Source organism: Elaeis guineensis, chromosome 7, assembly GCF_000442705.2.
Source record: "Elaeis guineensis isolate ETL-2024a chromosome 7, EG11, whole genome shotgun sequence".
In the NCBI taxonomy this organism is placed as follows: domain Eukaryota; kingdom Viridiplantae; phylum Streptophyta; class Magnoliopsida; order Arecales; family Arecaceae; genus Elaeis; species Elaeis guineensis.
The window spans coordinates 44,321,885-44,393,973 of NC_025999.2; the positions used below are offsets into that span (position 1 = coordinate 44,321,885).

General features: G+C 44.4%; 1 protein-coding gene across 1 annotated transcript; it reads right to left on the reverse strand.

The window, feature by feature from the left end:
- Positions 1-885: 885 nt before the first annotated feature.
- LOC105035447 (serine/threonine-protein kinase D6PKL1) lies at positions 886-43,553 on the reverse strand. Its single transcript, XM_010911004.4, has 2 exons — positions 42,313-43,553; positions 886-1,888 (listed from the first exon to the last, which is right to left on the reverse strand). Exons 1-2 carry the CDS (start codon positions 43,290-43,292, stop codon positions 1,021-1,023), a joined length of 1,848 nt encoding a protein of 615 aa, XP_010909306.1. The 5' UTR covers positions 43,293-43,553; the 3' UTR covers positions 886-1,020.
- Between the last annotated feature and the right edge of the window lie 28,536 nt (positions 43,554-72,089).

A 72,089-nucleotide genomic window follows, 5' to 3' on the forward strand; every position in this document is an offset into this window, starting at 1 on the left:
TGAACTAGTATTTTCTCTATCTAAAATTAGACTCTCTCTCTACTTTCTCTCTCTAGAATCCTCTCTCTAAGTTATTTTTTCTTAAAATTTTCTAGAATTTTGAAAAGAATGATGATGAATTTAAATGATCCTCGTGATGAATTTTTGATCTGTGATCGTCGGACGATACTCTGACATCCACTTTGATCAGATTAGGTATTTTTAAGATTTTAATTTCTATAATTATCCACATGATAATCTTAGCATGATTTGATCTGATCGATCGGATTTGTTGAATCATATCGTCTGAGGAGTCCAAGATGAATTGTCTCTCTTTAATATTTTCTCTCTCTAAAATATTTTTTCTCTTGATTGATTCTCTCTCTAAAAAGATTAGTGAACGAAGAAATTTTTTTTAATAATCCTGATCTGATTATGCTATATTTGATGGCCCCGTTGACATTTATCCTCTTGGAACTGCATCACTTTAACTATCTCCAGGATCACACATCGGAAAAAGAATTATCTCCAGCATCCTCGTGGAGTTCCTAAGAGTTGTTTACCAACTCTCTAACACCAGCAGAATTTCTTCACTCATCCCAAGGCACTGGTCTGCCTACCACAAACGATGTATTTTACTAACTTGAACCATAATGTCTTCAATCTCTCGTGAAGCTACAAAAACCTGATCCAAGGTCAGGCGTCAGCACAAACAAGCTAGCCTGAAAATATTTCTTCTCTAACCGAGAGAGAAAGAGAGAGAGAGAGAGAATGTGAATCAACTGGACTGCGAGGAAGAATAATCAACAGGTGCAGCCAATTTTTATACAATAAAAGAAATTCAGGACCTACTTAGAATGAGAGTTTCCTTTTTTCCAAGTAACTGATATCCATAATACCTACAGAGGACCATCAATAACTGCATTTCATTGCTTAAAAGTAATTTTAACAGCACTTTTGTGTCTAAATGAAATGATATGCCCTATCTGGGAATGGGATCTGCAGCCTCAAAGTCAAAAGTTAAAACAGCAAGATACTGGATTAAAAGAATTCCATGTCTAAATATTTACCACATGGTTTTACATCAACTCCAACCAAATTCCCACTGGGTGCTGACGCAATGTTGCTTCCTAGCAGAATATTGTTCTTGTGTGGTCTTGGAACCTCTGGTGGGCTGGTACATCGTATCAGTGCCCAATTTATGCTCTGGAAGAATGGATGCTGCTTTACCTCAGCCGCACCACGCCTATATGCGAGCCTTTGCAGGGGCTCTTTCACAAGCAAACCTCTGATCAAGTCTCTCGCTGCAAAACTGACTGTGGGCAACTCGGGGAACTTCAGGGGCTCACCCACCACATTGAACAAGGTAGCGCGGTTTCCAGACCCTTTAAATGGTGTCTTCCCAAACAGAAGCTCATAAAGAAAGATTCCAAACGTCCACCAATCTACAGCACTACCATGGCCTTCACCTTTGATGATCTCTGGAGCCAAATATTCATGGGTCCCTACAAAGGACATCGACCGGGCATTTGTAGGCTCTGCAATGAGCTCTGGGAGTGGGATCACCTGGTTACAAACTTCATTTGAATTTGAAGTTGCCTTCTTGTTCTTGGATTTATTAAGAATTCGTGGCGAGAAACATGTGGGCTGATAGCATGAAGGCTGTATGCAGGTGGGCTGGATGCACGAAGGCTGAATACAGTATCCAGAGTTTTTCGAAGAACCAAAATCAAGGTTCACAGACTTGACCAGTGTTGGGCAAACTGCACATCGTAAAGACAGATCAAAATCAGATAGCATGATATGGCCATCTTCCCTTACCAAGACATTCTCTGGTTTAAGGTCTCTATAGATAATCCCAAGCATGTGTAGGTACTCCAAAGCAAGGAGAACTTCAGCCACATAAAACCTGCATCACAACCATCATTATAGAAGCATTAAACTTGGATATGTTGACCTTAAAATTACTCTTAAAAGTCCTTAGTTCTTTATTGTGTAAAGAAAAAAAAATAGGTATGTCATAGCAAGCAGATATTCTCACATCACATCATTACAGGAACTGTTTATTGAGCTTAACATCTGATCCCTACTATAATTTGTTACCAAATGAATGCACAAAGACATAAAGGAAATTCAAGGCATCAAACTTTGTTGTACCAGTCAGTAATGTACCATGCCGGTACCGAACAAATATACAGTCTCGTACTATGTCGGCACTTGGAATGCTTTACTATCTTGTACCATACTACATACCAATATTATAATAGAATGAAATTAGTATGGAGTTTGGTACCGAGATGGTGAACCCTGTGAGGCATATATACACATGTTGAATATACACATGCAAAAAACAAGGCAATACAGAAATCAGTCAAACCTCCATGCCTCAATCTTTTTTTTTCATTTTGGTAACCAAACCACCGTTCCGGGTCATTACTTCTTCTCCCTACTTCAGGGATAGCCATCAGCATTCTTCTCGATAGAAATACTAACAACAAAATGACAAACTAATCTAATCACTCTTCCAAAATTATTTAAATTATTGGATGTATTGATTCCTCTTGCAGGAAATATAGGATGCCAAAAAACTCCACCAAACCAAATGGCATCCCATAGTTTTCTATTTAAAAAGAAAAAAAAAATCTTTTAGAATAGGAGTAATCTAGTTATTAGTAAGATTTGCCACCTTGATACTGGACCCCATTCCGATACCATCCTATTATAGTGTTGATATACGGTATGATACAAGATGGTAGGAAATACCGAGTGTGTGTATGGTACAAGACTGCATGCCAGTTTGGTACTAATATGGTGCCATACTCGTCAACACAACAAATCTTAGTTATTAGCATCACCATTCAACAATGCCATAGCGATGTTCAAAATTCTCTTTGCCCAAATTGAACAAAGATCCATAATTTTTCATGCCATCAGAAGACCACACAACTCCATTTCCAAAATAGAGCAGGTCCTTAGATAGGCATGCTCCACAACCAATGGTCACCAAAGTCTCTAAGCCTCTTGGACCATGATGCTCTTGTTAGAACCAAAAAATGCCCCACATATAATTTACAAAAGATCACACTCAAAATGAGTGCACATAATACATAAACATCAATAAAGAATTGACTTGGAAATCCACTTATGAACTGATGGTCAAAATTTAGTTCTCTTACCAATCACAATTCAGTTAGCATTTAAAGCATGAACGGAAATGCTTGAGATCTCCACTTTTAAGAATAAATCTACACAGAGAAATTGGTGTGCACATCCAAATTCACAAGAATCATGCCATTGTAAGTGTTGGTGCAGAAATCCGCCGAAGCCGAAGAAGCTGGAGTCGAGAGGATCACGGCCGCCGCCGGGACCTGCAAGGAAAGTCTAAACCGGAGTTGGGGGTGCTCCGACAAGACCCTCCGACGCTCAAGTCAGTACTTTGCTTCAACAGAAATGGAGCACTCGAATGGGATTTTAGCAGAGTTTAGAGATAGTGTTTAAAGCTTAGAGAAGAACGTATCTGGAGGATCTTTTTTATAGACGGGAGAGAGTAACCATTGACAGCGACGTCCGTAACTGCCTGGTAGTGGGCCGTTCGGGGCCACATGGAGTTTGTTACAGGGAGTGTAGTGTCCGTTGTCGCGACTTGCCGAAAAGTGGTGGGGCCACGTGGAGTTTGTTAGAGAGAGTGGAGTAGTGTCCGTTGTCGTGACTTACCGAAAAATGGTGGGGCCACGTGGAGTTTGTTACAGAGAGTGGAGTGGTGTCCGTTGTCGCGACTTGCCGGAGAGTTCAGGCTGGACGGCTGAAGCTCGGTTGGGACATCTGGTGGAGCAGAATAGCTCTCTGTCTCAGCAATTTAAGAGAAGCTCGGATGTTTCCGAGGTTGCTGACGGGTTAACTGTTGTTGGATGCCTTAGGCATTGATGCTACAGATGGGAGTCATCTGCTATAGAAGCCCGGACGAAAACTTTCTTTTGGAGAAATCCGGCTAGAGTCTGATTGCTAGAGAAATCCGTCTGCATTTTGTCTGATGTAGAAGCTTGTCTGAGGGCTGTCCACTGGAGAGGTCTGATTGCATGAGGAATCCGGCAGAAGGTCGACCGATAGCGAAATTCGGAAGGTGCTATAGAAGGTTTACCGATAGAAGAGTCCGGAAGGCATTGTGGAAGTTCGTCCACTGGAGTCTGGTTGGCATTGTTGAAGTCCGGTTGGTGCTGTTGAAAGTTGATGGCTGGAGAGGTATGGAAGACACCGAAGACAGTCGGTCACTGTAGAAATTCGGCTGCTGGAGCCCGTCCGTTGTAGAAGTTCGTCTGGAATCCATCCGCTGTAGAAGTTCAGACAGAGTCCGATTCTTGTAGGAGTCCGGAAGGATGCTGCTTACTATAGAAGCTCGGATGGAGACCAGTTGCCGTGGAAGTTCGGATGAAAACCGCTTATTGTAGAAGCTCGGATGGAGACCGATTGCCGTGAAAGCCCGAATGGAGACCGCTTATTGTAGAAACTCGGATGAAGTCCACTTACAATAGAAGTTCGGTCGAAATTCGCTTACTGCAGAAGCTCGGATGAAATTCGGAAGGCAGTCGACCACTGTAGGAACTTGGATGGAGTCTGGTTACTGTAGAAGTCCTGCTGCTGAAGAAGCCCGGACATTGACGAAGTCTGGAAGAAGCTCGGAGTAAAGTCGATCGTGACAGGAGGAAGTCTGAAAGAGATTCGGAGAGTAGTCGATCACTGTAGAAAATCGACTAATAGTGAAGTCCAGAGAGCATTTAGAGCAGTCCGATAGACGACTGAAGGAGCTCATTATCGAAGAAGTCCGGAGCGTACGATAGGAGTTCGTCCATTGGAGGAATCTGGAGGACACTGTGGAAGGTCGACCGCTGGAGGAGTCCGGATGGTACTGTGGAAACTCGGACGATCGGGGGAGTTCAGAAAGACGTCGCACAAGGTTGGAAGTCGGAAGAGTCCTGAGAGGATTGACCTCTTACGAACTTTGGCTGGGGTTATTTTATACCCAACACCAGTCCCCCTACTTTCGAGTTCGAATTTCGAATGAAGTACAGAGAAATTTTATCAGCCGAAGTTGCCCCCCTTGATTTTCGTACTCAATTGTTTTCAGATATTTTGGCGTTTGGCGCGTCGGTGCTGGAGTCTTTTCAAATCGAGGCGACTCGAAAAGATTTTTTCAGAATTCTCGCTGGAGCGTTACCCCAGGTACGACGCAATAATGATTCTGTCAGTCGTCAGCCATCTGTCACGACGAGTGGGACACGCGGCGGTTGTAGGTCGGCCAAAGGAGATCTGCAATCATTATTGCACCGGACCCTGAGGTCTATTTAAACCCGTCCTCCTTCAGGGGTTTCACCTTGCCTGAGATTTTTCTTCGGTTCCTTCTTCTTCCCCGAGAGCTTCGCCCTCCTCCGACGTCCCTCTCGATCTTAGGTGCCCTTCAGGTCGACCTCCATTGCCCTCACTGCCCTCCTGCACCTCTCAGACCAGCCTAGATTAGTTCCAAAATCCTTCTTTTTCTTACTGTTCTTCCGTTTCTCCTCTGCATTCCGCTCATTCGGTTTCTCCACGAACAACTTGTTTCCTATTTTTTTCAATTTTTTCGGGAGTTTTTTGAGGTTTTCATTTGATTCAAAATGTCCTCCAACACTTCCTCCTCTAACGGTTCTAGAAGTTCGTCAGCTCCAGCCCCCCAAAATTCTAGTACTGTAGATGGACCTCATCCGATCTTTGTACCAGACATCATTCCCAGCTCTTTGACCTCAGACGAACTCTCGCTGATTAGGATTCAATACGAGATTCCTCCGGAGTACAAGCTTGAGCTTTCCGGGCCAACTGACCGGGCTAGCGCCCCTCCCCCTGGCCACTTTTGCTTATACCAGGAAACCTTCCGCGCCGGACTTCGACTTTCACTTCCACCTTTTGTTGTTGCTCTTTTTCGCTTTTTAAACATTTCTCTAGTTTCTGTAGCGCCGAACTCCTTTAGATTTCTGATAGGATTTCTTTCCCTCTGTCGTTTAGCTGAAGTCCGACCAACTCTTTCCTTGTTTAGAAATTTTTATACCTTCAAGCGTCACCCTTTGACGAAGGACTGATGGTACTTCTCCCCCAGTTCGGTAGAAAGAGGTTGCTGAAAGGTGCCCCCTCTTCTATCCACAACTGGAAGGAGAGATACTTCTACGTCCAATGCCCGACCCTGATGCTGGGGTTGCCCCCCTGGGGCTCCCTGAGGGACTCCGTCCGTCGGGCTTCTAGCCTGGGAAAGGACGACCTTAAAGCCTCTAATAAACTTAAGACTTATCCAGCTCCTCTCCTCTCCGACCTTCTGAAGGAGCAATTTTTATTTAATGTCGGCCTGAGCCCTCTCAACCCTGTCGGTATTTTTTTCTTTCTCAAGTCATTCGCTGCTTCCTCTTTTCTCTTATTCTGTTTCTAAGCTGTGCCGATCTTTTTTCATTGCAGATATGGATGCAGACGCAGCTCGGATACTAGCCAAGGATCTCAAGACCCACAAAAGGAAAGGCGCCGCAACTTCTGGATCGGCGAAGAAGGCGAGGGTAGAAGAAACAAGCTCGATCGTGCCAGCCAAGACGGCCATTGCCGTTGATGCCCCCTCCGACGTCGAGCCCGCAGTCCCCCGAGCTTCTTCAAGAAGCCCTCCGACCAGGTTCCCGCTCCAGAGTCTCATCCTGAGGAGGCGCCGGGGGCCGAAAGAAGGAAGAAGACGGTGGCTCGCAAGATCCACAGTAGCAGGGCTGCCATCGAGGGGTCCAACGGCTCCAAAGAGGATCCGGGGGAGAATCCCTTCAACAACAGGGATTTAATAAAAAGATTGGTCGACGGGTGCGTTTTGTCCGAGATCGTCCACAGGACCGTCCATGCCAATCCTAAACAGCGGGTTTGGGACTCTCTGGGGAGCTTTCTTAAGGTAGGCCGATTTACTTTTTCCTTCCTTTTGCCTTTTCACTTAGTTCATTCCTTAGCTTTCATATTGACTTCCTGGCCGCTCTTGCAGATTGGACACCAACTCATCACCAACATCGAGGCGATGAATAACGCAAAGAAGAAAGTAGCCCAGGCGGAGGAAGGTCGCCAAGCTGAGGCTGCCCGTCTTAAGGAGAAGGTCGCCGAAGTCGCGAGTCTCCAAGAAGCGCTTCAGAAGGAGGAACAAACTTCGGCAGATCTGAAGGCTGCTTTGGAGGAGGAAAGAAGGAAGGCAGAGGCCGGGGTCTCCAAGCTGAAAGAGCAGATCCCAACCCTAGTCTCGGAGGCAAGGGCCTAAGCAGTGGAGTTCAAGACCTCCGAGATGAGGGATCTAAATATCAAGTTCGGCCAGGCCGCCTTTATCAAAGGCTTCGAGCTTTGCCAGGAGGTGGTCGGAAAGTTTTCCGAACTCGACCTCAGCTTCCTGGATGAAGCATCCGACGATGAAGCCGGACCTTCCGAAGCTGCTGCCGGTCTCCCTCCAGCCGAGGCCTCTTCAACTGCCGCTACCATGACCGACCTTCCAGGGGCGCCGAGCTCCTCCACTTCTGCTCCAGAGGTCCGAGACCTTTAATTTTATACTTTTCCTTTGTTACAACCTCTTTTTTTTTTCTCTTTCTCTTATACTTAAGAATTATTCAATCAATGCAATCGGATTCTTCTTTACAGAGAGCTCCTTTTTCTTCTTCTACCTTTTTTTTTTCTTGCAATGATTTGCGTTGTGACGCTCTTGTTTCCCGACAACAGTGCCCTGTCGAAGCTCTTCCCCTACCGCAGGGGATTCCTTTGAAGTCAATGATCCGAGATCTGAGAAGAAAAGTTCGTCACCTAATGAAGAAATCAAAGAAGATGGACGACGAACTTCGCAGGCTGAGGAAGAGCCATTCGAAAGCCACCGTAGAGGTTACTCGCCTTCGAAACCTCCACAAAAAGGACTTCATGGACTACAACCGGAAGAAGGCCAACTTTGTGAAGGAGCTTGAGGAACTCCAGAAATGCGCCAACGACCGATCTTGGACTCAGGCCTCCAAGATCAGCTCCCTCGAGGTCGAGTTGGCGGCCGCACGGGAGAAGATCGGCCAACTGGAAGGGAGCTCGAGCTCGTCCTGGCTTACAACTCAGGTCGACCACGGCTGGGACTGGTCGAAGAAATTCTCCGACCTCCAGAAGCAGCTACAGGATGCCGAGACGAATTACAACACTCACCAAGTCGGCTGGTGCGGGCAAATAGACAACTACAGAAGGAGGCTCAAGACGGCGACCGACGAGGTTGCTCGCCTTCAAAAGCAGTTGTCCGAAAGAGCCCAGGCCGTTTCGGTTCCAAGCTCCGACGAGCTCCGATCCTTGAGGATCATGGAAGAACTGTCCGTAGCCCTTGAGAAGGAGAAGACCGAACTGCAGTGGCTGAAAATTCAGCTGGCCTATGAACAGCAGGCGGTCAAGGATGCAGAAGCGAAGTCCGAAGTTCTGAGGAAGAGGCTTCAAAAATCAGAGGGCGAAAGCCGGCGGTTCCACCAAATGTATCGGGAGATGCTATTAAGAAAGAAAGAACTGGAAGAAGAAGTTGAGAACTTAAAGCAATCCCTGATAATGGCTGAAACCGAGAGTTCGAAGTCAGAAAAAGTCGAGCTTCCTTAGAGCCTCTTTTACCTTTTGTTCCATGTATTCTTTTCTTTTCTTATTGTTTTTTTTTTGGCCTTCAAAGGCTTTTGTAATGCTCTCTTTACTAATGAAATGAAAAAAAAATTTCTCATTACCTTGTCTATTCTTGCTCTGAGTTGTCGTTTACCGAGCTTCTCTTGTCTTTTGTCTTATTCGATGTCGACGTTGTTTGAAGGTTCCTGATCATCGCCGCGTTGATTCGCCCTTTTTATTCATGACCGAAGGTCTTTTCGAGGCCATTCGAATTTGATGCTTTCTCCCAGTGTTCGAGCTTGGGGTCCGAACTTCTCGTTATTTTGAGGAAGTCTATTTTCTCCTGCTAGTGTTGGGTTCCCCCTTAGAGACTGAGAATTTTTGACAAGAGTTTTCCTCCTCGTTGAGACGAAGTCCCTTGTGCCTTAGATGTAGTTCGTTTTTTCCTTATCTCTGACGTAGCTCGTCGCTTTCTCTTTTTCTCTCCTCTTTTTTTATATTTGAACGAAAATTTTCCCTCTGCTCCACGGGATTGTAGGGGTATAGAGGAGCCGTTGAGGAGGTTTTCCCCTCATCCGGTCTTAAACGACCAGGTCTTCGTTTGTGTCAGGACGAGGTTCTCCTGTTCCCGACACAGTCAATTTCAGCTCATGTTAGGATGAGATTTTCCTCCTATTCCTAATCATGGCTGTGGGGGCACATATGGGCTGTTGCGAGGGCCTCTCCCCTCATCCGATCTCTTAATAACCGAGTCTTCGACTTTGCTCATGTTAGGACGAGGTTCTCCTCCTGTTCCTAACATGGTTGTGGGGGTGCATAAGGACCGTTGCGAGGGCCTCTCCCTCCATCCGGTCTCTTAATAACCGGATCTTCGACTTTGCTCATGTTAGGACGAGGTTCTCTCCTATTTCTAACATGGCTGTGGGGGTGCATAAGGACCGTTGCGAGGGCCTCTCCCCCCATCCGGTCTCTTAATAATCGGATCTTCGACTATGCTCATGTTAGGACGAGGTTCTCCTCCTGTTCCTAATATGGCTGTGGGGGCGCATAAGGATCGTTGCGAGGGCCTCTCCCTCCATCCGGTCTCCTAATAACCGGATCTTAGACTTTGCTCATGTTAGGACGAAGTTCTCCTCCTGTTCCTAACATGACTGTGGGGGCGCATAAGGACCATTGCGAGCGCCTCTCTCCCCATCCGATCTCTTAATAACCGAATCTTCGACTTTGCTCATGTTACGACGAGGTTCTCCTCTTGTTCCTAACATGGCTGTGGGGACACATAAAGGCCGTTGCGAGGGCCTCTTCCCCCATCCGGTCTCTTAATAATCGGGTCTTCGACTTTGCTCATGTTAGGACGAGGTTCTCCTCCTGTTCCTAACATGGCTGTGGGGGCGTATAAAGGCCGTTGCGAGGATCTCTCCCCTCATCCGGTCTCTTAATAACCGGATCTTCGATTTTGCTCATGTTAGGACGAGGTTCTCCTCCTGTTCCTAACATGACTGTGGGGGCATATAAGGGCCGTTGCGAGGGCCTCTCCCCCATCTGGTCTCTTAATAACCGAATCTTCGATTTTGCTCATGTTAGGATGAGGTTCTCCTCCTGTTCCTAACATGACTGTGGAGGCGCATAAGAACCGTTGCGAGGGCCTCTCCCCTCATCCGATCTCTTAATAACCGGATCTTCGACTTTGCTCATGTTAGGACGAGGTTCTCCCCCTGTTCCTAACATGACTGTGGGACGCATAAGGGCCGTTGCGAAGGACTCTCCCCCCATCCGGTCTCTTACTAACCGGATCTTCGACTTTGCTCATGTTAGGATGAGGTTCTCCTCCTGCTCCTAACATGACTGTGGGGGCACATAAGGACCATTGCGAGGGCCTCTCCCTCCATCCGGTCTCTTAATAACCGGATCTTCGACTTTACTTATGTTAGGATGAGGTTCTCCTCCTGTTTCTAACATGACTGTGGGGGCGCATAAGGACCGTTGCGAGAGCCTCTCCCCCCATCTGGTCTCTTAATAACAGGGTCTTCGACTTTGCTCATGTTAGGATGAGCTTCTCCTCCTGTTCCTAACATGGCTGTGGGGGCACATAAGGACCGTTGCGAGAGCCTCTCCCTCCATCCGGTCTCTTAATAACCGGATCTTCGACTTTACTCATGTTAGGACGAGGTTCTCCTCCTGTTCCTAACATGGCTGTGGGGGCACATAAGGACCGTTACGAGGACCTCTCCCCCATCCGATCTCTTAATAACCGGATCTTCGACTTTGCTCATGTTAGGACGAGATTCTCTTCCTGTTCCTAACATGGCTGTGGGGGCGCATAAAGACCGTTGCGAGAGCCTCTCCCTCCATCCGGTCTCTTAATAATCGGGTCTTCGACTTTGCACATGTTAGGATGAGGTTCTCCTTCTGTTCCTAACATGGCTGTGGGGGTGCATAAGGGCCGTTGCGAGGGCCTCTCCCCCATCCGATCTCTTGATAACCGGGTCTTCGACTTTGCTCATGTTAGGATGAGATTCTCCTCCTGTGCCTAACATGGCTATGGGGGTGCATAAGGACCGTTGCGAGGGCCTCTCCCTCCATCCGATCTCTTAATAATCGGATCTTCGACTTTGCTCATGTTAGGACGAGGTTCTCCTCCTGTTCCTAATATGGCTGTGGGGGCGCATAAGGACCGCTGCGAGGGCCTCTCCCCTCATCCGGTCTCTTAATAACTGGATCTTCGACTTTGCTCATGTTAGGACGAGGTTCTCCTCCTGTTCCTAATATGGCTGTGGGGGCGCATAAGGACCGTTGCGAGGGCCTCTCCCCCCATCCGGTCTCTTAATAACCGGGTCTTCGACTTTGCTCATGTTAGGATGAGATTCTCCTCCTATTCCTAACATGGCTGTGGGGGCGCATAAGGACCGTTGCGAGGGCCTCTCCCCCATCCGATCTCTTAATAACCGGATCTTCGACTTTGCTCATATTAGGACGAGGTTCTCCTCCTGTTCCTAACATGACTGTGAGGGCGTATAAGGACCGTTGCGAGGGCCTCTCCCCCCATCCGGTCTCTTAATAATCGGGTCTTCGATTTTGCTCATGTTAGGATGAAATTCTCCTCCTGTTCCTAACATGACTGTAGGGGCACATAAGGGCCGTTGCGAGGGCCTCTCCCCCCATCCAGTCTCTTAATAATCGGATCTTCGACTTTGCTCATATTAGGACGAGGTTCTCCTCCTGTTCCTAACATAGCGTGGGGGCGCATAAGGACCATTGCGATGACCTCTCCCCCCATCCGGTCTCTTAATAACCGGATCTTCGACTTTGCTCATGTTAGGACGAGGTTCTCCTCCTGTTCCTAACATGGCTGTGGGGGCGCATAAGGGCCGTTGCGAGGGCCTCTCCCTCCATCCGGTCTCTTAATAACTGGATCTTCGATTTTGCTCATGTTAGGACGAGGTTCTCCTCCTGTTCCTAACATGGCTGTGGGGGTGCATAAGGGCCGTTGCGAGGGCCTTTCCCCCCATCCGATCTCTTAATAACCGGATCTTCGACTTTGCTCATGTTAGGATGAGGTTCTCCTCCTATTCCTAACATAGCTGTAGGGGCGCATAAGGACTGTTGCGAGGGCCTCTCCTCCCATCCGGTCTCTTAATAACCGGATCTTCGACTTTGCTCATGTTAGGATGAGGTTCTCCTCTTATTCCTAACATGGCTGTGGGGGTACATAAGGGCTGTTGCAAAGACCTCACCCCCCATCCGGTCTCTTAATAATCGGGTCTTCGACTTTACTCATGTTAGGACGAGGTTCTCCTCCTGTTCCTAACATGGCTGTGGAGGCGTATAAGGGCCATTGCGAGGGCCTCTCCCTCCATCCGATCTCTTAATAACCGGATCTTCGACTTTGCTCATGTTAGGATGAGGTTCTCCTGTTCCTAAATGGCTGTAGGGGCACATAAGGGCCGTTGCGAGGACCTTTCCCCCCATCTGGTCTCTTAATAACCGGGTCTTCGACTTTACTCTTGTTAGGACGAGGTTCTCCTCCTGTTCCTAACATGGCTGTGGGGGCACATAAGGACCGTTACGAGGGCCTCTCCCCCCATCCGGTCTCTTAATAACCGGATCTTCGACTTTACTCATGTTAGGACGAGGTTCTCCTCCTGTTCCTAACATGGCTGTGGAAGCGCATAAAGGTCGTTGCAAGGGCCTCTCCCTCCATCCGGTTTCTTAATAATCAGGTCTTCGACTTTGCTCATGTTAGGACGAGGTTCTCCTCCTGTTCCTAACATGACTGTGGGGGCGCATAAGGGCCGTTGCGAGGGCTTCTCCCCCCATCCGGTCTCTAAATAATCGGACCTTCGTTTTTGTCGGGACGAGGTTCTCCTTTTGTTCTTGACACGCTTAGTTTCGATTGTTTGAAGGAGCTACTCCCTATCATTATAAGCTAATGCCAAAAGAAAAGATATGCGAATATGAAACTTTTATTTAGGGCAAAATTATCGGTAATACATTCGTAAATTTTTTGAATTCCATGGTCGCGGAAGGTCCGCTCTTCCGAGCTCTTTTAAATAGTATGTTCCGGGCCGGACTACCTCCCTGACTTCATATGGGCCTTCCCAGTTTGGGACAAGTTTCTCTTGGTTCTGAGGTTGTGAAACAGCGGCTCGCCGAAGTACTAGGTCCCCCGCTCTGAAAGCTTTGCTCTTGACCCGGGAGTTGTAGTAGCGGGTTACTTTCTGCTTGTAGGCTGCCATCTGAACTTGAGCTGTCTTCCGCTTTTCTTCTAACAAGTCGAGATTGGCCTTGAGATCCTGTGAGTTGCGCTGCTCGTCGAATGTCACGACTCGTGCCGACGGAAGCTTGAGTTCAATTGGATAACGGCTTCTATTCTGAAGGCTAAGGCAAAGGGGGTCTCCCCAGTGGGCAGTCTTTGGATAGTTCGGTATGCCCATAACACATGATAAAGCTCATCTGTCCAAGTTCCCTTTGCTTTTTCAAATCTCGCCTTGATTCCTTGCAACAGAATCCTGTTAGTCACCTCGGCTTCACCGTTTGCCTGCGGATGGGCTACTGACGTGAAGTTATGGTTGATATTTAAGTCCTCACAAAATTCAGCAAACCTTGCTCCAACAAATTGTCGCCCATTATTAGTAATGAGTTCTGGGTAAGCCGAACCTACAAACGATTGACTTCCAGACGAAGTCCTGCACTTTAGCTTCTGTGATTTTCACCAAAGGTTCAGCTTTGACCCACTTGGTGAAGTAGTCAATTGCCACCAGAAGGAACTTCCACTACCCGGACGCCATGGGAAAAGGTCCAAGGATATCCATCCCCCATTGTGCAAACGGCCATGAGGCACTCAAAGGTGTAAGTTCGGAGGTGGGCTGTTTTTGGATATTCGCATATCTCTGACACCGATCACACTTCCTGACATATTCAATAGAGTTGTAGTACATTGTAGGCCAGTAATAACCTTGTCAGAGCAGTTTGTGGGCTAAAGATCTGGCTCCCAGGTGACTTCCGTAGACTCCTTCATGTACCTCCCACAAGGCAAAGTCGGCTTCAGAAGGCCGGAGACATTTCAGGAGGAGTAAAGAGTACGACCTCTTGTACAGCTTGCCCTCATAAAGGATATATCGGGAGGCCTGGTTTCTAAGCTTCCGAGCTTCTTTTGCATCATGAGGAAGAACCCCGTCTTTGAGATATGCAACCAATGGGTCAATCCAGCTGGGTTCATGGCTAATCTCCATTACAAGCTGCGGTTCTTCCGTACTTGGACATTTCAGAACTTCGAAAAGGACTTCTTTGGGTAGTTCAGCCGGAGCCAGTGTAGCCAACTTGGAGAGAAGATCGCCCCTGATATTTTCTGCTCTTGGAATCTGCTTGATGTCAAAGCTGCCAAAGGCAGAGATGATCTCTTGTACCTTTCCGAGATACTTGACCGTATTGTCCTCCCGAGTTTCATAGTTTCCGCTGACTTGTCCCACCACCAATTGGGAGTCACTGTAAACTTGGAGCTGATCTACTTCTAATTCTTTGGCGATCTTCAGTCTTGCAATCAGAGCTTCATATTCTGCTCCGTTATTTGTCACAGGGAATTCGAAGCGCAGCGCGTGCTCCGCGATAATTTCTTCCGGATTGACCAAGATCAGGCCCGCGCCTGCACCTGACATGTTGGAGGAACCATCCACATAGAGGGCCCAAAAACCATCAGAGAGATCTATTCTTTCCTCAGGGGAGTTCGGCTGAAGCCCTGGGTTGTCAGCTTCACCTTGTTCAAGTTTGACTTCTTTCGGGATAGTGCATTCCACTATGAAGTCTGCTAATATCTGGGCTTTTATCGTCGACCGAGATCGATAGTTGATATCGAATTCTGTGAGCTCGACCGCCCATTTCGCTATCCTTCCGGAAGCATCCGCTCGATGCAGAACTGTCTTGATCGGCTGGTCGGTGAGCAGTGTTATGGTGTGCCCTTAAAAATAAAATCGGAGCCTTCGGACTGCAATCAACAAGGCGTAAGTTAGTTTCTCTAACTTAGTGTACCTGATTTCGGCGTCTCTCAATACTCGACTTATGTAGTAGATCGGCTGTTGAATTTTTGCTTCCTTAACCAGAACTACTGTGAGAGCCACAGGGGAGACCACCAGGTACAGGAACAACTCCTTGCCAGATTCGGGCTTTGCCAATAGCGAAGGTGAGCTGAGGTAGTTCTTCAATTCTTCGAACGCTAACTGATATTCAGTGGTCCAATAGAAGTTCTTCGACTGCTTGAGAGTCTGAAAGAAAGGTAGGCACCGTTCGGCCGACCTTGAGACGAAACGATTCAGAGCTGCTACTCTCCCAATAAGGCACTGACTTCCTTTATTGACTTCGGGGCGATCATTTCTTGGATGGCACAAATCTTTTCTGGATTTGCTTCGATCCCGCACCCCGATACCATAAAGCCCAAGAATTTCCCTGAGGTTACTCCAAAAACGTACTTGGCTGGGTTCCGCTTCATCTTGTATTTTCGGAGGGCGCTGAAGGTCTCCTCAAGGTCGGCGACGTGGTTCATTGAGGATTTGCTTTTTACGAGCATGTCGTCCACGTAGACCTCTATGTTGCGGCCGATCTGCTCTTTGAAGATTTTGTTCACCAGCCGTTGATAGATCGCCTCTACATTTTTTAGGCCAAAAGGCATGACCCTGTAACAGTGAAGACCACGGTTAGTGATAAAAGCAGTATTTTTTTCGTCCTCTGGTGCCATCCTGATTTGATTGTAGCCAGAGAATGCATCTATGAAAGTGAGAAGCTCGTGGTCCGAGGTTGCATCCACTAATTGATCAATTCTGGACAGAGGGTAACTATCCTTCGGACAGGTTTTGTTCAGCTTTTTGAAGTCTATACACATCCTCCATCTGTCGTTCGCCTTCTTGACGAGAACCACATTGGAGACCCAGTTCGGATAGTTGACTTCTCTGATGAACCCGGCTTTCAGGAGTTTATCAACTTCCTCAACTATTGCCTTCAGCTTTTCCGATGCATGACCTAGGATTTTTTCCTTCGTCGGCCAATGTTTGGGATCAACAACTAGACGGTATTCCATGACTTCCGCATCAATCCCCGGCATGTCCGTCGGAACCCAAGCGAAAACATCCGTATTCTTTTGTAAAAAATTGATGAGCTGTGTCCGTACCTCTTCTCCCAGGTTGGAGCCGATCTTCACCACATGCTCTTCATCTCCATCGTTCAAAGGAATCGAGACAAGATCTTCAATTGGCTCATCCCGTTCTTCAGCAAGGTCATCGCGGGTGTCTAATCCATCAACCGAACAGGGGTCAGACTGACCATTTCTTTGTAAGGCTATGTTATAGCAGTGTCTTGCCAGGACTTGATCTCCTCTGACCTCTCCGACCCCTTGGCTTGTAGAAAATTTCAATTTCAAATGGTAGATCGATACCACAGCTCGGAGGGCATTGAGGCCAGGTCAGCCGAGTATTGCGTTGTAGGCAGACGGGGCCCTTACTATCAGGAAATCCACTTGCGCTCTAGATTGTTTCGAACACCGACCTGCAACTACGGTCAAAGTTATTACTTCTTCCACTGGCACAGCATCGCCAGTGAATCCTACCAATGGAGAGCTTATCGACCCTAATCGATCATTCGAAATGGACATTTTTGAGAATGCATCGTAAAACAAAATATCGACCGAGCTTCCACTATCAACAAGAATGCGGCGTACATTATAATCAGCAATATTTAAAGAAACTACAACCGCATCATTATGGGGGAATTGAATTGCCTGGGCATCTTCTTCAGTAAAGGTTATAGATTCTTCAGTCCTCTACTGCTTGGACGGTCCGGTCGATCCACTGGCTGCTCCCCACCGAGGTCCTCCAAAGATGGTGTTGATGATCCCGATTGGAGGCCGATCTTCAAGCTGTTCTTCCCTCCTTGGCGGCTCTGATTATAGTAGGGTCCTCGACCGATCTTCCCTACCTTCAGGCCGACGTCGGATGAATCTGTTGAGCCCACCTCGTCTGATGAGCTCCTCGATCTCATCTCGAAGCTGAATACACTCCTCCGTGTTGTGGCCGTGATCACGATGATAGAGGCAGAACTTGTTAGGGTTGTGCTTCCCGGAGTGTGTACGCATCTTTTCCGATCTTGGCAGCTGCTCCCTGATTTCCATCAGCACTTGAGTTTTTGAAGCATTGAGAGGGGCGTAGCTGTGGAATCTTCTTGGGGGAGAGCTCCGTCGAACTCTGCGGTCCGGGCTTCTCTGCCTACGAGCTCGGAGGGAAGTTCGAACATGCTTGTGTCCGGGGGGAGTTCGAAAACGTGGCCGAGCTTCACTCGACCCTTTTTCAGCTGCGGGCTTGCTGGAGTCACCCGCCTGCCGTTCCTTCGCGGCCTCCTCATCCTTCAGCTTGAAGGCTTCCTCTGCTCGGGTATATCCTTCGGCCCGAGCCAGCAAATCAGCGAAGTCTCTGGGATACTTCTTTTCCAGGGAAAACAGAAGGTCATTCTTTTGAAGACCGCTCTTCAAGGCGGCCATTACAACTGATTGGTCCAAGTTCCGGACCTCCAATGCGGCGGCGTTAAAACGGTTGACATAAGTTCGAATGGATTCTCCCTCCTTCTGCTTGATGTTGATGAGGAACTTCGAACCTCTCCGGAGACGTCGGCTGCTGACGAAATGAGCCGCAAACTGATGGCTCATTTGATCAAAGGAGAAGATAGTATCCGACTTCAGTACCGAGTACCAATTTCTTGCTGCTCCCTTCAAGGTAGATGGAAAAGCTCGGCACAGGATGGCGTCTGGCGCACCATGGAGCAGCATCATTGTCCGGAAGGCCTCCAGGTGATCAACCGGATTGGTTCCTACATAATCATTTGAGAAAAAAGAAGGTCAGTACAGATATCCTCACCGTAAGCAGGGGGAGTATGGCGGAGCTCTTCGATCCGCCGGTTCATCTCTTGGAACCTTCGATCCAGGAGATCCTCTCGATCGCAAATCTCGATGATCTTCTGACAGAATGGAGATAAGGACACTCCGAGGGTGGAATCGTGATCAGACAGAGGGCTCTCCGCCTTCTGCTTCCCTTTCCCGGGGATACAGGGCGACTGGCCCAAATGGGCCACCCGATCGTCGGATTCTGAAATTCCGACGATGCTCTTTCTAGCCGCACAGATGCCTGCGGCTGCTGCTGCTGCTGCATGGCTTGCACCACTTTGGTGAGACCCTGACCTGCTGAACCAGTAGGTCGAACTGCTCCATACTGACTGCCGTTACCGGAGGAGTCTGAAAAATTGAAGACAAGGCCGGAGCTGGCGGATCTTGCTGAGATCTGGCCATGGAGACCGTAGATCGCCTGGTGGATGCCTTTCGGAGAGGCATCAGGTTGGGATCTGGCCGGAGAAAAAGAAAATGTCGAAGAAGATGATCGGAGACAGTCCCGTTGAGTACTCCTTTAAGAACAAGGGTCCTGCGAAGACACAGCCCTTCCTCTAGCGCCAATTCTGTTGGTGCAGAATTCCACCGAGATCGGAGAAGCTGGAGTCGAGAGGATCACGGCCGCCGCTGAGACCTGCAAGGAAAGTCTAAACCGGAGTTGGGGATGCTCCGACAAGATCCTCCGACGCTCAAGTCAGTACTCTGCTTCAACAGAAATGGAGCACTCGAATGGGATTTTAGCAGAGTTTAGAGATAGTGTTTAGAGCTTAAAGGAGAACATATCTGAGAGGTCTCTTTATAGATGGGAGAGCGTAACTGATTGACAGCGATGTCCGTAACTGCCTGATAGTGGGCCGTTCAGGGCCACGTGAAGTTTGTTACAGGGAGTGGAGTGGTGTCCGTTGTCGCGACTTGCCGAAGAGTGGTGAGGCCACGTGAAGTTTGTTACAGAGAGTGGAGTGGTGTCCGTTGTCGCGACTTGCCGGAGAGTGATGGGGCCACGTGAAGTTTGTTACAGAGAGTAGAGTGGTGTCCGTTGTCGCGACTTGCCGAAGAGTGGTGGGGCCACGTGGAGTTTGTTACAGAGTGTAGTGGTGTCCGTTGTCGCGACTTGCCGGGAAGTTCGAACCGGACGGCTGAAGCTCGGTTGGGACGTCTGGTGGAGCGGAATAGCTCTGTCTCAGCAATTTAAGAGAAGCTTGAATGTTTCCGAGGTTGCTGACGGGTTAACTGTTGTTGGGTGCCTTAGGTGTTGATGCTGCAGACGGGAGTCATCTGCTGTAGAAGCCCAGACGGAAACTTTCTGTTGAAAAAATCCGACTGGAGTCCGATTGCTAGAGAAGTCCGTCTGGGATTTGTCTGATGTAGAAGCTTGTCTGAGGGCTGTCGATTGGAGAGATCCGATTGCATGAGGAATCCGACAGAAGGTCGACCGATAGCGAAATTCGGAAGGCGCTATAGAAGGTTGACCGATAGAAGAGTCCGGAAGACATTGTGAAAATTCATCCGCTGGAGGAGTCTGGTTGGCACTGTTGAAATCCGGTTGGCGCTGTTGAAGGTTGATAGCTGGAAAGGTACGGAAGACACCGGAGACGGTCACTGTAGAAATCCGACTGCTGGAGCCCGTCCGTTGTAGAAGTTCGTCTGGAATCCATCCGCTGTAGAAGTTCGGACGAAGTCCGATTCTTGTAGGAGTCCAGAAGGATTCCGCTTACTGTAGAAGCTTAGATGGAGACCGATTGCCGTGGAAGCCCGAATGGAGACCGCTTATTGTAGAAGCTCGGATGGAGACCGATTGCCGTGGAAGCCCGGATGGAGACCGCTTATTGTAGAACTCGGATGAAGTCCGCTTGCAATAGAAGTTCGGTCGGAATTCGCTTACTGCAGAAGCTCAATGAAATTCGAAAGGCGGTCGACCACTGTAGAAACTTGGATGGAGTCTAGTTACTATAGAAGTCCTGCTGCTGGAGAAGCCCGGACATTGACGAAGTCCGGAAGAAGCTCGGAGTAAAGTCGATCGTGACGAGAGGAAGTCTGGAAGAGATTCGGAGAATAGTCGATCATTGTAGAAAATCGACTGATAGTGAAGCCCAGAGAGCATTTGGAGCAGTCCGATAGACGACTGAAGGAGCTCATTATCGGAGAAGTCCGGAAGGTACGATAGGAGTTCGTCCGTTGGAGGAATCTGGAAGACACTGTGGAAGGTCGACCGCTGGAGGAGTCCAAATGGTACTGTGGAAGCTCAGACGGTCGGGAAAGTTCAGAAAGACGCCGCACAAGGTCGGAAGCCGGAAGAGTCCTGAGAGGGTTGGCCTCTTACGAACTTCAGCTGGGCTTATTTTATACCCAAAAGTAAGGTTTGGGGAGGGTCAGATATATGCAGTCTTGCTCCCACATACAAAGCTGTTTTCATATTTTGAGCTCGTAATACCTAGATTACAGTGGAAAAACCTTACATTGCGCTAAGCAAGGTTTAAAATGCCATGAGATGGGGCTATTCCAATTTTTTCATGGAACAAAAAGCATTGCTATCACCCCCCATCTCGGCAATTAGGATGGGAGATGTCCCAAGACATCCCAATCGGGATGCTAGGATCATAGTAGAAAGGTCTTATCCCAATACATGGGATGGTACCCCATCCCAATATCTTGCAAGACATCCCATTGGGACATGAATCCTTGATGCTAAGGCCACACAAACAGAAATTGTTGTGATCATACTAAAATCTATTATTACATATGATAGCTTGCTACTAGCATATGTTTCCCATATAACAAGCATGCACCTAATGAAACATTTGGTACTCTCTTCAGGATTTTGTGCATCATTTATTCTATCCTTTAAATTTAAAACCTGCAGACTAATCAACCCAATAAAAGAGATATGAACTATATGCAGCATAACATTAAAAAAACTAAAATAAAACACATTTTGCCAAAAACACTACATGCATTTTCATATTTGTAGGACCAGCTATTTTTTCCACCTTTGCAAGATCAACCTTGTTTATTCTAATTTTTTCTGACCAAATTACCCCGACCTCATCTGTTTGGAAATGTAAATCTAACAATCAAACTTTGCGCTCTAGAATCAATAGTCAAAAATATGCAACTTTGAGGTGCATATGTTGATCCACATTTAAATGAATGTGACCACTGATTAGTATAAACATGTGTGTCCCACTAATAATGCACCAGATTGTTTAAATATGTGCATTAGGGGTTGTATACTTGTTTATCTAATTTGCACCATATAGATATAAACAACTTGATAAACATACAAAATCTAAATGTGTGAACTGATTAGTCTAAATATGTGCACTATATACACAAGTACTATTGAATTTGTGTGCCGTATAATACGATCCTAAGGGCAGTTCCATCAGGAAAATTGAAGATGTTTGATCTCACAAATCTTTAAAAAAATGGCCAATCTTGCAAATCTGAAAATATGCATGGCCATTTTTGCAAAATACCTAAAAATATATCGGAACGGAAGCAAATAGATATCATTGAGGTGTGGAGTAATTGGTTTAGAAGCGTTGCTCATAAATGAGCTGCATCTCTTGTACTGCATATGAATTGTGCTTCCAGATTAACATATAATAAGCTTACTGCCATTAGCAGTATATATCTAACCCTCAACCACATTGGCCTAAGTGGCAGAAATGTAAGCATTATGCTAGAGCAAAGCAATACAAAAAGAAAAATGGTGTGTAGTTTTAAGAAAGGAGACAACATGTTGCTACCCTTGCAGTTGCCATCTATTGAAGTAAAATCAGTTATGTAAGGGAAGTGAATTCCAAAAAGTATTAAGAGATTCTATTAAAGTATTAGAATTTCAAAATTGGCATGTAATATGATATGAAACACAAATAGAAAATACCCAACCTAGAAGCTTTTTATCTCTTTGTTGATCAAAAGATTCATCTAGCATTTATAAAATAGAACAAAACAATAATCACTAGAAACAAGCATGGATTCCAACATTTTTATATAGACAAGATTACTAGGAGCATGGTTCACTATACCTCCCTAAACCGCTTGGTTCGGAGTGTACCAAGCCATACCGAGGACAAACTGGCATGATTTTGCCCTCAATTTGAGACACTAACGAGGGAGGGGAAGAGAAGGAAAGAGTGGAAGATAGAGAGAGAGAGAGAGAGAGAGGGCTTTCGAGTCCCCTCTCCTCTGGTGCTTCCCACTAGGGCCGGAGCACCTGCTTTGAAACGAAAGGCTCTAGCCCTTTAATTTTTCAAGTGAAGTCAGCAGTGACTTCCAGCTTTACTTAAAAAAATTTAAAAAAAATAAAAATAAAGGAGTTGGAGCCTCTATTTTGTTTTGAAAGCCCTTTCTCTCTCCCCTCCCTCGCCCTTTCTCTCCCTCCCTTCCTCCATATATCATCTCTTTTCCTCTCTTTCATATGTTGTAGTTGGAGGAGAGGGGGCTCGAAAGCTCTCTCTCTCTATCAGCCTCTTTCTCTCTCCCCCTCCCTCACCCTCTCTCTCGCCCGCTCCCTCCTTCCCTCTCCCTCTTTTCCTCTCTTTTGTTAGACTGCCGGCGAAGAGGCTTGAAAGCCCCCTCCCTCTCTCGGCCTCTCCCCCCCCCCTCCCTCACCCTCTTTCTCCTTCCCTTCCTCTCCTTTTCCCTTTCTCTATTTTACTCTCTTTCCTTCCTTGGTCCTTCCATCTCCAATTCCCCTTTATTATGCCATGAGCCGGCATGGTATGGTGCCATACTTTACTATGCCTCCTAGCAACTAGTATAGGTTCTCATGCTTGTTCCACTAACCTTGATTAGGAGAGAAAATACTAATTGTACAAATCAAGACCTTCCTTTGCACGAATAGAATATTAAAGTTAAGAATTAACCACAAAATTCCTACTAACTCCTATTCTATCAACAATTATTCATATGTTAAAATGATTAAAAGAAAAAGAAACCTGCCCAGAAGCAAGTTCTCTAGTTTCATTGAAATTCACTTCTAGCATCGAAATCAAATAGTTACCATCACCACTTTTAATCACATTGCCTATGATGGTTTTGAACATAGGTAACATGGTAAAAGGTTGATAATATATTGATAACCAGTTATACAAATTACTTTTAGTCACAATGCTACTCGTTTTGAGCCCACATACAATGGTTTTAAAGTTGATATTAGATTGATATCCACTTGTAAGAAGCATATCAAATTATGAACCAAATTCAATATTTATGACTGTTAACATCATTTCCAATTTTGAAAGGACATAGAAAAGCTTGAAATAACACAAAAAAGATAGAACAAATAGGAATTAAATGAGGACTCACGAAGCTAACCTAATTAGTTAGACAATACAGGGCGGACAATTATGGTTAATCAACTTTAAAAAAAAGTCATTCTAGAGCATAAGGCTCCCACCACTGCAAGTTCTAGGGAGGGTTAGACAAGGTTCGCCATCTCAATACCCTCAGACTGGTGCAAGCCTGTTACTATGTCGGTACAGGGCCGGTTCGGCATACCAAATATCGGTACAATCCTTGAACGATGTATGGTACCGAACCAATATGGTACAGACATATAGTATGCCATGTACCACCTAATTCGATATGGTACGGCAAACTTTGGGGTTAAATGTACACAGCCATACCTTTGCATGCAGAGTTGTTTCTATATTTCAAAACTGTGACATCCATATCGCAATAGCATAATTTTATCATTGCACCAAGACCCACTCTCCATTAATCACCGTTAATCATAAAATTATAATGAAGATGGCTTAGTGAAATCCACATTATTCCCTTAAATAAAGAGCTTTAATAAATTAGATGTAGACCACCTAAGGCTCAGAGCATACAAACATGTAATTTCATTGGCATCTCACATCACTAGATATACCAAAATCTTTCAAAAACTAACCCAAAATAAACTTCTATTCAAATTTCTATAGAGGAAAAAAACAATAAGATATTCACTCAACCATTGCAAGTTATAAATGTTAGAATTCATGCACAGGGAAGACATTGAACATGTTTCCAATCAAACAAAAACCATGACCTCATTTAGAGAATCATTTTTATATTTTTTTAGGGCCCTTTTGAAGTTGGGGAAAGTTAAGACTCAATTAGCTTTACAAGTTAAATAGAAGCTAAAAATTGTTAATATCCATAAAAAAATTGGCTAATATGGTCCAGTTATAGTAAGAGTCCTGAACTAGATTAGCTTGCCAAATCACTGCTGTAGGCATAAGAACTTCACAGTTCCCGAATAAGCTTCTCAACTGGTGTTCACAAATCCTCAAAAAATCAGCACTTTCTTTTGCTGTATAGATTTCAATCAAACTCTCTAGAAAACAAAAGCCAAATTCCATTTCCCATTATGGGATACTTAAAATTTCACTTATCAACTTTAAAAGGTATCCATAAATCCCTCCAAGCACACACCAAATAAAGATGAGTTACTCTCAACAGTCTGTGGCATCTTACATAGATCAAGTATGTCACTAGCCCAACACTCATTCTCACAGCTATTAAAATGAACAACCATCTCCATATAAAACTTTTGTCCATATAGTTGCATAAAAAGATCTCCTTGGAAGCTAAATAACAAAAGGACTCCACTAGAAAGGGAGCACATGAATAGTTGGTGAAAGGGGATGACTCATCAGCAATTCACCAGAAACAAGCTTGAAGAGGGATCTTGGTAGAGAAACACTAATAACATAAACTGATAGTCCAAATTATATGACATCATTCATAATTACAAGACAAGAACAGAACAATCTCATTCCTCCCCAACCAAAAGACTCTTCTTAAAGCATTTTTATGACCAACTTGCCACAATCAGCTCATAAGGATCCCATAGCGATAATTTTATTTGATCTTATCAAGCATCCACGTTATTCTTTTTTTTTTTAGTCAAGGTCACCATATAAGTCTGAACTCATGCTGATATTGACTGTGATTACTTTGCCAACCATATTTCTACATTTGTCACATAATCCGTAGACACTTCAAGAGGACTGATGGAGAATCTTCAGAACTTGTATCCATAGCCATATTTAGACCCTCTTCTCTTCTAATTCAAAAATTACCCTACACTGATAACAGGGCATGCATGATATGCAAACAGGAGATTAGAAGTAGAAGTAGAAAAAAAAGTGGAATGATTATATTAAGAGGTGAAAGAGCAACTCCAATTTAGGGAAAATTTGTAGCACTGATGGATGTAGAACAATCATGCCCAATGAAATATGAGAACACTCCAGTTTAAAGGTTTGAGAATGAGAAAAGAGTAAGATCTAAGGAAAAAAAGATAAAAGTCATGAGAAATATATAGAAAAGAATGTAAACCGGAGATTGCACAATGTAGGAATGATTAGCAAAAAAGGGATTCATAAAATTGACCTTTAATAGTTGAGATGAGGCCTTATGATTATGGTTTTCCATGTATCATGCTTGTGCTGTCTGGGGGATGGCACAGCATGTATGCGCATCATCCTTGCTGACATTTGAAATACACTTCCATGGAAAGATATGTGACATTACAAAATGATACACATATTGCAGACTAAGATATTGTAGGGATCACTTTATTTCTTCTTTCCAATTGACCAGGATCTAAATACTTTGTAATGGGAATATGTTATGTGTTGATCATGTAGCAGTGATTCTTGACCATCTAAGCAATTCTATAATGCTAACAACTACAACTTGTACATGCTATTCTCTTGATATAAGCCTTAAAATGAATAAGCTACAGGTCTTGTAAAAAATTATGCCATAAGCTAATATGAACTAGCAACAAAAATGTTGGTATTCAAACTATTGGACTTTAGAAGCAATTGAGATTATTTTTCTTAGACAGAAAACAGAATATTATGGAATGTAGAAAAGGAATAAGATGTAGAAGTTGCAACCACCATCATAACTAAACCAAAATCAATGGGATCTTCAACATGCTCACCATTTATCACAGAAAAATAAGGTAAAGATGGAACATTGGAATTGAGTTTCAGTTTCTGAAGTAAAAAACTCATATGTCACAGAAAATGATTATCCACAAAATTTTCCTCAAGTGCTTTAGGTTTTACTGAAGAACAACAAACTGAGCACATTCTTTCTGATACCCTATAATATCTGTACTGATGTCCTTCATCACTAGATAAAGCCATCATGCATCTCTCGGCATGTATTTGTTCTCTTGACTCACCTGATTGTTTGAGCTGTACTAGGAAGCCTCTTTATGTTGCCTAGTCGTAGCTAGAATGTACAAAGTGCTGATAAGCATTGGAAATGGAAGCAAGAGAGATATGGCATATAAAAAGATTCGTCAATCAGTCTGCCATTCATTGGCCTGACAATGAATATGATGGATGGTCCACAGATTCATGTAGAACATGGCCAAGATAGGCCCTAAGGAGCTTGTTCCAAAACCCAATCAGCAATGCATGCTAAGCTGCAACAAATTGAGCTAGTAAAACATCATCAAAAATGACTTTAAGTTCAAAGCTACAGATTAGGATGAGTTCACAGCAAACAGTGAACTGAGAAAAGAAATGCCATCCCTCAACCTCTATGAGTTGGGGTGACAAGGCATGCTTTTTCTAGTCAACTTTTAAGACCCAATGGATCTAGGTTGCAACAATATCATATTAGTCAAGGAACTCCAATTCCCAATGAAACCAAAATCTTATGTTGTCATCAATGAACTAAGCTCTTCGACACGCATCTAAAGAATGTCAGCAAACACCTAAGTCATATCTTAGGAATGCATTAAAGACCTAGATTTCTTAGTATGAAATTTACCAATTGCGACAAAGAAATTCATAAGAACCATGTATTATAGTTGGTAGTGGAAGACAGACATAACATACGTAGCCAGTAGCTTTGTCAACTATAATTTGCCATGAGATGAGAATGACCTAATTTCTGGCAAATAAATGAGGGTATCTTTCTACTGGACTTGTTGACTCATATCTATACGTCAAAAATGAAGCAAGTTTCCTCAATCAAACCCTGTAGTCTCCCATCTTTCTCCATGATCTTTCCAACTCTGGGAGAATTCAGGGGGTTGACCTTTGCTTGCGTCATCTTAAACTATAACCTGTTAGGTAGGTCTCACAATAGAATTTCTGATTTTCTAGGTCATGGTATGGCTTTCTATTTCAAAAGGCTACCACTAGAAGAAATTTGACACCACAATGTACAACACAATTGACATTCAGATAGAAAGTGGTTCAAAGAAATATGTTTAACACATCTGTTGCTGCTCGATTCAGTCGAGGTCGGAGAGAGGATGGCTGAGCTTCGTGCAGAGATGCTGGCGCTGAGCCTCGTGCAGGCATGCTAGCGCTGGAGTGATCTGCAAAATAAGTCCAAATCGGAGGTTTTTGCTCCGACGAGGATCCTTAGACGCTCAAGTCAGATTCAGAGAACAATAGGAACAACGAGTTCTCTGAGAGAGATTGATTGACTTACCTTGATCCTCGGAGCTTTGATTGTTTAAAGAAGAAAAAGACTGACAAAACGTGTAACTACGAAGATCTCGGGCCATTAATTGCGCCGTTGCGGTATTATAACCCTCATTCGCTCTTGCGGAGTAAGGAGGCCGTTACTGACAATATATTTAGTGGAGATTTGAATATCCTCGAAGATCGTGATTGACTTGTTGATCTTAAATTGGGTGAGTGGTGTCACCTCATGATACATGAGGGTCCCACCTATTAATTGCATGAGCCATCAATCAGGAGCTAAGAGTATGGAGAGATTTTAGCCTTCATATACTCCCACGTGGGGGTATTTATTGTTTTTAATCTTTTCTGCATAGTGTGGGTGGCCGTCATGGCATGAAGATGGCTAAGTATAGAAGGATAGCTCTTCTCAGCACATAGCTCAGGATAGCTCAGCTTATATCAGGATAGCTCATATCAGCATAGACAGCTCTTCTCAGCATATGTATGGCTCAAGACAGCTCATATCAACATAGATAGCTCTTCACAGCAAGTATATAGCTCAGCATGCCTCTTCACAACAAGCATATGGCTCAGATATAAATCCGAGGCATCCCTGATACCACTGTAACAACATCCATGAAGCCTATTAACGTAGAAACATAAATATAGTTGTTTGCACGAAGCTTCTCTCACACTACCTAAGGGGACAAACATGTTAGGGAACTTGTCTGCACAATTTTAATGACCAGGGTAGAGAGGTGCATGGGCATGCTACTGGCATTAGAGTAGCCAGAAAGATGGTGAATGAAGGATATAAGAGTAGCATAAATCCAGATGCCTTGACCTTCAAGGATTTTCTCCAGTATCATAACATTATTCAAAGGAGATTGATACGGATAAAGATAGGGTGTAGCTTGGGCTATAATAGTAGAAATCTAAGTTAACACTACTCTAAAATAAAAAGATACTGGTAAGCTACGATAAAATGCATTGATATGTTGAAATATGGAAAGGCTTTTATAGATTATAAATTCTACTTATTTACACTAAATATAATAACTCCCAACCTTGAAGGTTATTATCCTTATCCACATCTAGCCTCAACTCTTGATGGTTCTGGTAACTAACGCCAACTGTCCTCCCACTATGTATGTTTATCAGAGCAACCTAATCTTGTACTGTCTATTAGACTTATGGTTATATTTAGTCAGTCGAAACCCTTATTGTATCTTCATTCAACCTACTTTATGTTGGTGCCCTCTCTATCATTCCTATATATTAGATCTCTGATGTGATTCCTTGGTTAGTTTCCTTATGAGGCCCATTCAGTCTCAGCTCTTGAGATATTCTCTTAAAACCATGATATGTGTTCTCACTCCATGTGGCCAATTAGGCATGTATCTCTTACTTGTTGGTTTAAGCTACGATATGGTGTAAACAATATCCCCTACCTCCCATTGGCCATCGATCGATAGAATGATGGGATGTACCAGTCATCCAAGTACCAAGTCGAAGTGCCAACATGCAACTCTTCAAATAACTGCACCTATAGGGATTCTGATCTTTGTTAAATTTGTCTTTCCCATCGTAATGGGAATTGTATAGCAGTGCTTCCTCTCCCTTTATATTAGCCAGGTATTGACATAGCATAGGTTGTATTCTGATAGAGCATTAGTACTTGATTCTGAAGAATATGTCATCATTACACAATTTCTTCAAATCACACGTAGATATGGGGCAGTGTCCATCTATATATCGAGCACCATCATCATCTTTGTCTTCCATATAGCAACTTTCATCTAGCTCTTATCCTCTCCTTTACAACTTGTCTTCATTGCTTGTTTACTTACCATGGATCAGGAAGCTAAATTCCATGCTAGTGCTGAACAATGACAGGAGGACCTTGAACGTGTTGGCATTCAATAAAATTAATACCCAGGTACTTATGGAAGATTTTGGCTACCTTATTCTTAGACCTATCTTCCATTCTAAGTTCTCTCGAGCCCTATGTTCTTTCCTTCCTAGCTTTTCCCAAGAAGCCTTCCTGTATGAGAGACCAAACTTCAAAAGTTTTGTCTGGGATAATCTAAATTGCCATCACCTATGACCTACTAAGACCCTTCTCTAGAATCTCTAGTTCGACCAAATTTACCAATAAAAAGCCGCTTTTTGAGAAGCCAATGGTCTCTTTGATTTTTTACCTCTTTCAACATCTCTTCCTATAGCCAATCATCCTTTAGTCTTGGTGACCACCCATTTCTAGTCGCTCACTCCCAATATCTTTCACTTCAACTTTGGTATGTCCAGCCCTAGTCTCTTATATTTAAAGTTTCTTTTCAATATTTGCCCTACCAGGAAGTGTTCAATTTGACCACTCCAGTTGGAAATCTCCCCTCATAATTTTGGCCTCAATTTTTAGCAAAAATGCCAATTATACCTCATATATTCATGATTTTGCCATCAAACTAGACCTGTCTACATAATAAATTGCACGGTCTTCATTTTGACATGGATCTATAAATTTCTTCTTTGCTGTCAATCAGTGAAAGTAGTCAAGGCTAACCTCTAATTGGCCATTGCTTTAGCCAAAGATCTACCTATATCTCTACTGCCCCTAATTGTGGGCTTCTCTACCAATGCTTGAAGGACTTAAATTCAGAAACTTGGAGCTGTGGAAGTCCTTTATGGATCCTTCCAGTTTAGCTTTATATTTATTTCATGGAGGTTCATCGTTTGGTTGAAATTTACAAAGCTCATCTTCTCATCCTTCAATTTGCACAATTGATGGGGCTGAATCTTTCCTTCACCAAATACTTCAAAAAATTTTATGAAGGTTCAGCTTGTCACGATATCTTCTTCCTCTATCCATTTCTTCAGGCTCCAAAACCCTCTTGGTTCATTCTTCCTAGGGCAATCCTAACTCTAGAAGAGGCCGAAGTAGTAGGTAACCAATACAAGCACTTTCTTATGCCTAGAGATCTGCATGTTAGCTCCACCATTGTGCATTCGGGCAACAATAAGTGTAGGGTTGGGCAGTATTGCCAAAACTTCTTTGTCCACCAATTTGGCCTCACCCAAGCAACCCTTTATTTGCCTCTCTGCTATATAAATGATTTTTTTTATGATTGGCTTTAAATTACTGGTCTTGAAGTGGTAGATCTAGCCAATTATTTCTATTATTGATCTTGCTCTAATTATACCTTTGTCCCTTTTACGCCTACACCTACCATGAATGAAGACTTTGAGCATTGATGGAACAGATATACATCATGGGTTCAATCTGAGTTAGCGACTTCCATCCTAGCCTGGATAGATGAATCCGAGTCTAAAAGGTGAATAGTCATCTCCTACTGCTAAACCCTTTAATTATTCTATTATCTCCCAACATGCAGGTGTAGTAGATTTGGTCTTTTCCAGGGACAAAGGTATGCTGCACGATCTCATAGATGAGATTCAAAATTATAAAAAATTTTATAAGATCAAGGTTCTTAGGTCTTTGGCCCACCATGTTAAAGGAAAAAAGGGGAAAAAGGCTAAGCAAGAATTGATAGCCAATATGAGGGCAAGAAGAGATGGTTAGGAGAGCATATTAACTAGTCATTTTGCGATATATAATTCTATGCATGGTTGAACAGACATCAACCTGACTATCCATCACCCAAAATTTGGATTGCTGACTTAGTGGCTCCCATTGCCTCCACTATGAATAGCTCAGTTACTCTGATTGAGCTATATTGCCCTGACTAGTAATGGCAGCAGTCATTTCATAGAGCAGTGTTTGTAGCTCATAGTTCAAAGGTGAGTCCAAAATAATTTTCTTTGCTCATTTTTTTTACTAACTTAACTCTTCTACTTCACCCTACATCCCTCTTTTGGCACTACCCATTCAGCTTGCCTAACCTAAAGCGAACCTTTAACCCTACTGCCTGAGCCCTCAGCCTTGAAGAAGAAAAGGACAGTGTCCAATAAGCCTTAGTCATCCGCTCTAAGAAAACTGAAGTCATTCGATCCATCAACTCCTTTCAAATGAAGCATGCTGGCAGCTAGAGCAGCAAGACACCTTCTAATCCTTTGGTAATCCGAGAGGATGGACTAGAAAGAGCTCCTACTGTTGATGTCTATATCGTTGCTGATCCTATCCACATTGCCACTCTTATGCTAGCCAACTCTCCTCCTCGAGATGAACTTCAAGAGTGGACAAACTTCAGGAAGTTCTAGCCAAACTGTTGAATAAGGCATCATAAGCTGCTGAGGTCTTCCTTGACCAACCTACTTATGAACCTATCGATCCACTTGCTTAGCCTTCACCCGAACTTGTTGGCCCAACCATTCAACCAACGTAGACCAAGTCTCTGCATGAAATTCAACCAAATCCAGAACCAACCTAGTCTGATCTGGATATGATGGCCAAAAGCCATGATGTCAGCCTATTAGAATCCCCGTGATTGGTCCCTTGCATGGATCTAGCTTCAGAATTCTTTCGTTTGAGCTCTTCCATCTGCAGCTAAGAGATAAAAGTACATAACCACTACTGTACCTTGTACTTGGTCTTGATTTGACAAGCAGCTTCTTTCTTGCAAGTTGGTAGAATCATGGTCATTCAATTCTCGGTTCGCTAGCCAACGCAAAAGCCAAGCTAAGCTGCACACACTATCATGTCCTGTTCGGCCCACACCCCATCAAGTCCTTCAATCGATATTATGAAGACAAAAAGGGGTATTTGGGATATCATTGGCCTAAACCCTGATGACTTGGCTAGTCCCAAAAAGATGACAGAGATATGAGGTGCAATCAACATTCTGCTATGAACTGATTTGTCCATCAGTCAGGTAGCAAATTTGATCGACATAAGAAGCCAACCTTCCAACGTCTCCTGGATACATCAGACTATTGCTACAACAGCTGAAAAGCTGAAAAGGTTGAATACGTGATATCTCAAAAGGAATGTGTTGGAGCTCCACATGGTAGCCTTAGAGGATGAAGTCACCCTATGCAAGAACTCTTGTGACAATCTTCAGGGTGAAGTTCCTTCACCAAAATAGTTGATGACTACTCCAAAGGCTCAACTAGCAAATGTTCGCATGAAATCGATAGAGTTGAAAATAAGTTTGGCCGAGGAGGAGAGGGTACATGCACCAAAGCTGTAGGCTCTGGCCGAAGCACATGCTAGACTTCAAGACTGTGTCTCGGTTCCTTGCCTCCTGGCCAAGAAGGCTGAGGCCAACATTTTGGCCGAGCAGTTGCAACATGAGGCGGAGCACATTAGGGATATTGCTGGAACTTTGTACATCCCTTTCATATGGTCACTTATTGTATAATGATGTACTCAACTCCAAGAGTAGTAAATGAGCAACTAACATATGGTCTTTATTATACTATTATTTCATTCTACTTCCACTTATGGATCAAACAAACCATCCACGGATATTAACATCTGGTAAAGAATTGTCTCATCCATGAAATGTGGGTCTCTAGTTATACGTAATGTCGGTACCAGACTGAATCGATCCTTGCATTGTCACATTGTCCCCTAGCATATAAACATTAAATATGCATGACATAAAAAAATTCTAGAGACCCCTACCACAATTTGAGAAGGTTGCCCTCCAGCTCTCTTTTGATGCTTACAGTTGGTGTTACAAAGTCTTAATTTTGCCCTTTATTCCCGGGCAAAGAATTAGGAGTTTCTATCAGCATGGTTTTTCCAACTTCACCAATGATTTTTTGAAGTTTACTAGGGATGATGATCTTAAATATCAGCCAGGTATTAACCAAAGTATAGACTATTCATTCAATCTCTTGAAGTCCTGCTAGCACAATTTCTACACTAGCTTGATTAGTGGATTCCAAGGGCTCTATTGAATAGTCTTCAGTGGTTTTTCTTAATGAGCTGAAACCTCCAAGTTGGATTCTTCATAGACCTCAGCACCTCCATACACTGGTTGATAAGCCAATTCATGCATCATAAGAGTAGGCCTGGCAATCTCCATTACCAACTTTGCTAGAATATACTATGGCTTGACATCAGTTTCAACTGCAGAAACAAGTTTTTCTACCGTCAAAAATGCTGGTATCACTCAAAAGTGGCCTTAACATAGTGGTTACTTTCTCTACAGCTGCTTTCTTGATTTCCTTCTATAATGGCATGGTGGCAGCTATGCAGTGTCCCATCAAGCGTGCCACAAAACTTATTTGCACGAAGCTTCTCTCACACCACCACCAAAGGGGACGGGCATACCAGAGAACTTGTTAGCACAAGTCTAACGGGAAGCATAGAGAGATGCATGGGTGTTCCACTGGTACTAAAGCAGCTAAAAAGATGATGATTGAAAAGAAGATACAAGAGTAATATCAATCCAGGTACCTTGATCTTCAAGAGCTTTCACCATCGTTACACCATCGTTAGAAGGAGATGCATTCAAAAAGGGATATACATGTAGCCTGGGCTACAATAACAGAGATATAAGATATGGGTGTGGCTTGGGCTATAGTAATAGAGATATAAGTTAATACTACTCCTAAGATAAAAAGCTATCAATAAGTTAAGACCAGATAAAATGCATTAATATGTTAGATATCAAAGGATCTTCACAATTTTACTTATTTATACTAAACATAATAACTACCCACTCTAATGGTTACTACCATACTAGCCTCTACTCCTAGCGACTCTGGGAATAGACGCCAACGATCCTCTCACTATGCATGTTCATCAAAGCAACCTAATCCTATACCGGTTGTCAGACTAACAATCACATTTAGCCTACTGAAATCTTTGTTGTATCTTCATTCAGCCTACTTTTTATTGGTGCCCTCTCGATCATTCCTATATATTTGACCTCTAATGTGATTCCTCGGTCAGATTCCATATGGTATCTATTTGGTCTCAACTCCTAAGATATTCTCCTGAAATCCATACCTATTCTCACTCCACAATATGGCCAATTAGGAACATGTCTCCCATATGTTGGTTTGAGCAAGGATGTGTAAACAGTAGTCAAAACTTATTAAAAAAGAAAATTTTAAAAAGGTAACAACTAACAATGACCTTTTGAGATTTAGTTTGAGTAATCACATGACAAGATGGGTACTACCTTCACAAATGTGTGTAAGAGAGCATGTTATATCGAGCCTAGTTGATGGAGTTTGCATTTAGAAAGAAAATTCATGCATAGATCTAACTGGAAAAGAATCCTACTTTATGAGCAATCATATTCCAAAGATGAAGCCAAGATAATACCTAAGCTAGCCAAATCTAAATAAGGTCCATGTTACTCATTCTAGGAGCACTTGTACTGGCATCTGAAAAGAGATAGCAAGAATAGATGCATTAAGGATTTGCTAGTGGCTTAATGGAGACCTAATTGGGGGAAAAAAATGTAGCTACAAAAGAATAAGAAAAGGAGGCCAAGGATGGGCTAGGAGAAGGCTTAACATGAATAACTAGCTCATAGATGTTCTAGTTAGTTAAGATTCCCACCTATAGTTGTAAGTATAAAATCACCTATTGATTCTAGTGATCCTAAAGTTGATGAAGGACTTAGGATGGGTAAGGGCAACTAGTTTACTCTCAAGCTTTTTCTTGTATTAGTTTCTGTATAATAAGGTTTTCAATCTCATATCGGACATTATACCAGTACCATGCTAATACAATGTTGGTATGCCTAGTATAAGGGTCAGTTCAACATATCAAGAGATGGTATGCCTCCCTTACCAAGTCTTGGATCAGTTCCGTACCTTACAGTATGTTCGATACAGACTAGTGTGACAAACCTTTTCCCAAAATGAGTTTACCACCTACAATCTAAAGATAGTTAGGATAATAAGAGAGGCAAAAACGCTCTGATTTTAGTGAAGATTAGAGAAATAAGAAGAGAATTAGTTAGAACAAACACAAATATGAAGTTACCAATAAAAAGGCTTCATTTTCTTTTGATGTAAAGTTGAGAACAAATATCTTGTTTAAATGATACAAATGAATCATGACAAGCCAAGCTTAAGAAATTAAGAATCACTTCACCTAATTAGTGGTCTACCGCAATGGTTGTCTGATTAATAAAGAATGGGAAAAAAATTGAGCAAATGGACGCACCATGTCCTCTAGGTGCCCTGTGCCCTGCTCAGCCTATCCTCTCGCTCCTACAATCTTAAGGAAGGGAAAGGTGGGCAATAAGGGAGAAATTTTGGTTTTTATGTCATTGGAATTTGGTATAAAATTGGTTCAATGCTACTGCATGAGTTTATGAAAAAATTTAAGGACAAAAAAGTTGTCATCTATCAACAACACTTAGTGTTGATCGACACTCCTCCCCTTTGGCGAGCTTTTCATTTGATCATAGGTGGTGGCATCTCTACCATATTTCTTTAGAAAAAAAAAATGTTAGATGTATGTCCTAGAAGCCAATCTAGCTGACATATTTATTCTTTCTAGGACATAATTTTGTACTTGACCTTATTATTTATTAATAAATAGACAGTTCATTTTCATTCATATAGTGTAAGTGTCCATGAATCGTCCAAAAAATTAATAAAATGATGATACATATTCTCAAGAGTTAAAAATTTGAGCCATATATCATTGGTGATTAATTCTCTAAATGCTTCCGATCGATGGATCGTCACGGAGATGGTGATTGATCGATAAGATTGGTGTACGGATCGCTTTCCTTTAGATAAACGAGTCTCGAATTTACAGTGTGGGGACACTGAAGCGAGTGCAGGTGATTGTTAAAGAACAAGGGTACCGAGCGTAATCAATATGAGAAATCACTTAAATGACTATCACTCGTCAGTGACTTTTTCGATGCTGTAGTGGTGTGATTGATTTTTTGACCTACGATACCTCGGTTATTCACAACGGAGTTGCTGTAGTTTAACTATACATGCACTTGGTCTCCAATAATTCGGATCCTTACGATGCAAATTGGCTGCAATAAATTTGTTGTAAGAATAGGATGTGCACCTAGATGGGATCTATCGATCTTGATAAATAAGGAGTAGTCCTATGTAATTTATAAGACTGAATTCTGAAGACCATGGTCATGACAGTGTAAATAATGAAAAAAGATTTTCATAAGATTTCACAATATTAACTCAAGTCGAATAAATCTTATATATGACAGATAATGAGGTTTGACAAATTTTTCATGATCTCTATTTTACCAAAATTCACGATAGAAGAATTGTATCACACGGTAACTATACCTAGAGATTCAATACCTTCTCTTCTGTTAGATTACCACTACATGCTGCTAGACGTCACTGATAGATTGTAAGATCAATGAGAATTATTTTGATGGTCAATAATTCTCATTTGATGAGTTAAAATTATTCCAATCTATTGAAAAAAATTTCAATAATATTCATGATGGAGATCACAATATATTTCACTATCAGACAGAATAGAACCTATAGGATCACACACAAAAGAGGTCCTGACTGATCGGATAGTTGAATTGCAATTTTGAATCACATAAGAATTCAATTATCAATATGATTGATGATTGGACTAATTTGTAAAAATTACATGAAAGGACTCACTAATAGTTAGTGAGTTATAAGAGGATTTATTTGCAATTATTGCTATATTATTTGATTTGATCAGATAATTGAGGTTGAGTCCTAATCAAATTAAACTGAGATTTAATTTGATTGGACTTGATCTGAGTTTGAGTCAGATTGGGTTTCATAGGTCTAAAATGGTTTGAACCCAATAAGTATAGACTTATTATGAAACCCAACCACATTGGACTCTAACCAAATGTTGATTTGGACCAAAAAAAGAACCACGCCCCATGAGAAGGATTCATGCCAAAGGGAATCACGTTGGTTTTGTTTTTGCATGAAGATGAGGTGCACATAAGATGTGACGCCCAAAGAAAGGAAGAGTCCTCTTCATGGACTCTTATCCTAACAAACCCTAGGAGATGTGGTTTAAAAAGGGGATAAGAGGGGCGCCTCCTTATCCCATCTCAACGTGTGGAGCGTCAAAAACAAGAGAAGGGCGGGCGTGAGGATGTGGTTGGCGCATGAAAAGAAGAAAGAAAGAAAAGGGGCATGGGGTTTGGTTGTTAGACGCCTCACCTTTCTCCCTCTCTCTTTGGTCCAAGAGTTGGATGGCTCTCTCTCTCCCTTTCCTCTCCACAAATGTCCAAGAGTTGGATCAAAGAAAAGAGATTTGATCTCTTGTATCTTCCTCCTCCTCTAGTCTCGCTTTTATTCTCTTGAGAAGAAAAAGAAAAGATAAATAATTCAACAATCCAAGGAGCGATCTCTACAAGAAAACTAGCATTCTGGTGAGATCGGGATCTTCTGATAAGATCAATCTCGTATGGATATTTGTAGAGGCCGGACGCGTGTGCGGCTTCAACGGACCTCAAAAACATCCATGGATCATCGGATCACGATGAATATCTACTTGCGCAAGGTGAATCAAATCTTGCTCTTTTGTTTTAGAAATTATCAGATCTGAATCTTATCTCTCATATGAAGATTCTGTTAGGTATTTTTGAAGATCAGATTTTATGCATGCCTCTCTAATGAAAAATGTTTTAATCTGTGATTCTGTATTAATTTTGCATCATTCTTATTTTAAAATCTACATGCATGAAAAACACTGGCTTTCTAACGAAAAGGACTAGACTGCCTTCTATTTGAGCCTCATTTGTTTACTTTTTGTCTTTTCCATCCCAAATTCTTTCCTTCATTTCTCTTTTTCACTCTTATTAATCAATGCATTAATAAGACATAAGAAGTATTAGAACCTTTGCTATTTAATCTCTATTATTTAGTATTTGATGCTTCTTACTTTCTTTTTCAGGAACTGTTAATCATGGGGAATTATTCACAAACCAACCAGCAAGGTTTCCAACGAATACATTCTATCGGCCCGTCACACACATTTCCATGGTCACCAAGCCCAAGATGAAACCCAAGTTAAAGTCCAAGTTAGCCTGCCTCTATCAACAAGATTTTAGTGAATGCAAATGCGCAATCCAGATCAAAAGATAGCAACCGCACAGCCCATAGGGGCACATGGCCCAGAGGAAAGCAAGCCACGGCCCACATGAGCGCATGCTTTACACACGCGGTCCGCAAAGATGCTACGCGGTCCACGCGAGCGGCGCACAAAGGCAGCCATGCGGTCCACGTGCACAGCGCATAGAGGGCGTGGCTCACAGATGCAGTCCATGCATGCGGCCACCGGAACGAGCGCACGGGCCTTGCACACAGGCACTGGCACGAGCACGGGTGCGGATGCGATTTAAACCACCTGGGACACGGACGAGACAGGGCTTTAGGGTTTTAAAAGGGTTTTGAGAGAGGACGGCTAGGGATTGGAAAAAAAGAAAGGTTTGGGGTGCCAAAGTTTAAAGAGGAAAGAGGGGAAGCATGAGAGAAACCAAGACTTGGGGTACCTAGGGTTTAAAGAGGTCTTGAAGGCTATAAAAAGGGATGTGGGGCAGCCCAAAGAAAGAAAAGAAATTTGGTAGAGAAGTAAAGAGAGCAAGGCTGTCAGGTGTTAGAGTTTTGGGAGAGAGTTTTTGGCGGCATAAAGAGGTTCTGCATCTTCCTCTTCAAGATCTTCCCTAACAATTAAAGAAGAGGAAGCTTTTGGCGGCAAGCAAGATCCAACCTATGAGCAACTAAATTCTTCATCCTCAGAGGAATAGATGAACTCCTTAAGATCAGATTTGTATTTAATTTCTTAAATCTTATTGTGTATTTCTTTTCTTATGCAATCAACTACTTAAACATTGTAAGGCATCTTTCTTTTTGAATAATATTGAATATTTTGCAAACATGAATAGTTTCTGTGATTTTATTCACGTGTTTAAGTAGTAGTATTTCTTATTTTATGGTAGTTATTCTTGAATAGTTTATGACTATGTAGAGATGAATCATAATCTGAGGATATGATTCGTGCTCAGCAAGATAAACTATGTTAAGAACTAAATCATGATTTATCTTTTAATCATCATTAAGGCTTGTAGTTTTTAGTGATCTTGATTACTTTAATTAAATACTAATATCTGATTAAGAATGGATTCGAAAATCCTAAGGCATTTTCTTCTACTTGATTTTTCTAAAACTTTATTTCTATCAACTTGTTTCTTTTATCTTTCTTAAACCCTAAAATTCTTATTCCTTCACCATATTTTCTAATTTGAACACAACTCAACCCATTGATCCCTGAGGATTCGACATTTGATCTCATACTATTCTACATAATAGTTGAGTCAGATTAAACTTGTATGTTTGGTGCTTGCGATAACACCACTTATCCTTCTCAACCTATTAAGGAGTCTTTATTACCATTTTCCCAAAAAACTAACTATAGATGGTTATGAAATTAACTCAACCAATAAACTATAAGCATCAACATTGGGCTCCATGAATTTAATTTGGAGAGCTCCTCAAACCTTATTGTTGCATTTCTCTCAAGGTTGTGATGAATTAGAGGCCCATTTTACAAGGGCTCCAAAATCTCACAAGGAAGCAAAGCTGATTTTTTCTAAGAAAACATCAAATCCCTTGTGTTGCTTAGAAAGGCTGCCAGGATTTCATGCGTTCCATGACATGGAATTCATCATCAGAAGAGTGGTGGGTGGGGCAGCCAAGCCTTGACCAATACAAAATGAATAAATTATGTAGAGTCAAACATTGGCCTTACTTTGCAATCAATTGTTTTCCTTTTTGAGTTCACAAATAAACACTCAGAGTAAGAATCAACAAAGCATCAAAAATAGGAAAATGGGGACCAAACATTTGAATAGAGTCAGTTCTTAATTTAGGATGAAGGCACTTTGTTACAACACTGAAGTTTGGCTAATCTGCATTGTGCCAGATTTTTCTGGATAGGGTGGGGGAGGGGTGGGGGCCAGGGGGAAGACAAGCATCCTTTGGAAAGATGGAGCCATAATTAAGCAAGAAGTCTGCCAACTATCAAAGCCTGATGGGGACAGAATGCATCAAAAGGGCCAAATAATTTACATACAGTACAGAGGGATCACTTCCGCACAATCCCAGTTCTTGTTTCAAGATTCCACTAGATTCCATGGCATTGAAAACTTTATATGAGAGACATTCAACTATGTTGGATTCCTTCAACGGTAAATGCAAGCATCTCTTTCTACTCTACCAGCAATAGCATATCTGCCTTAGGGAAAATCTAGTTGATAAATGGGTCACAAACATTCCAAGGGATCCACCTAGACACCCAAATTTCCAACACCCAGCAAGGCAGAGAGAAACCACTAGGCAACATGCTGCCACCAGAAGATTGCCTATAATAGCATGTATTTATGTGTGAACATGAATAATGCAATTTTCTTGTCATTTTGCACATCATTTTCTGATGTACGCTAATGTGGGAAATCAAACAAATGTGCTTAAAATGCCATACATTCAAGATTCTAGACCTGAGCTTCAACCTGAAATAAGTTGAAGAACCAAGAAATCTATCATCTGAGTTGAGACAACAATTATATAATGGTATTACTCTATCATGGTTAAATTATTAGTTTTCTACATTTATATATAACTATTATAATAAAGTACGAAAGTTAACCTAATTGTTAATAAGTATTCATGCAAAATGTTTGCCTTATTTGAGACAATAAAATGTTATTTTACTGAAAATTGTATAAAAGCATAATACAAATTAAGTAGATGAACCAAAAGATGTCTCCGTGACTTCTGTACTAAGTCACTAGCTTACAAAATAGCATAGGTTCTTTTCCAACAAATTGGCCTTTGTTAAAGTAGATATATGCTTGTCAAACCGAAGAGGCTTCAGTGTTCTTCTCCAGAACAGCTTAAGACTACAGCTACTGTGCAAGTTGGGGAAATAAATGGCAGTGGTGAGTAGGTCATTCTGTAAAGGCATATTTAACACTCATCTGTGATACTTTCCTTAAGCATCCACAATCCCCCTTTGAGAAACCTACTGAAATTTGAGTTGGATCTAAAGTGTAGATCTTCCTCAAAAAGATCTTAAGGTTAGTGGTCAGCTTCAACATCTTCTCCATGTGAGGTAAAGGTAATATGATTTCTTGCAAAAGACAATCAAACTAGCGAATTTACCCTTTCTGTCCTAATCTTGACAAAATTATCTTCAGAAAGAAGAAACAAAATGCAACTAATCACCGCATAAAGCTAAGCCAAAACTGAAAAGAAGATATAAAAGATGGCAAAAATTTTTGAATGAAAAAACCACAAAAATGGGAGAAGCAAAAACTGTAGATCCAATATCAATCAACATTAAATATTATAACCATGAATATTTTGTAAATGCTTTAGCCACAATTTACAAACTTATCAAATTATCAATTTACTAATTTAATTGTTGGCAAACAATCTAGTAATCTACTGAATAAAATTGTGAAGAACAGAAAGTTTGCATTAGTTAAGATAACTTTTTGCAATAGCTTTTAACCTTTCACATATCAATGACACATGAAGAAATCTCTGCTTCCCCTTTTACTCCATGCTTACTCTAAATGAATCGATACACACATACACACACATTTTTTTCTTAAAAACAAAATATATACTATCTTTAGTTGCATAAGCGCATATCACTATGTTATCCTCCAAAATAGCATTTAACTTAACAATTTTAATGAGAAGTTACTGAAGTATTGACAGTTTCTCCTAATGGTACATTTTCTTCTACTACAAGTGCATCTATACATTTTCTTTTATTCCTAGTACCTATAGCATCCACATCGATAGTAACAATAATCTGAACAACAATATGAAATATTTTTTTTCTATTTCGGATATATCTAGCATCCAAAATGGTTGAAATAATATCTTGAACAAAATATGGCATTGGCAACATACCTTGCTGCATTCTCGCTAAAATACTTCCCTGGCTGTCTCTGTCGAAGAGTGTGCAGATCTCCACCGGGGCAGAACTCCATAACCAAGCAAGAGAACTTATCAGTCTCAAAGTGTGTATAGAGGGTCGGCAAGAACGGGTGGTCGAGGCATTGTAGTATCTCCCTCTCTGTCTGGGCCCTTGCCAGCTTCTTCCGGCTGGCGAGCACTGCCTTGTCCATCACCTTCATGGCAAAGTGACTCCCCGTTCCGCTCAGCTCCGCAAGGTACACGCTACCGATGTCCCCGCAGCCCAGCTTCCTCAGCAACCTGAAGTGGTGCAGCCCAAGATACCCGTCTCGAGATCTGACAGCCCGGATGGCCTCCCACCGCGCATCGTTTGCCTTGTGGGGCTTGTTCGTACCTCCGGTGCTGAAGCTGCTCGAGCTGCTGCAGCATTCATCATTCGTGCCGCTGCTCGAGCTGCCGCTACTGCCATTTATGGGGTCGCTGATCTTGGCGCTGCCACAGCCATTGCCGACGCTGACAGCAGTGGCATCGCTGACCCTGGCGGTCAGGAAGCTGTCCTTGGCTTCGGTGTGCTGCGCCTCGCTACAGAAGCTGCCGCTGAGGGCGCTCTGGTAGCAATGGCTGGCCGAAGAGGAGTGAGGAGTCGGTTCTTTGTCGCAGGCCGAGTGGGCGGCGGCGGCAGCTGCCGCTGGTGCCTCAAGAATGGGATTGCGGGCACCGCCGATGGCGTGCCAATTGGCCTCTTTCTTCTGGGAAGGCAACTCTTGCTTCAAGAAAGGAAGGGCAGGGTGGCCGGCATTGATCTTGGCGCCGCGGGGGTGCTGACGGCGAGGGTGGTGATCGGAGCCACAAGCATGGATGCCTCCGGCATCCTTCTTGCCGGCGTCCTTTGCGGCGCCGCCGGACTTCGGAAGAGGAGATTCGATGATGGAGTCGTGGTCCTTTCGGGCGGTGGAGGTGATGGACGCCGCCATATAATCAACCACTCGAGAGAGAGAAAGAGAGAGAGGAGAAGGTGGAGGTAGCCTTCCGCCAAGATTTCAAACACGTATAAGAAAACAAGAAGAGGGGATCGAAGGTGGTGATTCGAGATTTTCTTTATTACAAAGAAACCAAGAAAGGAAGGGAAAGAGGAAATCCCGAATTAGAAAATGGCGGAAAAAAAAAAAGGAAAGCCAGGATCCGGATCTTCTCAAGAAGGCAGAGAGATTGAAAAAGACGAATGACCTCACTTCCCTTCGCCTAGGCTGAGATCTGACATCTCTGGCTACTCTACCTTTTCGCTTCACTGATTACTCCTCGTTTCCTTCCCAGGCGAGGCAATGTGATGGTTAGCGGCTATTATGGGTGGGGAAGAATGGAACAACGGAAGAGAGGAAATATGAAGCCAGAATGCGAGAGGCCTCTTTTTCCCCTTCTCCGCGTACCACATCCGGATTCCAATCAAGAAAGAGAGCCTGGACCCTGGACCCTGGACCCTGGATCACGTCTAATTATTACTGGAACAAGGTCCAGTGGACCACGCCAAATCCCCCGGTGGATGACACGCCACGTTACCCTGGTATTTTACCAATTCCCGATCGCGAATGATCCACCGTGCAAATGCCCCGAGATTTGCGTAGCTCCACTTGGACCTGGTCCATGCAATAATTTCTCCTGGATCACAGAGCAAATGGACAACGCATGCTTTGCACCGGAACTTTGTGATTTTGGAATAATAAAACACTAATTCAACACGAGTTTGAGTAACATGAATCCGAGGGACGGAAGTAGTGCGAGGTACACATCAAGGGCGAAGGCAGTGAGTAGAAAACTAAGACACTTGTCCGGCGCCACTCGTTTGGACGGCTGCGTGCGTTGCGTCGAAGCTTGTAGCATCCATCGTTAAAGACGAGCGCTAAAAACAATGCCGCTCTTTCGGTGGTCTCGCGGGTATCGACTAACGAGATGCTACTCATTGCATCATCTCCGTCCTTCTATACCCATCACGTCGCCTTCAGCCCAAGCGCCGATACACGCTCATTGCATCACCAACACAACTGTTAATGCAGATAATTCAGATTATTCAAGTTAGTGACCAATTGAAAACAAATTCCACCCTATTCTGTCGCCTTCCTACTTTTTTCCCCCGAAATCAAGTACGAATAAGTCCAATCTTTTGATCGGAATACTAACATCAATATATTATACAGGTGGGACAATCGATGGCGACGAACCTAAATTACATATCGGGCCTTTTGTTCGGCGGCATCCGGGCCGTTTGCCAGAGTCGTTTGGTAATGGTCGCTCGAGCTTGTTGGGCTGCACTAACTGCAGCGGCTGGAGTGGTTTAAGATCCGCCATACCTCCATCCTTCTCGCCCTCTAATAAGAAGACCTGCAGGTTCGTGTTCATGCCATCAAATAAGGTTAGCATCCAACATTATCGTATGTAATGCGCGAGCCTGAAATGTTCCATAAAATGCCTAAGAACATCTACCATTCAACAACTATAGTTGCCTACATCCAAGGGTCCATGGTGTATCATCCGTGTGAAAGAAGGAAGTGCCATCGTGCGAATCTACCACTGGATCTTCCACTATTCACTTTGAGATCCATGCGAGCAAATGAATGATGGAGTCAAGTGCTTTGAGATGCTACGGGGGATCCAACAGTGGATTCATGCTAAGATGAATCTTTCTTTCGTTAAAAAAATAGAATTTCTATCCTACATCTAACTAAAAGCTTTCAGTTAAGCCAACCCTATCCAAGATCAGTTTGGTGATTAGTTTTAGTAATTTTAGTTTTGGGTTTGTTTAGTTGAGAGTCCTAGAAAAAAATAGTTTAGCCATAATTTCAATTGGATTAGATTATCTATTTAATAAATTGGATTGATTTAAGTTACACAACCTCTCAGCCTAAAATCAACATTAGTTGAAGATGGAGCAAAACTTCCGGCCATACACAAATCAAATTACAAATGTATGAGTTCAATGACTCGGATTTCAAGCTAGGCCCTTTGGGTTGTATCTTTCATACAAAATAATGATTGATCTTTTTTTATGGCATAAAGCATTATATTGCATTTTGCACAACTTTCAAAGTGCTCAAATCTCTCCTTTCCATATGTCAGCACAAATCATGAAGCAAAAGTCGCACTTTAAAATCTGTATAAAGTGCAATCCAATGGTTTATGTTGTGAAAGAAGATCAATCATTTTTTCATGCAAAAGATACAACTCACACCCTATTAGAGTTAGTGTTAGGTTAGAGCCTTTGGAGTAATATGGTCTTTTAAAATTTTGACTTTTAATATTGAGTCACTAAAATTGGTTGCACCACTTGGGCCACCAAGGGGATCTGAAGGTTGCCACCGTTGAGTCACTTCTTTTTGTATAAATTTATATATTTAAATGTTATTGACAAAAGTATGAATGATTTTATATATAAAAGTGATGGTAATCTTTAACTATAGTTGAGGTAACTTGAAGCATCTAAACTATACCTCCCAATTCCATTGAAAACACTCTCCAAATTTAATAATGATGCAAGAATAGAATTACAAACTTATATCATCATAAATTTGTTTATCTGCATCATTCATTCTGAAGTTGTTGTATTGGGGGGAAAATTGATATCTGAAAATTATAACTACCTCATCCAAGTGTCTTAAAAAAATGAAATAACCCCACAATTTTAGCACTCTCTTCCCCAATATGACCTCCCCAATCTAATATGAAAATCCTCTTGATTCTATACTTCTCCTTCACACCCACAACACCCATGCTTATCCTATTTTGTTAAATCAAGTTAATTTAGGATTTGCAACAAAACTCATTCTTTATGCTATAGAAAGATAAAATAGATATTGAGAACAAGTGCAAATAGCTATTTTCATTATGTTTAGATTGTTGAGCCTCATCAAGAATATAGAAGCATGGAAACCAGTAATAGACTCAAATGGTCAATTGGGTGGGAGACATGGGAAGAGAGAAATCGGGCCAAGTAAAAGGCATATTTTGGAGGGAGATAGGGAGGATAGGAAGAGTATACTAAGGCTGTTATGGGGAGGGAGGGAGGCGATTAAGAAGAGTTTCCATTCTTCTCTCTATTAGCCCCTAAAATTGAAATGCATGTAGAAAATTATACCAAAATCCCCTATCACATGATAAGTTCCAAAATGAAAACCTTTTGTTTTCTTGAAAATACCTATAAGAATTGTTAGTGTAAAAATCCGCTTACGCCGGAGAAGCTGGAGTCACGGTCACCGCCGGGACCTGCAAAAGAAGTCTAAACCGGAGGTGGGGTTGCTCCGGCAAGACCCTCCGACATTCAAGTCAGTTCTCTGCCTCAACAAGAATGGAGTGCTCGAACGAAAATTTTAGCAGAGTTTCTAGGTAAAAATGAGAGCTTATAGAATAACGTATCTGGGATTCTCCTTTTTATAGGCGGAGGGGGCAACAAACTGATGGTGATGCCTGAAACCGTCTGGCAATGGGCCGCCCATAGTCAGAAAAAGTTTGTTGCGAAGAGTAGTGGGGTGGACCCATGGCTATTACCGGGGCGTGCCACGTGGAGTCTGCCACGAGGAGTGGAGCGGCGTCCGTTGTCGCGACTTGCCAGAGGATAGAAGAATCGCGCGGTATCCATCGCAGGAAGTGGAGCAGGATCGTGGCCATTATTACGGCCTGTCAGGGAGTGATGGAGCCGCGTGGAATCCATCGCAGGAGGTGGAGCAGGGTCGTGGAGTGATGGAGTCGCGTGGAATCTGCCGCAGGGAATGGAGCAGAATCGCGGCTGTTACTGCGACGCGCCAGGGGGTGAAGGTCTGCCGACTGAAGTCCAGCTGGAGTGTTTGGCGGAGAGAGGTAGTTAGCCATCTGTCCAAGAGGAGCTCGAAATCCGGCTTCGGCAGGAGCTCGGACGGAGTCTTCCTTCAGTCACAGTCGGGGGTGGAGTCTGGCTCCCGTAGGGGTCTGGGCGGAGTGTCCTTGCTGTTGGAGTCGTGGGCGGAGTCTGGCCCCCATAGGAGTCCAGACGAAGTCTGCCTGCAGCCGTTGGAATGGAGGACGGAGCCCGGCTTCCGTAGGAATCCGGGCGGAGCTTACCAGCAGTTGGAGTTGTGGACGGAGCCCGGCTCCCATAGGAGTCCGGGCGGAGTCTTCCTTGCGGTTGAAGTTGTGGACGGAGCACGGCTCCCGTAGGAGTCCGAGCGGAGTCTTCCTGCAATTAAAGTCAGGTGCGAAGTCCGGCTACCATAGGAGTTCGAACGGAGCTTACCAGCAGTTGAAGTTGGTGACGGAGCCCGGCTCCCGTAGGAGTCCGGATGAAGTCTTCTTTGTGGTTGAAGTTGGGGACAGAGCCCGGCTCCCGTAGGAGTCCGGGCGGAGCTTACCAGCAGTTGGAGTTGTGAACGGAGCCCGGCTCCTGTAGGAGTCCGGACGGAGTCTTCCTGTAATTAAAGTCAGGTGCGAAATCCGGCTCCCGTAGGAGTCCAGACGGAGCTTACCAGCAATGGCAGTTGGTGACGGAGCCCAGCTCCCGTAGGAGTTCGGGCGGAGTCTTCCTTGCGGTTGAAGTTGGGGACGGAGCCCGGCTCCCGTAGGAGTCCGGGCGGAGCTTACCAGCAGTTGGAGTTGTGGACAGAGCCCGGCTCCCGTAGGAATCCGGGTAGAGCTTACCAGCAGTTGGAGTTGTGGACGGAGCCCGGCTCCCATAGGAGTCCGGGCGGAGTCTTCCTGCAATTAAAGTCAGGTGCAAAGTCCAGCTCCCGTAGGAGTCCGGACGGAGCTTACCAGCAGTTGAAGTTGGTGATGGAGCCCGGCTCCCGTAGGAGTGCGGACGGAGTCTTCCTTGCGGTTGAAGTTGGAGACGGAGCCCGACTCCCGTAGGAGTCCGGACGGAGCTTACCAACAGTTGGAGTTGTGGACGGAGCCCGGCTCCCGTAGGAGTCCGGGCGGAGTCTTCCTACAATTAAAGTCAGGTGCGAAGTCCGGCTATCGTAGGAGTCCGGACGGAGCTTACCAGCAATGGTAGTTGGTGATGGAGCCCGGCTCCCGTAGGAGTCCGGGCAGAGTCTTCCTTGCGATTGAAGTTGGGGACGGAGCCCGACTCCCGTAGGAGTCCGGGCGGAGCTTACCAGCAGTTGGAGTTGTGGACGGAGCCCGACTCCCGTAGGAGTCCGAGCGGAGTCTTCCTTGCGGTTGAAGTTGGGGACGGAGCCCGACTCCCGTAGGAGTCCGGGTGGAGCTTACCAGCAGTTGGAGTTGTGGACGGAGCCCGGCTCCCGTAGGAGTCCGGGCAGAGTCTTCCTGCAATTAAAGTCATGTGCGAAGTCCGGCTCCCGTAGGAGTCTGGACGGGGCTTACCAGCAGTTGAAGTTGGTGACGGAGCCTGGCTCCCGTAGGAGTCCGGACGGAGTCTTCCTTGCGGTTGAAGTTGGGGACGGAGCCCGGCTCCCATAGGAGTCCGGGCGGAGCTTACCAGTAGTTGGAGTCATGGACGGAGCCCGGCTCCCGTAGGAGTCCGGGCAGAGTCTTCCTTGCAGTTGAAGTTGGGGACGGAGCTCGGCTCCCGTAGGAGTCCGGGCGGAGTCTTCCTTGTGGTTGAAGTTGGGGACGGAGCCCGGCTCCCGTAGGAGTCCGGGCGGAGCCTTCCTTGCGTTGAAGTTGGGGATGGAGCCCGGCTCCCGTAGGAGTCCAGGCGGAGCCTTCCTTACGGTTGAAGTTGGGGACGGAGTCCGGCTCCCATAGGAGTCCGGACGGAGCCTTCCTTGCGGTTGAAGTTGGGGACGGAGCCCGGCTCCCATAGGAGTCCGGGCGGAGCTTACCAGCAGTTGGAGTCGTGGACGGAGCCCGGCTCCCGTAGGAGTCTGGGCGGAGTCCACCAGTAGTCGAAAGTCGGAGGGGACCTGCAAGGGTTAATCCCACTGAGAACTTCGATTGAGGATATTTTATACCCAACACCAGTCCTCCTACTTTCGAGTTCGAATTTCGAATGAAGGAAGTACAGAGAGATTGGCACAGCTGAAGTTGTCCCCTCGAATCCTGCGCACGACCGTCTCCAGATATTTTGGCATTAAATGCACGCGTACTGGAGTCTTTTCGAATCGGGGCGATACGAAGGGACCCTTTGAAATTCCGTTGGTACGCTGGCCCAGGTACGGCACAGTAATGGCTCTGTCAGCCGACAGCCACTTTTAGCCGTCTGCCGTGGCGAGTGGGACACGTGTCAAGCGCGGGCCGGTCTGGGGGGATTCGCGATCATTATGGCGTCGGATCCCAGGGTCTATTTAAACCCATCCCTCCGCCTTTAGGGGCCCCATTCCGTTCGAGAGTTCCATCAGTATCCGCCCCTTTTTTGAGAGTTCCGATTCTCCTTGGCGTCTTCTTGGGCCATAGGCGTCCTTCGAGTCGTCCCTATCCTCGCCCCTCCGCGTCCTTCAGAGCGATCTAGGTTAGTCCCAGAATCTTCGCTCTTCTCTCTGCCGCTTAGGGGCCTTTTCTTCGTCATTTTCTTCTGTCGCCTTCCTCTGAGTTGGTCTCCTGTGACCTCTCATCCTTTGTCCTGTCTGTTTTCTTTGGGATCTTTAGAGTCATCATTCGAAGTTATTTGAAATATCTTCTGGCTCTTCCGCTTCCAGCGGTTCCGGGAGTTCTTCCGCCTCAACCCCCCAGGTTCCTCATTTTGTAGATGAACCCGCATCTGGGGCTGGGCTTCACCCGATTTTTGCGTCAGACACCATTCCATGCTCTCTGACTCCGGATGAACTCCTTCTAATAAGGGTTCAGTATGGAGTTCCTCCGGAGTACAACCTGGAACTGCCCGACCCCTCCGATCGGGCCAGCACTCCCCCACCCGGTCGTTTTTGCTTGTATCAGGAGGCGTTCCGTGCTGGGCTCCGGCTTCCGCTTCCGCCCTTTGTTGTCGCCCTCTTCCGCTTCTTAGATATCTCTTTGGCTTCAGTTGCTCTGAATTTTTTTAGGTTTTTGATAGGATTTCTCTCCCTTTGCCACGTAGTCGAGGTCCAACCGTCTCTCTCTCTGTTTAGGCATTTCTATACCTTCAAGCGTCATCCTTCGACGAAGGACTGGTGGTATTTCTTCCTCAGTTCGGCAAGAAGGGGTTGCTGAAAGGTACCCCCTCTTCAATCCACAACTGGAAGAAAAAATACCTCTTCGTTCACTGTCAGGGCCTGCCCCCTTGGGGCTCTCTGAGGGATTCTGTCCGTCGGGCCCCTAGCCTGGGGGAGGACGACCTCCAGGCTGCCCGGAAGCTTCTTGACTACTCCGCTCCTTCCCTTCCCAACCTTCTGAGGGAGCAATTTTTGTTCAACATCGGCCTGAGCCCCTAGGATCCTGCGAGTACTTCATCTTTTCCTTTCTCTTCTCTTCTTCCGTCCTTCTTCTTTTTCTTTTTCTTCTCTTTTCTCTTTTTTCTCTCTTTCTTTTTTCTTTTCTTCTCTTCTTTTCTTTTCTTTTCTTTTTTTTGCATGCTACTCCTTCCTTTTTCACCCCATTATTGACTTCTGATTTTTGATTGATTGATTTTTTTTTTTTAAGGAATGAACGCCGAAGCAGCATGGATGCTTGCCAGGGGCCTCAAGGCCCACAAAAGAAAGGGTGCCGCGGCCTCCGGATCAGCAAAGAGGGCTAGGACAGAGGAGATGAGCTTGGCTGCGCCTGTCCAGACAGCTCCAGCGATCGACGTTCCTTCGGACGCCGAACCAACGATCCCTCGGGCCTCTTCAAGGAGTCCGCCGACTAGGGCTCCCATTTCGGGGGTCCACTCCACGGAGGTGCCCGTAGTCGAGAGGAGGAAGAGAAGGAAGTCGGTGGCCCGCAAGGTGAGTAGCCGTCGAACCACCGCTGACGAGTTCCTCGGTTCCGAAGAGGAGCTGGAGAACCCCTTCAATGACAGGGATCTGATCAAGCGGTTGATCGACGGCTGCATTCTGCCTGAGGTCGTCGAGAGGATCGATCACGCCGATCCTGAGTAGCGGGTTTGGGACTCCCTGAGGTCCTTTCTCGAGGTAGACAAATCTTCGTTTAATTGATTTTTCGACCCCTATTCTGATCCCCTAGCCGCCCTTACAGATTGGGCATCAACTCCTCGCCAACATCGAGGCGACGAACCGGGTGAGGAGGGATGCCATCCAGGTGGAGGAGCATCGTCGGGCCGAAGTCGCCCGCCTCAAGGAAAAGGCCGCTGAAGTAGTTGCCCTCCAAGAGGCCCTGGAGAAAGAGAAGCAGGCCCGGGAGGAGGAGAAACAGACCTTGGAGGAGACGGTGAGAATGGCGGAGGCCGGGGTCACCAATTTGATGGAGCAGATTTCAGTCCTGGTCTCGGAGGCCAGGGGTCTTGCGGTAGAGGAGTTCAAGGCCTCCGTGGAGATGAGAGACCTGAACGTCCGATTTGGCCAGGAAGCCTTCATCAAGGGGTTCGAGCTCTGCCAGGAGAAGGTGATCAGGAAATTTTTCGAGCTCGACCTCAGCTTCTTGGGCGAGGAGTCTGAAGATGAGGCCGGGCCTTCTCCTGCCGCTACTGCTGCCGCAGCCCCCCTTCCAGGGTCACCGAGCTCCCCAACTCCTGCTTCTGAGATATGAGACCTCTGACCTTGTAGCTTTCTTTTACTGTAATTTTTTCCTTTCTTTTTGTCTTCAAGAATTATTCAATCAATAAAGTTGAATTTTTCACCATGGATGGCTTCTCTTCTCTCCCTTCCCCCCTTTTTATTTTTATTTCTGCAATGAGACGCGCCTTGACGCTTCTGTCTCTTGATGGCAGTGTCCTGCCAAGGCACTTCCCCTGCCCCAGGGGATCCCGTTGAAGTCCACGATCCAGCGGCTGAAGAAGGAGGTTCTTCATGCGACGAAAAGGTCGAAGAAGATGGAAGGCGAGCTTCGTAGGTTAAGGGAGGGTTACTCTGAAGCCACCTCGGAGGCCACCCGCTTTCGAAATCTCTACGTGAAGGGGATCATGGAGTATAGCTGGAGGAAGGCGGACTTCGCGAAGGAGCTTGAGGAACACAAGAAGAGTGCTAGCAATCGAATTTGGGCTCAAGCTGCCAAGATCAGCTCTCTCAGGGTGGAACTGTCAGCTGCACAGGAGAGGATTGGCCAGCTGGAAGGGAGTTCGTCCCGACTCTTGACCCGGACCGACGGCGATTGAGAGTGGTCAAAGAAGGTCTCCGACCTTCAGCAGCAGCTTCAGGACGTCGAGATGAGCTACGACGTACATCGGGCCGGTTGGCGCAGGTAGGTGGATGAATATAAAGGGAGATTCAGGGTGGCGGCTGACGAAATCGCCCGTCTTCAGAGACAGCTGGCTGATAGGGCTCAGCTTACTTCTGCTCAGGATTCTAATGAACTCCAGTCCCTAAGAGGAACCGTCGAAGGGCTTTCTGTCGCCCTCAAGGAAAGGACGACTGAACTGCAGCAATTGAAGATCCAACTGGCATACGAGCAGCAAGCCATCACGGACGCGGAGGCAGAATCTGAGGTCCTGAGAAAGAGGTGTCGAGAGGCAGAGACCGAAAGCCAGCAACTTCGTCGGGCACTCCAAGATGCGCTACTGAAAAAAAGAGAGAGCTAGAAGAAGAAGTTGAGAATCTGAGGCAGTCATGGATAAGGGGTGGAGTAGATAATTCTAGGTCGGAAGGAGCAGGACTTTTCTAGGGCTCTTCTTGGCCTTCTGTCTTTTCATGTATACATTTTTCCTTTTGTTGTTTTGTCTCGCTTTTGTCGTTTTGCTTTTCTTCCTTTGGCCTTCTGGCTTCGTGATGTATATTTCACAAATAGAATGAAAAGAGAATTTTGTGTTACCTCGTCCGCATATTGTATTAAATTATCGTCCGCCGAACTTCTCTTGTCATTCGACTTGTCCGACGTTGACGTCGTTTGGAGGTGCCCAGTCATCGATATGCTGGTTTGCTTTCCTCATCGTTCATGGCCGCAGGCTCGAGCTTGGTGGTCCGAACTCCGCGTTACCTCGGAGGCGTTGCTGTTTTCTTGACCTGTGTCGAGAGCCTTCTTAAAGGCCGGGGGCGTTTGGTAGGAACTTTCCGTCTTTGTTGAGACGAGGTTCCTTAGGTCTTTGGTATGGTTTATTTTTCATCTGTTTCCGACGTAGTTCGTCGCTTTTTCTTTTTGATTTTCCTCCTCTTTTCGGAGTGAGGGCCCTCCCCTTGCTTTTTGCGGGGTTGCGTAGAAGTGTGAAGGTGCCGCTGAGGGGCCTTTCCCCTTCATCCGATCTTGTTGGGCGGTCAGATTTCGTCACCATCAGGATGAGGTTCTCCTTCCATTCCTGATGTAGTCAATTTCAGCTCAGGTTAGGACGAGGTTCTCCTCCTGTTCCCAACGGGGCCGCGGGAGCACATAAGGGCCATCGCAAGGGTCTCTCCCCCCATCCGGTCTAAAAGAATCGGGTCTTCGACTTTGCTCATGTCAGGACGAGGTTCTCCTCCTATTCCTGACATGGCTGTGGGGGCGTATTAGGGCATTGTAAGGCCTCTCCCCCCATCCGGTCTAAAAGAACCGGGCCTTTGACTTTGCTCATGTCAGGATGAGGTTCTCCTCCTGTTCCTGATATGATTGTGGGGGCGCATTAGGGCATTGTAAGGCCTCTCCCCCCATCCGGTCTAAAAGAATCGGGCCTTTGACTTTGCTCATGCCAGGACGAGGTTCTCCTCCTGTTCCTGACATGGCTGTGGGGGCGCATTAGGGCGTTGTAAGGCCTCTCCCCCCATCCGATCTAAAAGAACCGGGCCTTTGACTTTGCTCATGCCAGGATGAGGTTCTCCTCCTGTTCCTGACATGGCTGTGGGGGCGCATTAGGGCGTTGTAAGGCCTCTCTCCCAATCCGATCTCAAGATAATCGGACTTTCATTTTATTTATGTTAGGATGAGGTTCTCCTCCCATTTCTAACATAACCTTATTTTAATTGTTTGAAGGGGTCATCCCTAGTCGTAACAAATCCATGCCAAATGGGAGGAACATGCAAAGTCGAAAGGAATTTAGATTCAGGGCAAGGTCGTAAGCGATGCATTTACAGGTTTTCCGAGTTCCATGGTCGTGGAAGGTCTGCTCCTCCTTGAGGCCCTCCGGTGATGGAGTCGATGGTCCCAATTGGAGGCCGATCTCCAGGCTGCTCCTCCCTCCTTGGCGGTTCAGGTTGCGGCAGGGCCCTTGACCGATCTTCTCTACCCTCGGGCCGGCGTCGGATGAACCTATCGAGTCGACCTCGCCGGATGAGCTCCTCGATCTCGTCTCAGAGCTGGATGCATTCCTCCATGTTGTGGTCGTGGTCGCGGTGGTAGAGACAGAACTTATTGGGGTTGCGCTTCCCGGGGTGTGTGCGCATCCTCTCTGGCCTAGGGAGCAGCTCCCTGACCTCCATCAGTACTTGGGTCTTCGAGGCATTGAGGGGGGCGTAGTTGCAGAATCTTTCTGATAGAGAACCCCACCAAACCCTACGATCCGGACTTCTCTGCCTACGTACCCAGGGTGGAGTATGGACACGCTTGTGCCCAGGAGGCGATCGAGAATGCGACCGAGCTTCTCTCGACCTTTTTTCGACTGCGGGCTTACTCGAGTCTCCCGCCTGCCGCTCTCTCGTGGTCTCCTCATCCTTCATTTTGAAGGCTTCTTCCGCTCGGGCGTACCCTTCAGCCCGAGCCAACAAATCAGTAAAATCCCTGGGATACTTCTTCTCCAGGGAGAACAAAAGGTCATTCTTCTGAAGGCCGCCCTTCAGAGCGGCCATTGCTACCGATTGGTCTAAATTCTGGACCTCCAGCGTTGCGACATTGAAGCGGTTGATGTAGGCCCGAATGGACTCCCCCTCCCTCTGCCTGATATTCATGAGGGACTCCGAGCCCTTCCGGGGGCGCCGACTGCTGGCAAAATGGGCCACGAATTGGTGGCTCATTTGATCGAAGGAAAAGATGGTACCCGACTTCAGCATCAAGTACCAGTTTCTCGCTGCTCCCTTCAAGGTGGATGGGAAGGCCTGGCACAAGATGGCATCGGGTGTGCCATGAAGCAGCATCATCGTCCAAAAGGCTTTCAGATGATCGATCGGGTCCGAAGTCCCATCGTAGCTTTCGAACTGGAAGAGTTTGAAGTTTGGCGGGATCGGTTCCTGTATGATCATTTGAGAGAAGGGAGGTCAGTGCAAATATCCTCACCATAAGCGGGGAGAGCATGGCGGAGTTCTTCGATTCACCGATTCATTTCCTGGAGCCTCCAATCCAGGAAATCCTCTCGACTTCAGGTCTCGAGGGTCCTCAGGCAGAATGGGGGCAGGGATCTTCCAGGGGTAGAGTCATGATCCGATTGAGGGCTCTCCATCCTCGGATTCGTCTTTCCGAAAAAGACAGGGCGGCTGGCCCAAGTGGCTCGCCCCACTGTCGGATTCTGGCATTCCGACGACACCCTTTCCAGGTGCATTGATGCTTGCAGCTGTTGCTGCTGCTGCATGGCCTGTACGGCCTCAGTGAGGCCTCTGACCTGCTGCACCAGCAGATCAAATTACTCCGCGTCGACTGCTATCGCCGGAGGAGGAGGAGGAGGCTGGAAAACTGGAGGTGAGGCCGGAGCCTGAGATCTGGCCGTGGAGGCTGTGGATCGTCGTGTGGACGTCTTGTGGGGTGGCATCGGGCGAGGATCCAGTGGGGAAAAGGAGGAGCGGGTGTCGGAGAAGATGACCGGAGGCGACTCCGTTGAGCGCTCCTTTAAGAACAAGGGTACTGCGAAGACACAGCCCCTTCCTCTAGCGCTAATCCTGTTGGTGCAAAAATCCGCTTACGTCGGAGAAGCTGGAGTCACGATCGCTGTCGGGACCTGCAAAAAAAGTCTAAACCGGAGGTGGGGTTGCTCCGGCAAGACCCTCCGATGCTCAAGTCAGTTCTCTGCCTCAACAAGAATGGAATGCTCGAACAGAAATTTTAACAGAGTTTCTAGGTAAAAATGAGAGCTTATAGAATAACGTATCTGGGGTTCCCCCTTTTATAGGCGGAGGGGGCAACAAACTGATGGTGATGCCTGTAACCGTCTGGCAGTGGGCCGCCCATAGTCAGGAAAAGTTTGTTGCGGAGAGTAGTGGGGTGGACCCGTGGCTATTACCGGGGCGTGCCATGTGGAGTCTGCCACGAGGAGTGGAGCGGCATCCGTTGTCGTGACTTGCCAGAGGATAGAAGAATCTCGCAGTATCCGTCGCAGAAAGTGGAGCAGGACCGTGGCCATTATTACGGCCTGTCAGGGAGTGATGGAGCCGCGTGGAATCCGTTGCAGGAGGTGGAGTAGGGTCGTGGAGTGATGGAGTCGCGTGGAATCTACCGCAGGGAATGGAGCAAAATCGCGGCTGTTACTGCGGCGCGCCAGGGGGTGAAGGTCTGCCGGCTGAAGTTCGGCTGGAGTGTCTGGTGGAGAGAGGTAGTTAGCCATCTGTCTGAGAGGAGCTCGGAATTTGGCTTCGGCAGGAGCTCGGACGGAGTCTTCCTTCAGTCGCAGCCGAGGGTGGAGTCCGGCTCCCGTAGGGGTCTGGGCGGAGTGTCCTTGCTGTTGGAGTTGTGGGCGGAGTCCGACCCCTGTAGGAGTCCGGGCGAAGTCTGTCTGCAGCCGTTGGAGTGGAGGATGAAGCCCGGCTCCCGTAGGAATCCGGGCGGAGCTTACCAGCAGTTGGAGTTGTGGATGGAGCCCGGCTCCCGTAGGAGTCCGGGAGGAGTCTTCCTTGCGGTTGAAGTTATGGATGGAGCCCGGCTCCCGTAGGAGTCCGGACAGAGTCTTCCTACAATTAAAGTCAGGTGCGTAGTCCGGCTCCCGTAGGAGTCCGGACGGAGCTTACCAGTAGTTGAAGTTGGTGACGGAGCCCGGCTCCCGTAGGAGTCTGGATGGAGTCTTCCTTGCGGTTGAAGTTGGGGACGGAGCCCAGCTCCTGTAGGAGTCCGGACGGAGTTTACCAGCAGTTGGAGCTGTGGATGGAGCCCGGCTCCCGTAGGAGTCCAGGCGGAGTCTTCCTTGCGGTTGAAGTTGAGGATGGAGCCCGGCTCCCATAGGAGTTCGGGCGGAGCTTACCAGCGTTGGAGTTATGGACGGAGCCCAGCTCCTGTAGGAGTTCGGGCGGAGTCTTCCTGCAATTAAAGTCAGGTGCGAAGTCCGGCTCCCGTAGGAGTCCGGACGGAGCTTACCAGCAGTTGAAGTTGGTGACGGAGCCCGGCTCCCGTAGGAGTCCGGGCGGAGTCTTCCTTGCAGTTGAAGTTGGGGACGGAGCCCGGCTCCCGTAGGAGTCCGGGCGGAGCTTACCAGCAGTTGGAGTTGTGGATGGAGCCCGGCTCCCGTAGGAGTCTGGGTGGAGTCTTCCTGCAATTAAAGTCAGGTGCGAAGTCCGGCTCCCGTAGGAGTCCGGACGGAGCTTACCAGCAATGGCAGTTGGTGACGGAGCCCGACTCCCGTAGGAGTCCGGGCAGAGTCTTCCTTGCGGTTGAAGTTGGGGATGGAGCTCGGCTCCCGTAGGAGTCCGAGCGGAGCTTACCAGCAGTTGGAGTTGTGGACGGAGTCCGGCTCCCGTAGGAGTCCGGGCGGAGTCTTCCTTGCGGTTGAAGTTGGGGATGGAGCCTGGCTCCCGTAGGAGTCCGGGCGGAGCTTACCAGCAGTTGGAGTTATGGACGGAGCCCGGCTCCCGTACGAGTCCGGGCGGAGTCTTCCTGCAATTAAAGTCAGGTGCGAAGTCCGGCTCCTGTAGGAGTCCGGATGGAGCTTACCAGCAGTTGAAGTTGGTGATGGAGTCTGACTCCCGTAGGAGTCTGGACGGAGTCTTCCTTGCGGTTGAAGTTGGGGATGGAGCCCGACTCCCGTAGGAGTCCGGACGGAGTTTACCAGTAGTTGGAGTTGTGGACGGAGCCCGACTCCCGTAGGAGTCCGGGCGGAGTCTTCCTTGCGGTTGAAGTTGAGGACGGAGCCCGGCTCCCATAGGAGTCCGAGCGGAGCTTACCAGCAGTTGGAGTTTGGACGGAGCCCGGCTCCTGTAGGAGTCCGGGCGGAGTCTTCCAGCAATTAAAGTCAGGTGCGAAGTCCGGCTCTCGTAGGAGTCCGGACGGAGCTTACCAGCAGTTGAAGTTGGTGACGGAGCCCGGCTCCCGTAGGAGTCCGGGTGGAGTCTTCCTTGCAGTTGAAGTTGGGGACGGAGCCCGGCTCCCGTAGGAGTCCGGGCGGAGCTTACCAGCAGTTGGAGTTGTGGACGGAGCCCGGCTCCCGTAGGAGTCTGGGCGGAGTCTTCCTGCAATTAAAATCAGGTGCGAAGTCCGGCTCCCGTAGGAGTCCGGACGGAGCTTACCAGCAATGGCAGTTGGTGACGGAGCCCGACTCCCGTAGGAGTCCGGGCAGAGTCTTCCTTGCGGTTGAAGTTGGGGACGGAGCTCAGCTCCCGTAGGAGTCCGGGCGGAGCTTACCAGCAGTTGGAGTTGTGGACGGAGTCCAGCTCCCGTAGGAGTCCGGGCGGAGTCTTCCTTGCGGTTGAAGTTGGGGACGGAGCCCGGCTCCCGTAGGAGTCCGGGCGGAGCTTACCAGCAGTTGGAGTTGTGAACGGAGTCCGGCTCCCGTAGGAGTCCGGGCGGAGTCTTCCTGCAATTAAAGTTAGGTGCGAAGTCCGGCTCCCGTAGGAGTCCGGACGGAGCTTACCAGCAGTTGAAGTTGGTGACGGAGCCCGGCTCCCGTAGGAGTCCGGGCGGAGTCTTCCTTGTGGTTGAAGTTGAGGACGGAGTCCGGCTCCCGTAGGAGTCCGGGTGGAGCTTACCAGCAGTTGGAGTCGTGGACGGAGCCCGGCTCTTGTAGGAGTCCGGGCAGAGTCTTCCTTGCGGTTGAAGTTGGGGACGGAGCCTGGCTCCCGTAGGAGTCCGGGCGGAGTCTTCCTTGCGGTTGAGTTGGGAGCGGAGCCTGGCTCCCGTAGGAGTCCGGGCGGAGCCTTCCTTGCGGTTGAAGTTGGGGATGGAGCCCGGCTCCCGTAGGAGTCTGGGCGGAGTCCACCAGTAGTCGAAAGTCGGAGGGGACCTGCAAGGGTCAATCCCGCTGAGAACTTCGGCTGAGGGTATTTTATACCCAACAAGAATAATTATACTTAATGGAAAGAGGTTATGGAGCTAGACTTGCTGATTTATAAATAGAATTTATTGTGCAACTAAACATTTCTATGATAAAAATATATCTTGGTTCGAGCTTCAACTTTAAAGGGTTGAAAAGAGCTTTTAGCATATCTATAAATTGCTTATCCTTCTTACTAGATGGTAAATCTTTGTCTCTAGATATAGAAGACAGATCACAATAAGAGTTACTAGCACTTATGCTAAAGTTATCATCAATCTGGGATGATTTCAATAAGTTGGACCATCTTCTTCTTTAGTTGTATAAGATATCTCTTTCTCTCATTATTCATGAGGAAGAACTAGCAACCATGCTCGTCTATATCCTTCAATATAGTTGAAGCATGGGTAGTCCTACCCTTAATTGCTTATATTGCTTACACATTTGGGCCATGAACTAAAGCCTCTATAGATATAGACTCTGATATCAACTTGCTTTTATAGATGTGAAAGAATGAGACTCTAATATCAACATGATCCGATAGAAAAAGAAAAATATTTCGTTAACCTGCTCAAGTCTCTTAATTTTTTTTCAAAAAGATGAAAGAATTATGAAAATAAGATTTAAGTCCCTTTTTCTTTCATTGATCCACCCCATAAACTAAGGTAATTGCTTCCATTTAATGGTGGTGAGGTCCTCTGTTACATAATTTAGGTTGGATTTCTCTCCCAGTTCAAATAGGACCAGATCTTCAAAAAAAAATATGACTAATATAAATAATTATAAGAAATATTAAAATTCTACAGAAGGTAGATCTTAACTTCTACATCAATTTTGATTATTATCATTTTGTCTAATTTTTCATGGATTGGAAGATAATATCCTATCAATATATTTTCTATAAAAAAAATTTAGTGTGATCATGTTGGGTTCCGATGGCACATGGAAGGGTTAGGTGTTTAAAATTTTTATTCAAAACACCCAATGCACCGAAAGCCCTAATGCCCAGAAATTCTTGACTATAATAATCAAAGCATAAAAATATAAATTAAGATAAGAAGAATACCTGTAGTACTAATTCTAATTTTTACAAGATGTCCAAGTGTCCGTCCTTCAATAGTGATCCACACAAAAATTGAACCAAAGACAGCGCTCCTTCTTCACCTTGCTTCAAGAGTTCTAGCCTCTAGAACTCGACTAGCCTCGTACCGATCAAGTTTCTTCAAGAACCTGACCTCACCCTTTTAGAACCTCCTTTGAACTTCTGATTCTTCTTCTTTAGGACCCTTACAATCCTTATTAAGACCAGATAAGGCTTTGTCTTAAATCCCAAAGCTTTGTCCTAAAACTAAGATATGTTGTAAGAAAGAAAGGAGAGCAACAGGAGAGAAATTGGAAATCCCTCTTAGATTTTTAGGATACCCAGCACCTAGGCCTATTTATAGCCACCAGAGAGATGCCAAAAGAGAGAGACATGCCTTATCCAAAAGCAATATCTAATCTGATTATTAGAGATAAGAGTTCCTTCAAGCAGAAGGATTCTTATCCATGATACGTCGATCAGCACCCTGGTCTGCGCGCGTGTAACCAAAGAAGAGATATTTTCACGTCCCTTCTCAAATCAAAAAAATTCTCAAAAATCCACATGGATTGGAGATTTAATCTTGATTCCAGAAAATCAAAAATGATGGTAAAATTTTTATGGAAGGATGCTATCCTCGCACCTCTTCGTGCGAGTACTGATCACCACATGCGCAGACATCAGGACCGACTTATGGCATCCATTTGGCATCCAGATAAGTCTGAAAAAATTCCAAAAAAATTATCAAAAATATCTTAACAAATGTAGAATATTATTGCCAAAAATTGTTCCAATTTAAAAGTATTTGATAGGGAGAAGGATTCTCTAAATCATGGAGAGATGCAATGCTTCTGCGCGCGTGCAAGATATCCTTCTTTTTCTAATTTTTTCTCTTCCCCAAGAATTTCAGAAAAAATATATATCATGATTTGAGATATGTACTAGAGGATGGAGGGTGATGTGAGCTACCACACATAATTTAATCCCATGAAAAAATAAATTTTTTTCTTCTGTCCATGCCAATACTTGTAGGCAGAACCTGTTTTACACCAAGAGTCGACCACAACTTGGACTCCTCATATTTGGCGTTAATATGGGATGTGATGCCCCAATTTGGGTTGCTTTCAGGTATCACAACCTAATCCAAATGTCTACCAATTTGGGCTAGCTAATTAGCAAGGGATGGGACCAAATTGGTCTCCAAAGGAGCAAGGGTTTCCACACGTGCTAGCATGCTTACCGAAACCCTAATTGAATCCAAAATTTCAATCAATCTTTTTCAAAAAGATCCTTGGTCAATTTTTATATGTGTGTGACCCATTGGGTTCCACATCTAGTTGGCAGTAGGTCTGGGTATAAGTTGATCAAATTTGATTAGATTTCAATCTAATCAATTTAGGTCCAATCGAGCTAATCCGAGTTCAACAATTAGAATTCTTTCTAATTGACGATCGAATTAAACTCTTTAATTTGATCAAAAATTTACAAGTCAAGATTGGTATCTAACAATGTATCATGACTATCCAGAAGTTATAAAATTTAGTAAAAATACCAAATATATCCTTCAGTGATAAATTACCATGCAATTCAATCCTTCGATCATCCTTGCATCCTAAATATGTTCATGAGTATGGAATCATGTCAAACTCAAACATATATTTATATCGATTTTAATTAACCAATAATGACTCCAATAAAGAAGCATTAGCAACTCTTTCTAATCTCCTTCTTGCTTTTGGCCAAAAGACTTTTCTGAGTCATCTAGGATTGAGAATACACAGGATGCGATCTCTTCTTACTAGGAGTGATCGATTCCATATTGACCTACTCATAATCTTCATACATACTTCACCATATCCAAAACACCCCATACATGTCTTAATGCCATGCCTAGGTATGAACCAAAATATGGGTTCATGTGCATAAGATTCCATGATGGTTTTAGGTCTAAGGATCACTTGCACAACTCCCACTTAGAGAACCATCTTTAACATGCAAATAAAGCTTCCATTAGATATTCTCTTTCATCGAGTCAATTCAGTGGACTCATTTCTTAAATGAGCACCCACATCTTTGCATTAGTGTCTCATACAAGTGGCTAGTGAGATCTGCCACCCTCTCCATTGAGTATACATAGGATATACCAGTCTATCTGAAATATTGATCTCCGACTCAATGCTCCTACGACCAGAAATATTTAATATTAGGATTTTAAGATTTTAGGTCTTACTAGCATGATCAATTCATGTCTCCAAAAATTATTATCCTAATCTTTGGGGTTCATCATAATCTTAGACATATTAAGATGCAGCTAATATGATGAATCAAATCTTAAATAATAAATATCATTTTATGAGTTGAAAAATTTTAAAGAAAATCCCATTGCAACATACTTACGATTGATTTATAAGGCACTCTTCTTTCAATCTCCCACTTACACTAAAGCCAATCGTCTTTGTATCTCATACAATCAAGATGGCGATCATATAGCTGCTGTGGTATGGCCTTAGTGAATAGATTTGCTATATTGTTCTTTCTGTCAACTCGTTCAAAGATAACATCTTATCTTTAATGAGATGGAAACGTCTAAGAATGTGCTATTAGATGTGTGCACTAGATGCTAGATTGGCTGACACACTCCTGTACAAATGTAAGGACAAATTTATAATTTTGACTATAAATAAATAAAAAGGTTATTCTACTATCATGTTGTGTACATTATGTCTATGATATATCCTTTAAGTTAGTAAGAATGTTAATTCATATTTTCAAGAGTTGAAAATTTGAGGCATGAATTTACATAACTAACTCATAAACAGCTCCTGACCATAGGATCATCATGAGGATGGTGATTGATCTGGAAGGTTGGTGTACGATCGCTTTCTTAGGATAGATGTGTCTTGAGTCTACGGTACAGAGACACCAAGCGAGAGTATAGGTATTCGTTGAGAACGAGAGTACTGAGCGTGACCACCTTGAGCAGTCATAAGAAAGTCTACCTTCTCGTCGATGACTAGCTCGATGCTATAGCTGTGTGTCTAGTTCTTTGACCTGAGGTTCATCAACAGTTCACCTTGAGTGTGTTATAGTTTGACTACATCATAACTTGATCTCCTAGCCATTCGAAATCCTGAGGTGTATGTTGGCTGTAGCATATTCATTATAGAAACCAGATCGCACCAAGAAGGGATCTATCAACCTCGGTAGATAAGAGGAGTAGTCCTATGATGATCGAAAGATCGAGTCCTTAAGCCCATGGACATGGTAGAGTGAAATAATAGAAAAGAGTTTTTCATTAAGATTTCACATGAGACTTGGATCGATCGATTGATTCATATGACTGATGTTGGGTTTGACGAGTTCACCTTAATCCTAATTCAGTCGGAACTCATGATAGAGGAACTCAATCACATAGGTAGCTGCATCGAGAGGTTCGTCTTTATTTCTGATGGGTTGTCACCATATACTGTTAGGTATCACTAGTAGATTTTGAGAGCAATTAGAATGATCTTGATGATCGATCATTCTAATTGTCTGAATCAAAAGAGTTTTGGTCCATCGAAAGGAGTTTCGATGATGTCGATGATGAGATCACGACATGTCTTATTACCATATGAAAATAAACCTAAATGAGTCACACAAATAAGAGTTAGGGTCTGGATGTCATCAATTGAGCTAGCCCAATTCGATTTATTTGGATTAAATCCAATTAGGTTCAAGAAAATCGTGCTAGCACACGATTGAGCCTAACTTTCTCCTCGTATAATCTTTTCTATCTCGACTGAGCCAAATGTGATTTGACTCACTCAGAGAACCTTGAGAAGGTTTCTCACAGTCTGACTGGAGCCAGTCCAACTCAAAAAAATCTTATCTTAATTCATGAGATGAATTTAAGACAATACCTACTAATTCTTGTCACCTGCCATTTCTATTTTAGGACATCGATCAAACATTGACCCATGGACCTTGGACTGAAGGCCATTTGGAAAGAGGTCATTGGAGAGTTTTTATGGAGTGTCCACCTGCTAATTTTACCCTCAAAGTGGGTGCCATAATCAGATATGGCGTGCGCCCTAAGTGGATAAGGATAGAGTCCCATGAGATGAGGACTCTATGCCTTGATCGACTCAAACTGTTGGGCGCCAATCTCACTGTGTTTATCCAGTGTTGGTGCCAACAGTAGGAGGGTTTGGTGGAGTTTTTATCTGATATAATCAAATGACATCACTCCACCAATTAAAATTTTTTTAGAATTAATTAAAATTTTTTGATTGGTCGAATGATGTGGCACTGTATGGCGCAGCAGGGTCTATTTAAACCCTATCTGCGCCTAGGGTTTAGAAAATCTGCTCAATACCCAGCAAAAATGTGAAACCCCTCTACTTCTCCATACCCCCTCTACTCCTATCCCTCCCCTCTTGATGTCCAAGAGGTTGGGCATCCATCTGGTGCTTGTCCAAGGTGTGGTGGCTCCCTGATCAGAAGGCTGCAGGGATTTATCGAGAAGCTGTTGCTCCAGCTTCAGAAGATCTTTTGAAGATCTTGCAGATCAGATCTAGATCTGATTTTTGAAGCAAAGATTTATGAGGAGAAGATGATCTAGATCCTACTTGAGTGGATACTGGTAGAGGCCAGGCGACTGCGTGGCTATTTTAGAACCTCGGACGTTGCTGCGATCATCTACAGGGTAATCTAGTTACCCTAGAGGTATTCCTCTAATCCTCAAGTTTTAGATTTAATTTTAAATTAAATATTAGATAATAAAAATCAGATCTAATAGACTTAGATCTGAAATAAAGTAAGATAATTTTTTTAAAAATATTCTGCCCCAGATCTCATTAGATCTGGAAGATCCTACAAGGAAAAAGATGATTTTTCCTTCAACTAGTATCAGAGCCAGGTTGATGGCTCTATTTCAGATCTAATTTAGATCTGATATTTATTTTTATTTATCTGATATTAATGAATTTTAAATGTCACATCAGATATGATTGGATCTAAAATCAAAAAATTTAAAATTAAATCTAAGTAGATCTAACATGTATGAGATGCATGACTAGACTAGGAATAGTTTAAACTATGAATAGTCTTGAAGTTTTATATTTTAATATGATTAAAATATAAATTAGATCTAATTTATTCTCTAATTTTTTGATATTATAAATATTATATTTAGATCAAAAAATAAAAAATAAAATTTAATTAATTCATAAGATTGATCTGCTGCATACCTAGACTAGTTGTAGAATTGTTCTAGTAACTATCTAGAATAGATTTTTATATTGAATAGTTCAATTTAAATCTTATTTTTTAGATATTACATATGATGTATCAGATCTGAAAGTATGCTAATTAGATCAGATTTTAATACATGAGATGTATGCAAAGCATGTATAAGTTAGATCTAAAATTATATATGTGATATGTAACTTAGATTTAACTAGTTTTGTAGTTAAATCAATATTTCTGATTAAGGTATTCCTCATGGCCGTCCGATCATAAGAATAAAGTAGGGTTTAAGACCCTCTCCTCCCATTCAATGGGGTGTTCTTATGGGTGTAGGGGTGCTGCGCATTCATCCTTAATCAAAAATCAAACTTACTTTCTGCAAAACCCTAGATCCTGAAATCCTAGATTTATTTACATATTTTGTTTATGAACCCAAGACTTGATTAATGAATTAAGCTTATGAAATTAAATTAGATCTAAAATTGAGAATTTCAGATCTAAGCATTTTCATAAAATTGGGTTCGGACTTAGATAGCTCAATTAGGTCTAGCGGTTGATCAAACTGAATCAATAGTTGGTTAGGTGGGATCATGAAAGCTAATAATTGATCAGCCTAATAGGATTAAGTCTAGGTCAAGGTCGAATCACATTAGATGTGACTCGATCAAGTTAAGACCTAATTTGGCTCAGTGGTTAAGCCTGGATTGTAGGCTAACCCAATTGGTTTGGTCAACAATTTGGTGTCTAAGGTAAGTTGGGCAGATGCGATCGATGATTTTTAATTGGGAGCTACTCGACTCGAATGCATTTTTGTCAGTTAATGGCATATCCCTCCACCGGTCTCACTTACCTGGCCATATGTTCGATCCAGTTTTGATTTGAGATGGTAACAATTCGAGCTAACCCATGTCACTAGTTAGTCATAATTGTTATGACTATGTCAAGTCAAGTTTAATGAGACCTAAATAAATCTTCCTAAGAAAATATTAAGTGTAAGGTCTTTCACCATTGTGGATGTGGGGCCCTTCCCGGGGTTGATTGTTCTCGGCTGGTTACAGTGGTTCAGTTGCATCAGAAAGACGCAACCATATCCATTAGGCATTGGATGCTAGGATTAGAGGATGGGTTGTGCTCAATATTTTGGATACGTGAGGGACTCAATCAGAAATCTAGTTGTGCAAATTGTGGGTCTGACTTAACTAAGGATTGGAGCAATATTTGGACAATGAGCTTCATGAATTAGAGATCAAATTTTGGGTGCACCATGATTAGAAATATTGGACAAGAGTTGTCCACTCATCGGTTGACCCACACCAATAACTGTTAGGTGAGGTGGTGAGCCAGTCGGTGAGACCGCACCACCCACTAGAAATCACTAATCAGGAGATTTTTACATCCTACCTAGGGAGTGTAGGATCTGAAAAATAGTGGGAGCCTAATTTGTTTAAAATAAAATTCTAAAAAATTGGTTAAGTCTGATTACAAAATCTAACTAGAAACTTTTGACTCTTATAGAAAATATGTTGCATCCAACCCCCTGACCAAAATATAGACACCCACAGATTGATGGACCAATTGCAAGACTGGTTGAGGAACTACAAAATTATTCTGGATTCTGAGAAATGACTCATGTCTTGGACCAGGACCCACCTACCATGCCAGCACGTCCGACTGCTGAACAGAGAGCATTTCTGAAAAGTGGATGGATGAGATAACAAAGTCAGGTACTACATGTTGGTGCATGTCTGATGACTTACAGTGCCAGCATGAGAATATTATGACTATCCATCAAATATTGGCTCACCTACAAGAGTTGTTTGGTGAACAAAGTCGCGCAGCCAAGTATCAAGTCTGCCAAAGACTTTTTAAGGCTAAAATACGTGATGGCAGTCAGTCCAAGATCATTGTTTGACAATGATCAAGGACCTTGAGGAGCTTGAGAGTCGATATCATCTTAGATAAAATTTTCAGATTGATGTGATCCTTCAGTCCTTGTCTGATGCATATGGTCAGTTCATCATGAACTTCCATATGCATAAGATGCAGTGTATCTTGGCTGAGTTAATGAACATGTTGGTTACAGGCTGAGCTTTCTTTGAAGGATTCAAAAGGCTCAGTCCTTACTATGGAGCGAACTTCTTCCAAGAGAAAGTCTTTTGGAAAGAAGAAGAATCTGCGAAGAAGCAGAAGGTGGATGGAAGAAGAAGAAGACAGAACCGAAGAAGAAGGCTACTGAAAAGAAAAATATTTTCACTGCAATTCAGACAGCCATTGGAAATAATTATCCTCAGTACCTGGCCACCCTGAAGAACAAGAAGGATGGTCCTTCTGGAGGTATGCTCGTTATAGAATCTAATCTTACGATTTTCTCTGCATTCAGTTGGGTACTTGACTCTGGTTCTAGTGCTCATTTGTGCACTTCTATGCAGGTCTTGAGGAGAGCAGGAGGCTGAGGGATGGGATATGATCCTACGCATCGGAATGGAGCAAGAGTTGCTGTTGTGGCCGTAGAAATCTATCCTCTGCGATTACGTTAGGATTAAATTTAGTTCTTAGAGACTGTTATTATGTGCCTGCAGCAAGCAGGAATTTGATTTCTGTTTCATATTTAGCACAAGAAGGCTATGTGATTAGCTTTCATAAGAACCATTGTAACATATTTTATGAAAATAATAAAGTTGCAAATAGTTTTCTTATTAATAGTCTCTATCAGCTACATATTGATGTATCTGTATTTCATATCGAGCAAAATATGAATGCCATAGGAATTAAAAGGCCTAGAGATAGTCTAAATGATAGGTATCTGTGGCACCTAAGGCTAGATCATATAGCAGAAGACAGGGTTAACAAATTAGAGAAATCCAGCTATTGAGTCTGTTGACTTTCAGTCATATCCAGTTTGTGAATCATACCTTCAAGGCAAAATGACTAAGCTTCCTTTTGTGGGACATGGGAAAAGGACCACAGACCTACTTGCCCTAGTACATACGGATTGTGCGGCCCATTTGATGTGCCGGCTAGAGGCAACTATGTCTACTTCATTATCTTCACCGATGATATATCTAGGTACGGGTATGTGTTTCTAATAAAACACAAGTCTGAAGCTTTTGAAAAGTTCAAAGAATTCAGGCATGAGGTAGAAAAACAAACAGGAAAGCCCATTAAGGTTCTTCGATCAGATCGAGGAGGTGAATACCTTAGTCAGAAGTTTCTAGACTATCTTAAGGACAATGGCATAGTCTCTCAATGGACTCCACCTGGAACACTACAACTCAATAGGGTTTCAGAACGGAGGAACCGGACCCTATTAGATATGGTCCGTTCCATGATGAGCTTCACGGACCTCCTTGAGTTTCTTTGGGGATATTGTCTCATGACAGCAATATATGTATTGAATAGGGTTTCCTCTAAAATTATTCCTACCACACCGTATGAGATATGACATGGTAAGAAGCCAAGTCTGAGTCATCTCAGAATTTGGGATTGTCCGGCTCATGTCAAGAGACAGCAGACGGACAAGTTAGAGTTTAGGTCTTTTAGAGCTCGGTTCATAGGATATCCTAAAGAGTCATTAGGATACTATTTTATATTTCGAAAGATCACAATATGATTGTGAATCGACATGCTATTTTTCTTGAAAAATAGTTTATTCAAGATAGTGGCATCGAAAGAATAATTAAGCTCAAGAAGAATGTCCCCAAGAGCAACGAGCTAAAGAACCTGAAGAACCAAATCAATTAGAACCAGTCCTAACACAACCTCTTCCACCTCGTAGATCGACTAGGATTTTTCATCCTCTTGAAAGGTACTTAGGTACTATACAAGAGAAAGTAGAGGAAATGTTCCTCACGAGAAATGGACTCATGGTGATGACCCCAAGACCTATGACGAGGCGATATCAGATATCGACTTCGAGAAATGGTTGGAGGCAATGAGATCAGAAATTGACTCGATGCACTCAAACAAAGTCTAGACCTTGGTAGATCCACCTGAAGGTATTGTACCTATTAGGTGTAAATAGATCTTCAAGAGAAAGATAGGTGCAGATGGGAATGTGGAGACATTCAAGGCTAGGCTCGTAGCGAAAGGTTATAGTCAGTGCGAAGGCATTGACTATCAGGATACCTTCTCGCCCGTAGCCATGCTAAAATCCATCCGCACATTGCTTGCTGTTGTAGCCTATTTCGATTATGAAATATGGCAGATGGACGTGAAAACGGCATTCTTAAATGGATATCTTGAGGAAGATATCTATATGGAACATCTGCTTGGTTTCACATCCAGTGATGATGATCACAAGGTCTGCAAGCTGCAAAGGTCCATTTATGGACTTAAGCAAGCATCTCGGAGCTGGAATACTCGTTTCAATGATGTGATCAAAATATTTAGTTTCATCAAGAATGAGGAGGAACCATATGTATTCAAGAAGATCAGTGGGAGTGCAGTTGTCTTTCTCGTACTGTACGTTGATGACATCCTCCTAATTGAAATGATATTTCATGTTGACCTCAGTCAAAATATGGTTGTCTAAGGAGTTCTCTATGAAAGATCTAGGAGAAGCATCCTTTATACTGGGTCTATAGAGATAGACCAAATAGGATGTTGGGACTCTCACAGAAGATGTACATAGAGGAGGTGCTAAAAAGGTTTAGCATAGAAAATTCCAAGAGGTTTAGTACCTTTTAGACATGGCATTCATCTCTCCAAGAAGATGTGCCTTAGCACACCTGAGGAGATTGAACGCATGAGCAAGATCCCTTATGCTTCGGCAATAGAAAGCCTCATATATGTCATGCTATGTACACCACCTAATATAGCCCATGCTGTGAGTGTCACAAGCAGATATCAATCAAATCCAGACGAAGAGCACTGGACTTCTGTGAAATGTATCCTTAAGTACTTGAGAAGGACTAAGGATATATTTCTAGTCTTTGGAAATGGAGAACTCCAGATTCAGAGATTTACAGACTCAGACTTTATGTCTGATATAGATGATCGAAAGTCGACATCTGAAAGTCTGTTCATTTGCAATGGTGGTGCAGTTAGCTGGAAGAGTTTCAAGCAGACGGTGATTGCTAATTCCACATGGAGGCAGAGTATATTGCTGCATCGAAAGCTGCGAAGGAGGCATTCTGGTATAAAAAGTTTGCCACAGAGCTTGGAGTGATGCCATCGGATGCCATCTCTCTTTACTGCGATAATAATGGTGCCATAGCCCTAGCTAAGGAGCCAAGGTCTCACCAGAAGTCCAAGCATATCGAGCGGCGATTCCATCTGATCCGTGATTACCTCAAAAAGGGTTATGTCAAGGTTAAGAGAGTCGACTCCACAGACAATGTGGCAGATCCACTGACAAAGCCATTAGGCCAGCAGAAGATCGAAGCCCACCTTGAAAAGATGGGACTTAGATATGTAGCCAATTGGCATTAGGTCAAGTGGCAGTTTGTTAGATGTGTGCCCTAGATGCCAGATTGGCTGACACATTCCTATACAAATGTAAGGGCAAATTTATAATTTGACTATAAATAAATAAAAGGATTATTCTACTATCACATTATGTACATTATGTCTGTGATACATCCTTTGAGTTAGTAGGAATGTTAATTCATATTTTCAAGAGTTGAAAATTTAAGGCATGAATTTACATAACTAACTCATAAATAGCTCCTGACCATAGGATCATCACGAGGATGGTGATCGATCCGGAAGGTTAGTGTACGATCGCTTCCTTAGGGTAGATGTGTCTTAAGTCTATGGTGTGGAGACACCAGAGCGAGAGTACAGGTATTCATTGAGAATGAGAGTACTGAGCGTGACCACCTCGAGCAGTCATAAGGAAGTCTACCTTCTTGTCGATGACTAGCTCGATGCTGCAGCTATATGTCTAGTTCTTTGACCTGAGGTGCATCGACAGTTCACCTTGAGTGTGTTATAGTTTGATTACACCATAACTCAGTCTCCTAGCCATTCAGAATCCTGAAGTGTATGTTGGCTGTAGCATATTCATTGTAGGAACCAGATTGCATCAAGATGGGATCTATCAACCTCGGTAGATAAGAGGAGTAGTCCTATGATGATCGAAAGATCGAGTCCTTAAGCCCATGGCCATGGCAGAGTAAAATAATGGAAAAAAATTTTCATTGGGTTTCACATCAGACTCAGATCGATCGATTGATTCATATGACTGATGTTGGGTTTGACGAGTTCACCTTAATCCTAATTCAGTCGGGACTCATGATAGAGGAACTCAATCACACAGGTAGCTGCACCGAGAGGTTCATCTTCATTTCTGATGGGTTGCCACCATAAACTGCTAGATGTCACTGGTGGATTTTAGGAGCAATTAGAATGATATTGATGATCGATCATTCTAATTGTCTGAATCAGAAGAGTTCTGATCCATCGAAA

What these genes read in the sequence shown, in the direction of transcription:
- LOC105035447 (XM_010911004.4), bottom strand. Translation starts at nt 43,292, where the DNA reads ATGGCGGCGTCCATCACCTCCACCGCCCGAAAGGACCACGACTCCATC. An exon ending in TTTAGCGAGAATGCAGCAAG is followed by an intron (nt 1,889 to 42,312) that starts GTATGTTGCCAA and finishes GTTGTGATGCAG; the next exon opens with GTTTTATGTGGCTGAAGTTC.